Source organism: Tachysurus vachellii, chromosome 6 (assembly GCF_030014155.1).
Source record: "Tachysurus vachellii isolate PV-2020 chromosome 6, HZAU_Pvac_v1, whole genome shotgun sequence".
NCBI classification, from domain to species: Eukaryota; Metazoa; Chordata; class Actinopteri; order Siluriformes; family Bagridae; genus Tachysurus; species Tachysurus vachellii.
Window position 1 is genome coordinate 17,690,776 of NC_083465.1, and position 62,525 is coordinate 17,753,300.

At 41.4% G+C, this 62,525-nt stretch overlaps 1 protein-coding gene across 1 annotated transcript; it reads right to left on the bottom strand.

Annotated features, from left to right (window-relative positions):
• Positions 1 to 16,191: 16,191 nt before the first annotated feature.
• Positions 16,192 to 60,722, bottom strand: bcl11aa (BCL11 transcription factor A a). The gene is made up of 3 exons (XM_060872620.1): positions 60,245 to 60,722; positions 56,653 to 56,988; positions 16,192 to 21,346 (listed from the first exon to the last, which is right to left on the bottom strand). The coding sequence occupies exons 1-3, from the start codon at positions 60,297 to 60,299 to the stop codon at positions 19,293 to 19,295; spliced, it is 2,445 nt and encodes an 814-aa protein (XP_060728603.1). The 5' UTR covers positions 60,300 to 60,722; the 3' UTR covers positions 16,192 to 19,292.
• Positions 60,723 to 62,525: the final 1,803 nt, after the last annotated feature.

Below are 62,525 nucleotides of genomic sequence, written 5' to 3' on the forward strand. Positions count from 1 at the left end.
CAGGAGGGAGGTTTTTCTCTCCTCTTCTGTTGCTTTGTCCTCAAACAGGACACTTGGATAAACCATTGAGAAAGTTTTTCATCCAAGTAGACAATGTTGATGAGTTATAGTCCATTAGCTCTAGAGTCAAAGCTGAAGGACATTTAAGATATCATTTTGTGTCGCCACTCAGGGACCTGTCAAAGGATGAGAGACAGCACTGTGTTGGTGTGCATATTTGCAGTGGCAGATGGCTCTAAATTGAATTAAATTGCAGTGTTAATAAGAATAACTTTTCCTCTGTGTCCTTGGGGAGGGACAGTCTGGAGAATTCCACCTTAACATTCCACCTTTAAAAAAACATCCTTAAACAGATTTTAATGGGTGACCTTGTCTAGATCTGCCTTTCTATCACTTGGCCTCCAACTCAAGCCACTGGCATCAGGATTTTCTTTCATTTTTTTCCTTTCCTCTTCAAAACCCCCTCCTCCTGCATGTCTGTGCAAGTGTGATTGTGTATGAGGGTGCGTCCTGGTGTGTATGTCTCTGAGTGTGTCTGTGTCCATGCGATTGTCTGATGGGGTGTGTCTGGGTCTCACCCTGGGTCATGATGAAGTGTCTGGTCTCTCAGGCTGTGCGTCTGTGTAAGAGTCTGGTCTAGAAGGGGGGTTGTTTCCAGCCATTCCATTTCTCCCTTGGCCCAGGGAGAGAGTGCACCCAGGCTAGCCAGGTCAACCCTGTCCTCCCCCACTGTCGCGCACCACACACTCTTGATACTAACTCCTAACACCTTACTCCTCAACTACCACCATGACCATGACCATAATGCACATAGATGTCCATTGGTAGTGGACCAGAGTGATTGCGAATCTTATGAAAGACATATTTATGTCCAAACCTCCAACACAAACTAACGCTCCTGTCTCCTCAACATAACCCCCCCATTCCTATTCCTAACCGACGCCCAGCCCCCTTCCCAATCCTACTAAGGATTATTTTGTATAATGATGAATAATTTATGAAAATCTTCCCCCTGGCTCTCAACAGCGCCTCTCAATTGGCCTTGGCATTAAGCCATTCATTCCTCTGTCTGGGATGGGAGTCACTCATAAGCAACCGCATAATAAAATCTCATTTTCCCTCCTAAAAGCAAATGATGCCATGACTTCAAATCTTATGAATAATTTCTAAATATGGAAACACTCTACCTTTTGTGAGCTGCAAACTGGGACAGTGAAAGTCTAATAATCACTTTTTTAAACTTTCACATAACATTTTTTTTCACTTTCAGTCCTTTTAATTTTTTTTTCAAGATTTTCTTTGTTTGTTTTAAACTGATGATGAGACATGAAAATGTTATTATGGCACTGTGTGGAAACAAGTGTCACCTATCTACAGTGGTGGTGAGAAACCAGAGACATTGCAACAAGACCAAGACCAGAGCGAGACACAAGCGGGAGACATGAGACAGCAGTGAGACGTGTGTGTGACAGGAAAGGAACTAAAGAAGAAAGACATAGTGTTATCTGAAGCAGCAAAGCCCTCTCTGGCTGCAGGGATCTTTGATGGTGGAAATCAATAGATACTCAGAACACAGTGGCATAACCTTGTCAGGGCCGAGCAAAGGTATACTGGCTAAAATAGCAAGAAGGAGAGAAGAGAAAGAGAGAAGCAGAGAGAAGGGGAAGAGATGGGAAGCGAGTGGAGGGAGGAAAGTAGTGGGGTGACAATGGAGGAGAGTAGTGTCATATGGCCACCCACAGCAGCTTAGCGTCTGAGTGGCCAATAATCATGGTCTTACAGGCTTTTTAAAAGCCATCTACTGACGCGGCTCATCTGACAGTGACCACAGCAGAGCAGCCAACTGATCCCATGACACACACATGTACTCTCATACAGTACAAAATGAAACAACCATATTATTAGAAGCAGGGCAGCATAGGACACATACAAATACAGTACACATACACACATAAAGGAACAGAAACCGAAATCAATGTCAGAGCAAAGAAAAAACATACATGATGCTGTGGTAAACATAGTCCAAGTTCAGTTGTCCTCTAACATGTACATTTACAGCATTTGGCAGACGCCCTTATCCAGAGCGACGTACATAAGTGCTTAAATCTCTAACATTGAATACATTAATGCTGGATCACTAAGTTACATACTTAAGATACCATGAGTTTAAAACATTTGTTCAAAGTTACAATGAAAGTGTCAAAGGTGTGTTTTTTTTTTTTTTTTTTTTTTTTTTTTTAAAATGCAAAAGATAATGAAAGAAGTGCTAGTTGAAGCTAGCACTTCATGTAAACATCTTCACACACAAACTTCTGTCACAGCAACCTTACAGCACAGAGTACAGAAGAGTTAGGTTGCATGGCCCTCATGACCTAGTCCTTAGGTGCCACTGGAACAGACATGAGCACATGTCCAGAATTTGTGTGGGGTGAGAGAAAGAGGCCAGCGCTGGTGCCAGGCGCACTGATTTTGACCCAGCTGACCATGTCAGTCAGGCCATTTTCAGTTTTACAGATCACTGCAGGTCAACAAACACAGACCTGAGGACATCTTAGAGCCCTGATTTCTGACCACTTGTTCACTCACACACTCGCATGCAAGCTTTTAGTGTTAGGGAGTTAACAGTCAACTAAAATTCCAAAAACATTAATTGAATTAACTGTATTAATTGAAACAAATAACACATCAAAACAATTTTAAAAATAATAAAAGTAATAGAAATGCACTGCAATTGCGTATTATCCATCTCCTTGTAAAAAACAGAATCAAATGCAGTGGAGCAATTTTAGTTCGTCTTTAGATGTACATCAAAAGATTTAAAACAGAAACAGAAATATATATATATAAAAAAAATAAATAAATAAAAAAAAAATAATAAAAATAAAAATAAAAATAATAATAATAATAATCATAAAAATACAAATAAAAATAATAATAATAATTAACCTAGGTAGCATGTTGGCACAGCAGGTAGCAACAGCAATAATGATAATATAAAAAGCCACCCCATCACAAAGCAAGCTTAATTTTAAAGTATTCTTGTCTGTGACCTAGTGAACCAGTACAAATTAATTGATAGCAACTTAAAAAAAAAGTTCAAGCCTCTCTGGATTTGGGCATCTGTGAAATGCCGTAAATGCAATGTAAATGATATTTTTGCATGTTTGCATGTACACACATTTACATTTACTCATTTGATACCTGTATCCAAAGCGAGTCACACTTCAACTGAGCAGATAAAGGTTGTGGATCTGAGTAAAGAGCCCTTTTGATGGTGATACCAACAACATTTTGATCAAACTGCTGAGTCAGGTAAATCAAATAACGTCATGCCCCATTAACCCAGACTTCAGATGTGTTTCCCTCTTCCTGATTAACAGTAATACTTATACAGTACAGTAAGTATTGAAGGGCATGCTGTAGTTTGTGCGTGTGTGTGCGTGTGTGCGTATGTGTGCGTGTGTGTTTGAGTTAACACTGCTGGTTTGGCTCCAATTCCAAGAGAAAACGTGACCACAATTATAGGTGCTGATGGGCTGCTACCCTTCTTTTTTAGCTTTTTATTCTTATTTGCTTTTATGTCTGTCCGTCGTTAGTCACTTTTCCTTTCTCTCTTGTTTTCATATTGTGACAGGGCACGGGGCTGCCTTTGCCTCCAGGAAATAGCAGGCGATTTGCAGCAGCTGTGACACACAATAATTCAACAAATTCACTTACTGAATGACAACGGCTTTGTTGACAAGCCAATTCAATTAACCAGTGAAACCAACAGGAGTAACACACACAGGCAAGCAGACCCAGGGTCTTTTCCTCTTTTTATTTTTCTCTTTCTTTCTTTTTTCTAGTGACTCTCTCTCTCTCTGTCCAAATGAGAACATGGCTGTGTGCCTGTGTTTGGCACCTACAGAGGAGGGCCGAAGCTCTGGCAATGTTGTAGTCAGTGAGCAAACTCAATATACATGAGAGAGAGAGAAAGAGAGAGAGAGGCAGAGAGAGAGAGATGAGAGGCAGAGATACTGTGTACTGTGTAATGCTAATTAATAATGGTCTCTCACTCTAGTTCAGTAGTAATGGTGACTGCACAATTCCAGCATGACTCTGACCCTAGCCCAGACGGCCCGGCCTGCCAGCTTGACCCAACTAATGACGGAAGAGCACTGCGGGCTGCTATTATAGCCTGATCAATCATCCCATGGTCCCATGCAAAATGCATTGCGCTTGTCTTAGCTAATGTATCGATATCGGACCTGAGGAGACAGCTTAGCCAGACCTGCTCGCTTGTTAGTTTAATTATTTCCCCAACTCTAATATCCTGTCCGTAACATGCACATGGTGAAGCGTTAGTCATTTTGTCACATTTTTACTTTAGTTCACTGTCTTCTCTCTCATATCTTATTCATTCCCTTTTTGGCCCTATGGTCAGGCAGACCATTCTACTGAGCTGAGCTGACAGCCCTGACTAATGTGTGCCTTGACTTTTTGCACACATACTCACACCTACCCACTAGACACATATGCACACATGCATAACTCTTTTACATCAACAGTGTTTTCACCAAAAAAAAAAAAAAAAAAAAAAAAAAAAACGAAATGCTACTGGTCTGAAACCATTCATCATTTAATCGCCATAGAGGTTGAATATTCAAGAGGTTGAATATTCATCTTAAGAAGTTCATGGTGGCTCAGGATCTAGAGTCTGTCCTGGAAACACTGGATGTTTTCTGGATTAATCCTTAGATGTGATGCCTGTCAATCATGGGGATCCAAACACACACATTTACACACTAATTCATAACCAAGGGCAATTTAGAGTAACCTACTGACATTTTTTTGGGATGTGGGACTGGATCTTACTAAATGCTGCAACTCTACCCACAGCACTACAATGCTGCCAGAACTGATTATTTTGTATGACCACCACAAGGATCTGAGCAGTGCAGGAGCTATAGGATTTTGGAAAATCAATTGGAAAGACAATTATGAATCTGCAGCCTGAGGAAGTAACAATGTTTTAATAGTAATTGCTACAAACTGAACAGAAAATGCATTGATAATTATAGGGTTAATACTATGCACCCTTTCAGGAGCTACACACTTAAACAGTTAAACACAATTAACACAATTAAACAATTATCTTGTGCAGGATGCAGGATGTTGGTGCAGTAAAGATGAAACTGTCAATTGCGGTGACCAATTAAAGCTATATTGTTGTATATGTTGTTAATGCTAAATGATGAAAAGCAGGTAAAAGAAATAACAACATGCATCTATCATGTTCACAAAATCTTTGATCTGTGGATTCTGATGTTTCATGAGACATTACGTAGAGCAGTTGATTCTACATTAACAGACACAGAGTAGAAAACGGACTCCACTAACAAGATGCCTTCAGGTTGATTTTGGTTGCAATAACTGTAAAGGATGTGAGGGATTCTCATTTTATAAAATTCCCAAGAAACCATGGCATCATAATAAATGAATTGCCACCATAAAGAGGGACCATTGCACTTCAACACAAAACTTAAACAATATTTAAATCTCCACACAAACAGAAAAGTTTACACACCAGTGATAGCAGGTTATGTTGGGATATGTATCTTGGCAGCACGTATTTTTAACATTAGCAAAGCTTAGCAGGTACAGTATAGACTTCCCTTTCCTTCCCTTTAATGACATATTTTATGTTTTGGTCAGTTTTCTGCCAGTTTCAGAAGTTTGGGGAAAGTACATAAGGATCACAGCGTTTCAATGACTTTGCTTTTCCCAGGGAAGGTGAGAAATCTTTAGTCATCTAGATTCTAGCTTGTTACAGAAGTCTCAAACAAGCCCAAAATACAGTTGCAAATATGGTGTATAACAGAAACAATATAAGATGGAAACACATGGATTGTATGTGAAAGATTTTCCAAAATACAGTATATTCTCAATGCCAGAGGAACACATTGTACAAGTCTGAATGGATTTTATTATTGTACTAGCAAATGTCCAAATGATTTATGAGATGGTTTCACTATTCAACTGGTGGAAATGAAAACTGGTTCTTAAAACTGGTTCTGTTTGCTGGTCCTCTAACTGTCTGTCAGAGTAAAAGAGTTGTCACCGAGCTCCTGAGTAGATCCTAAGTGGTTAAGTTAGTAATCATTGTGGTATTTGAACCTGTTTGACACAGTCGCAGTATACATTTGAAACAACTGCACAGGGGGGGGGTTGAGGTGTCCAGAGAGTGGGAGTGTGTGAACATGGAATTCTTCCAGTCCATTCATGCTTCCTATCTGAAGGAATGAGGTCTCTGCAGAGTAAATGCAATAAAAGGTTATATTATCATCAGCAATCATTTTTATCTTTATAGGAAATATAATACATTGATTGAAAAATGTAAATAACATATCATTGGTTACAGTATACTTTCAAGATTACATATTGGAAACAAAAGAAATAGCATTTAAAACAATGATAAGATTGAGGTCTCTCAATTTACACCTTTTTCTGGTGTTATGTAATAAACAACATACCATATTATTCAAAATGGCTCCCATGATACAGAGTCTGGGATCAAATTGCTGATTCTCTCGCTGTTCTCTCTCCTCACATACTTTCTCTTCATGATCTTGGTCAGGACAGTTGATGCCATGACCACTGGGGAAAAAAAAACGTATTTTTCACAGAAAGTTTGTTGTTCTCAGCAGAAAAAAGGACGGGATGTTAGCAGAGTATGCAGCCCAATTCCAGAATTCTTCACACTTTCTAGCCAACAGAGCTTAATCGAATTAAGCGTTACATGAAATGTAGTTTATTGCTTTCAATCCCCAAGCATGCCTTTTGCTACAGTTTGAGTACACCATGCTCACCTGTGCTGTGGATTCTCAGTGTTATTCAGGGTTTCTTTGCTGGAAGGTCTAATACAGTCCCAGGCTCAAGAAATTGATTTACCTGCCTTTTGTATCCCAGAACATGATCTGTGTCTGTTAAGTTTTTTTTTTTCTTTGTTTTGCTTTGGTTCTTTTTTTTCCAATTTACTTGTCCTTTGCTTTGAGGTGGCCCAAACTATGAGAAAAGTTTGTGCCAATTAACATAGCTGGAGAGCTCGAGGATCAAGGCAAAGCCAACACAATGCTCCATGTAGCTGCTGGGCTTCACATTGTGGGCATGCACACTGCTGGTGCTGTGGTGTCAATTGCCATTCAAGAGGACTGTGATCAGCAGGACTACACTGATATGAGCACAGCTACAAATCTCAGAGGACTCAGCTGCGTTTGTATTTTTGGGTTTCTTTTCAAATGATTTGGGGCTCCTGAGTTGCGCAAACTCTCCAAGCACTTGCCGTACTGTCAAGAGATTGCGAGTTTGAATCCCAATGATTCCACAGCCATTCATGGCCTGGAGTCCAAGAGCATAATTGGCAATGCTGTCTGGATGGGAGGAACACTAGCTAATTGTGGGGATCTGTTAGCTCAAATATATATGAAGGGGTAGTTAGTGGTAGTTGTCATGCTATAATCGAGAACTAGCTAGTGGGCAAAAATTGGCATTCAATAAATTACAAATTTAAATGGTATAATCTTAGAAAAATACACCATCATCTCCAAAAACGAATACAACATATCATTAGTAGTGATAATATTCACATGTTGAAGAGCTGGGTCATTTGGTTGAGGCCATAAATGATTTCTTGGTTTCTTGTATTTTTTATTGTATAGGTTTTATTGAATATAGATTTCTTGTTGATTGGTGGAGTGTGTTGTTTCTCTCTCTGCTGGCTGTGGAGAGAGGAGAGATTAATAAAGAGCTGATGGTAATTTAAAAAGCAGGCATGCATATCTTGGGCTGGCTATGACACCCCTCTGTCCTCTAGTCTCTCTCTCTCTCTCTCTCTCTCTCTAACTCTCTCCCTCCCTCTCACTATATGCACACCCATTTTTCTTTTTCTGTTCATTTCCTTTTCCTCTACCAGACAATCAATTTCTGCCTCAGGCATAGCACAGCATACCTCTCTCTCTCTCTCTCTCTCTCTCTCTCTCTCTCTCTCTCTCTCTCTCTCTCTCTCTCTCTCTCTCGTTCCCTCTCCTGGTCAGACAACTGGAGCTGACCTTTTCACCGAATGCCGTTATTAGAGAAACTGACATTCAAACCCCAAGCCCAGAGGACAGGGAGTTGCGGTGGCAGTCCCCCAGTCTCCCTCTCCACTGCTCCAGGCTCACCCATGACCTCCTACTCCACACTGTGCATCCACATGCCAATCACCTGCCATCTCCCAGAATGCACTACAGCTTTCCCAGTATATGTACCGAGTGTTACTGCCCAACTGGGCAATGCATGCAGGATCATGTGACTGTAACGATCACATTATGCTATATACACTATAGAAAGGAATTGTATGTAATTGGCATGAGACAGATTTTTATTCCACACCAGGTTAATGCTTTGGGTTTCTCTAATGGGTATTTCCTCTCCAGAAATCTTTCCCTCTATGGGCTGTGACACACCAAGCTGACATTTAAGAACTAGCACCAACCAAGGCAGACTGATGATTGCCTCCTGTTGCTTCAGTTCTTCTTTTAAAAAGTTGGACTTGAAAAAAAGAATCAAAGGTTACAGCTAATGACCTACATGTGTTACATGGTGGAAGTAGTCTGTATCATCCCACAAAAACATCATAGAAAAACATTTGTCCCAATTCACATACTACTTAATACTAGTATAAAATAGCATGCTTCCTAACAGTATCATTATCTATAGTACTGACCTATTTTGTCATACTATTTAGTACAATCGTATGCAGAATTGGACAAAGCCAAACCCATTATTCACTATGAAGCTGTATAAGAACTATGTCCAGATGGGGAATTGCTGAAAGTTACATCAGATGAGAACAAATTAAGAAATAATGAGAAAAGGTTCAGAAATTTGATTATCGTCTTAGCATTGTTTGCTTGTTTTTATGTATTTCTTCTCATACATTGATAAGCTAGACTGGACAGCCAATAAGAGAACTCTTTCTTGCGACCCTTTAAAGCTCATTCAACATGTTCAGTCAGCACTGACAGGCTTTGACAAGGGCTGACTAGTGCCAACAGCAGGTGACTACTGGCCCTAGTACCTTGTTCTTTTGTCCCAGTTGGGTAAACCACATAAGAGTGATTGAAATGGAGAAAAGAAACAGAAATAAATGTAATCAAGACTGTTCTTTTAGAGTTCTTGTTAAACATTAATCACTACAGGAGATCATTGGGCCTTAGTTGTAGGAGGAAATGGTAAAATGAAGAGAGAGTTGTGTTAGGCATGAGGAAAAAAAGGAAGGATTTTTTTACACCAGCATTGCTGTTTATTGACTGACTGGATGAGATGCAGATACAGGCAATTTGGACAGCTCTACGGCATTAGAGAATGAAAACACACTTTCTCCCTAATTATTTGGCCTTTGCCTTGGCAGACTGGGGTTATGATAATTTTGTTATTTTTAGGTAATTGTTTCCAGTGTGCAAGTTCAGTGACATAAAAGGGCTTGCCATGTTTTTAATCTAGAGGACGACGGTTTAAAAGGAATGGCGATGTGCTCTAATGACATGAGAGCCAATCATCTGCTCACTTTTCACACAGGAGGCAAAGCAAATAAACCACACTGGGCTGGATTGCTTCTCTCCCTAAAACAAGCTCTTTGAGAGGTTGTTGTGTGAGCATGTGTGATTCTTTGTGTGTGCATTTGTGTTAATGTGAGTGTGTGAGAGAGAGGAAAAAAACAGACAATGAGTGGTTGTGCATGGCCTATGTGCATGTGGATACATGCATGTGTGAGTGTGTGTCTTCCACCATTTAATTTCGAGTGTAGAAGAGCAGTAAAGCAGGTATGAGAGGAGGCAGGGTGTGGTCTAGGCCAGTCGAGCAGGTCAAGCATGTGACCAGTGCCGGAGGTGGAGGGTGTGGAGCAAACCAGAGATTCTGGGAAAAGCGTGAGAGAGATAAGCAGAGCAGGGGCCAAAAGGCTCTGAGCCAGCGTCAGGTACAAAGTATGCCTGGGGGCAGACTACCAGAGGTAATACACCACAAACACCTTCAGGTACATTTCTCTTGCTCTCAAGCAACACATAATGTACTTTCTCAGCTTGTACAGTTTAACCGAACAGTCTCTGCATGCAGACTGAGTACACAAGGCTTTAGAATCCGCAAAAGCAAATTTATTAGACACACAGAGCATTTTGAATATTACAAAAGAACTCACAAAAGCTTTATGCACAAAAAGTATATTAGAATTTAGCCTTTTCCACTAGTGTTCTGCATTGCACTAACTTCTCACCTTATTCTTTTCTTCCTCTCCTCTTCTATTCTATTTATTTCCCCTTTTTTTTCCCTGCCAAAACTCTTCTAGCCTTAAGTCAGGGCTGATTTCTCTTATTCCAGTACCATCGATACATACTCAAGAAAATAGAGACATGGATGAGAGAACAAAAGAGAAAGATGGAGCATTTAGTACAGAAATAATTAGGATGTGTAGGACTCACAAAAGGCACACCATAGAAAGGTTAAAAATTACCCAAGCTGTAAGCCTAAAGGCTTAGCTGAGTTTAACAAGCTTTTTTAAAATGAAGAACATGCTGCAGTGCAGGAAAGTGAGTAACACAGTGTTGGCATCACTTGTTGGGTTAGAAGGAACAGCAGCTGCTGATGATGAAGTCTCACTCCAGTTTTAATAGTCTTAATAAATAACATAGCAAAGAAATAGTTGGTTATGATGAGCAGATATATCCTAATTTGGGGAATTTGGTACAAGGCTCCTCCCTCTCCCCTCTGGTCCTCCAGGGTTCCGGAATGTTGACCAAACTGACCCAAGCCATTTAGCATGATAAGTAATGGACACCTGTGCCTACCCCCAGCATTCCTCACAAGGCCGGGAGCACCAAATGATACAATCACTGACTCCAAACACAGCTCACCAGAGCGGGAGTACAGAGGTCAGAGAGTGCACAGACACACACACAGGCACACGTGCACACATACATATATAAATACACACCACCTTTAGCAAGCACAACTATGTCAAAGGTAGCCATAAGTAGAAAAAACACTAAAGGCGTAGACCATACATGTATTTAAACACACAACAAAAACACACACACATAAAGCAGGTGACAGTACTGTGTGTGTGTGTGTGTGTGTGTGTGTGTGTGTGTGTGTGTGTGTGTGTGTGTGTGTGTGTGACTCTGTGAGCATTTGCACGCACACATGTTTATGCACGTGTGCATGTGTGTGTGTGTGTGTGTCTGTGTGAGTGTCTGTGTGGCTGAATGGTTAAAACTTAAGGGAAGTGCTCCGAAGTGTGATGGATCCCTCACCTGTCAGAGATCACTGCTCTGGCTGGTCAGTGCTAACCTGACCTTGGCTTTGTCATGTATCTCACACCCTTGTGTACACACACACCACAGACAACACTGAGGAAAATTAATTAGCCGCCAATCCACAATAATGGCGGAAATTGGTAAAGAAGGAAGTATTGATGACAAATTAATATGGCCAGGATAGACTTTACTTTTACTAACTTTATTCAGCAAACCAGTATTTAAAACACTCAAAGATAAAAGATGACTGTATGAACATTATATATACTGCTTGAAATTAAGGTTTACTTATTCTTATAATATGAAATCATTTATGAATTTGACTATGTTGAAATTATTTTCACTTCCTAAGATGACATGCAGTATTTTGTAGTGTAAGCCTGAAAGTTGTAAGGTGGGATAATTCTAATAAGTGAAGCAAAAGAAGATGGAGGTGTGTGGAACCTCATCCGGGGATGGTATAAATCCTCATAACGCATGTGTATGTGTTAATGAATTTTATATTATAAAGACAATTTGTGACTTTTTGCATCTGCAGAATTTCATTTTCCAGAAGTTCAAAAGTGTAACAATGACAACATCGAAACTAGCTCAATAAACCCAAACGTTAATGGGGCCTCTCCTTCTTTCAGAAGCTTATGTTGAGCCAGACATATTGTAGTGCATGAAAGGGTAAGAAAGACTTAGGTTCAACTTGATCATGTAGCGTGCCGAGTTCAAAACATGCCCCTTGGATGAGCAAACATGGTAGGTGGGGGCTGTCTGTGTGGGATGGGTTTTTTTGGTTGAGGTGCAGGGGATATATGGTGGAGGGGGGCTCCATAATCCTTCCCCCAGACTCAGACATACAAGTTCCTTCAGACACTTCCTTTAGAGAGGGCCGCACCAGAAAAGGTGTTCAGTCATGTGAAACTTAATCTGCAACCCTGCCACCACTGACCTCTCACCCTGACTGCCTTTAGCCTTAGAGCGAGAGAGAGGGTGTTGAGTGAGAGGGAGAAGAGGGACTAAGAGGTAGAGGAGAAAAGGACAGAGAGAGGGAAAAGACCTTGAAGTTGTAAAATGAAGATGCAATGCCCTTTTGGAATTTGTTACAGGACAGGGAAAATGCTCGCAGCGCATTTTTAGTGTATTCTTTCATTTGTGCATGTTTCTGTGTGTGTGTGTGTGTGTGTGTGTGTGTGTGTGTGTGTGTGTGTGTGTGTGTGTGTGTGCATACACTGGAGAGCAAGTGCCAAAACAGTCTGAGGCTGCAGACAAAGTGCATGGGGGTCACCTTAACACAAAACAGTGTGTGTACTAGACATAACATGCAGCCGGCATTCCCTAGCTGAGACATGGCCATGCTGCTCCTCTCCCTCTCCCCCCTGCAGCCATTATCAACTGGGCTAAAAACCTCTGTGGCTCAACTTTAGCTGTCCTCTATGATTACCTGTTTTTTCTCCACTTTTCCATAGCGAAGGTGACCCTGCCGGTTCGGCTCCGCAGCAGCAATTAACCCGGGCTGCCCCATGTCCTTTCCTCAGCTGAGCAGGAGCGACACGTGTTAGCAGTGGTCACAGACAGGCTTAGCCGAGTGTAAGTGTGAGAGCGTGTATGTAAGAATGCCTGTTTGAGAACTTCACAATCACAACCTCAACACAAACTGTTACAGTGTTGTGAGAAAACAGACAATACTTTTCTTAAAACTACCAGTCAAACCAGATCTACACTCACATCTGGTCAACTTAAATATCTGTAGCCTTATGTACTACAATTTGATTTGCTACCAATAGCTAGTTATAGTCTAGAGGATAGAGCAAAGAAGTGAGAGCTTTGTCTTCTCAGGCAAGAGTCCTGACTCTCTGACCTTTAAACTCTACACCAGGGCAGTACCCCTCCCCAATCTTCACCAAACACACACATACACACCCTCCCCTTGCCCTACAATCTCTATAGTCTGAACTTTATCTCAGTTGTCCACACCTTGCATTCCAGTGTCCTTGTCTATCTATAGACTTTAGACTCTTCACCTCTCCAAACAGCCTGGACTAAAGTGAGACCAGTTATTATTCCATCACACCAAGTTGTGTGAAAGACATGGGTGGTGTGAGTTTATCAAATAGGCCAACAGAAATGACCATGCAATGCTATAAAACTCTGATAAGATAATGAACTTCCACCCTGGATAACTGATAACCCAAGTTCAACCTGCAAGAAGTGTGTCCAAGTGCAGCAACAGAGAGAGAGAGAGAGAGAGAGAGAGAGAGAGAGAGAGTTACCAATGCAGAAATCAGTTCAAAAATACTAGTAATTCCTTATGCTTGTGTGTGTGTGTGTGTGTGTGTGTGTGTGTGTGCGCGTGTGTGTGCACGTGTGTGTGCGCGTGTGTGTGTGTTTAAGACTCTTGTTTATCCAAACCTAAAGGGCATTGCAATCTCCACAACAAAGTGTTCACCTGGGATCAATCACTTAGCTTATTAAAGCACTCATATTCAAACTATGCTGCTGCCTTGTGCATGTTTCCCTCCTTTGCACCATTTGTGATTAATTATCCCACACAAATCTAATCATGGCACACACATGGCTGCTCCTAACTATCTATCTTTTGTCCTGGACTTCAGGGGGAAAACAGAACAGTGGAGTGAATGATTCCTCCTTTAATGAGATTGGAGTAGGGGCCAAAGTTGCAGAGGCACCGATCGACCCCCACTCACAAAGCAGGTGTCCATCCTATGGGCACCCTGAGATTTCACTGACAATTCACAGCGGAAAAAAGTTACGGGTAGTGGAGCAAAGTAGGTGGAGGATAATGAGATATCTCAGATATCTCAAATGCTCACTGGAACAAGGACAAAATGACACTTGACTGAATGGTGCCTAATCTACAGCCCACGTGCACCATTTTTGAAATGACAGAAAAGTTATTTTAATAACATTTCAGTTAGTGCACTGTAAAAAAAAAAATTGTAAATCTTGCCACTGGTCCAAGTGTTAATCTATAATTTAACCTACATTAAAGGTAAAACCACTATTTTTTAAATCAGCAATATTTTTCTGATGACTTTCATTTCAACAGTTATCAATAAAAAATTGTATAATAATGTAATAAATGTAATTCAACTAAAAAAATCTTTGGCATTACTATACCTTTAATGTCACTATGGTATGTGGTGGGACAAAAGAATGAAGACTTTATGCATGCTGGATAAATATATATTTTACACTAGTTTTATAGAGACACTTATTGATTTAACTTGTCAGGCTTCACTTGCTGTACTAAAATCTATCTAATGACTGAAATCTTCCAAATTTTTATTTACACAACACTAATCAAGCACACAGCAGACAAGAAGTGGTTATGACTCTTCGCTTAGTAAGCTTGGCTTAAATTAATAAGTAATGTAATGGTGGCAATCAAGTCTGTTGTTTATTTCTTTAGTGTAATTATTACAGATCACCTGTGGACAATGACTGCTGCCTCATTTTCTGCTCCTTATGGCCCTCACTAAAAAAACATTTGGACACTCTTGGTTTTAATCCTACCAACCTGGAAAGTCAGAGGAAAAGGTTTTTCATGAGTGTGCACTGTTATAAAAAGTGCAGCCAGTGGCAATGCATGATTAATGCCTATATCATTCACTGTACTGTAAATGTCCAGCAGCACAAGTAAATTCTAACTTTAACTCAGCGGTCAGTGTCAGTGTCCATTAAGTGTTCAGTGTAAGTGCATTTACTTTGTGCTCTTGCCATATGCACCTTCCTACACCACAGAATGAATTGAACAAAGCCAGAAATCACTAACATAGTGGAAATGAAGCATGGCCATTTCAGGCTCTTGTAATAGAGCATTAATGTGTAGTCTGTACCACAAATATTACACAATAAAAGGCAACAATAAATAAAGATTCTTTTTTTTGTCAGCGGTTTAATCCGGTATTGGGCAAAGCTAGGAGAAAAGAGCTTTCTGCAGACCATAAAGCAGGTTATCCAGGATGACTGCTGATTTTTATTTTTCCTATAACTACACCTCTGGGCCAATTCTACACAGACACAAGAAAAGAAACCTCAACCACCAGCAATCTTTTTTTTTAAGTGACTTGAGAATTCTGTACTATAATATACTGAAAATGGAAGAAAAAAACTGAGCCCATTTTCTGGCAATGTGGGATTATTTTTTTTTAACTGTGACAAATGTGTTCAGCTCTACACATAAACACAATATTGAATTCCAGTAAACATGATGAGAGCCTGGTGACTCAAGAGTTTTAAAGCCTGCTAAATTATTTCAAATAGAGGAAAATACCACTGATTTGTTTTATTTGTCTTACTTCCATATCTGTGCAGAGAGGCATATAGAGTGAACATGGTCAAAATGGATAGCGTTACTAGATGGAGGAATAAAATGGTGCTGATTGGCAAGGGATGAGCTTGAGGTCTCACTCACATAGCAAATCAGAATAGAACCTAAATACACGTGGACTTTACTTGTGTATGGAGAATTGAAATCAGTCCATATTTTGGTCTGATTAGAATGAGCATGGATTTTGAGGAAAAGTAAACAATATAAAGTACTGGAAAGGTTTGGTATTAGAAAATCATTCAACAAATTCCAATTCTGCAATGGCAAAGATATGTAGGCCTGACTAAACTGCTTTTTTATATAGGATATGTTTTAATCAAATAACAGTTCCAACCTTCCTTGACTACAAAGCAAATCTGAAGAAGGGTAAAAGCAGACTGACTGGCTATGTTCTCATTCAATTTACTCTTACTGCCTGTTCTATCATCCCCCCCCCACCTCTCTCTGTGTGTGACAGATATTATATTTTGTCCTACAAAAAGTGCACCACAATGTAATACTTTGATTTTTTTTTATTAATTGGTTTCAATAAAGGGACAAAATGGGTGTGTGAACAGGATAATGCAGACAACTGCCAGAAAACACAGACAGTGGTTTCTCCAATAAAACTCAACATAGACCAGAAACAAATACAACAAAAAAGCAAAAGTTGTAAATGACCTTTGGTCATTTTCAAAGGAAAACAATAATAACAAAAAAGAAAAATTAAAAAAAGAAAAAGAAAACAAAAAAGATCCATTCCATGTCTCTGTTTTGAACAGAGCATTTAAGTAATAATAAATAGTGACTCCCATTGTAAAAGATAAAGTTCAAGTTCAAGTTACAACAACAGCTTTCAGAACAGGAATAGAAAAGGCTGATAACAAAATATTTCGCATTGCCATTTACAAAAAAGTATGAACTCAAGCGGGCTTTCCATTAGTTCCATTTCATTTTAAATATGCTTTGCATACGAAAGTCATCCCAATCTAAATATAAAGCACCATAGTATTTGGCAATGAAACAAAACCTGCAAAACATTGATTATTTTTAATTCATTTATTTAAATGATGATCATTTCTGTACGGATAATTTACTGCATATGACATTTGTTCTCTTTATGATACTGGAATGTATTCAGGTGAGAAGACAGAGAAGCACACTACAGAAGAACCCAACATCAGCTTGCATTACTGCATAAAGAATGGCAGCAGAAGAGGAGAGTCTAAAAAAAGAAACGAAAAAAGATATGTACAACCACCTGTTTTAGCTAGTGTGGACATTCTCAAAAGACTCCTCAGGGAAACCATTAGATGGCCTCCTTTATACAATGCCACATACTTTAGTTTTTTTTATTGATTTTTTAATGTAATTTTTAAACATACAAATAATCCGTACTATATTATCCTGCCAAATTAAAAAAATATACCGTGGCAGCTTGTTGTTTTTTCCACTACCAAAAAAGGTACAATAATACCTTTTGAGAGAACAAGCAACAGTTAAAAATACAAGCCTCAATATAAATACTATAGTGCCTACACTAGGTGAACATTTAATTCAAATACCATTCTAGAAATACAGAAGAAAGTAGGTCATAAATGTGTTTTAGCATAGGAATTGACCATGAGTGTGCATTTTCCTATATTTAAGTTCTCTATTATATATTTATATATAATCTTAAACCTTTCCCCAATGCAAGTTATGTTTGACCTGAAGAGCTATGAAGAGCCACGGTGGAGGAAAAAAAAGGAAATAAACAGAAAATCACAGATTTTTTTCCCATTCTATATATATTGTGATCAATTCTTGAACACCACCAAGACAAAGAGGAAAGAGAAACAACATCAAACTTAAATACAGGTTCCCTAAAAAATGATTTGCTAATTATTTAAAAATGCTTTATATTCATATTTTTAAAAAAATGTTTTTGTACAAAAAAAAAAAAATCTTGCAGTGAAAGCAGCAAGTTTCCATAGTCCATTGTTTGACAGAAGGTTTATGCCCTCGAAGCTCGTACTTTATATTGGAGTTGAACTTTCAGTAAGTGGGTGCTGGACTGGGTAAAGAGTTGGCTTCACTATGTTCAACAATGACACATTTTTTAAACTTAAAAAAAGTTTTCCCTCATGTTAATATCTGTAAACTGGGAAACTTTAACAGTGCACTTTACTGTCTATGCAAGCAGTCATACTTTATACTCAACCACTATACCACCAATCAGAGCGTCAGACACAGACTGAAGGGCCGAGTGTCAAGTGCTATCTAAAGACTGAAAAATGGTTGTCAAAAGTGGGCAGATGTTTAACTAACCAACAAAAGAAAAACAGTCTTCCCAAACATATATTTCACATGAAATTAATATGTCCTGATCATTACCTGTCCCCCCTTTGTAATTTAAGGAACACAGGCATACGTACTCCAGTCGGTGAAAGAGAAATTTGTTTGGGGACCATGATTCATACCTGTAAGCAATTCATAGTTAATCATCACTGACAGATGAAAATATTCTTCAAAATTATTGTCCAAAACACTGCATGACATATTATAGGCTGCAAAGTGTATCTATGCAGTGGATGTTTATACAACCCGATACACGCATTAGACTGCTTGCTACTGAGAACAGAACCTTCACAAACTATGAAAGAGCTTATGACTGTGGATTAAAAACCTGTACCACCGAGGACAGTACCCTTAATTGGAGAGTAATCATGGTTCAATCCAACACATTACTGGACGTACCATGGACAATAAAAATACTATAATTGAAGAGTGCATGTGTTATAGGTAGCTAATGATGATTAACTACAAATTAGCTTTTAGCTTTTTGATTATCATCATTTCCATGTAGACAGTGTCAAAGTCAGGTACTTGATGCAAGAACCTCAAGTGAAACAAATAAATCCATTTCCAATATCTGGCTGAGATTCCAAGCTTAGAGCAGATAAGAAGATTAACCAATGCAGTTTCAAGTTCCAAGGCACTCTTTTTGTTTGTTTTACCAAATGATAGTACAAATTTAAATTTTGATGACTCCTTGCTTTTTTTTTTTAAAGAAATTCAAAGGCTGTCAATACTTTATGTTCCATAATAGGGGCCAATTAATATTTTAACCCTATGTGGACAGAATATCTTTTTGAAAGATTAGTTTAAGTGCGATTCCCAGCTCCTCCGAAGAGGGTGAAGCAATAAACGGTTGTCCTCCATGTTACAACACAAAACTGTACATGATATGTTTTACAGAATGTATGCAGCATGGTTGCTTTTTTTCTCTTCTCATTTTTTGAATAAAAAACAGAACAAGAAAACAGCAACACATTTACTCAACAACTAACCAGCCAGGGACAATTCTTTTTTTTAAAATAGCCAAAACATATCATGCATGCTGTCTAATTATCAAAAAAGGGAAAGAAAAAGAAAAAATACACAACATGTAAATTATTGCACAAGAGAAAGGCTCGAAGTTTGCGTCAATGCAATAGTATTGCCCCGATACAGAACATGCATTCAACGGTAAATGAAGAAGGGTGTGCTGGTGGTGCCAAGCACGTTGTCTTAGCTTCCACTGGACTAGCCAAACAGGGAAAATCTACAAGGGTGTATTTTGAGGAGGTTTGCTGCAAGTGTGCCTCCACTCACCATCACTATTCAGTTTTAATTTCGTTGTTCAAGGCGCGATCACTGTGCCATTTTTTCATGTGTTTCTCCAGGGTGCTGTACACACTGAAAGGCATCTGACAAATTTCACATTTGTAAACGTCCTTTCCCACCTGCCCATGTGTCTTCATGTGCCGTGTGAGCTTGCTGCTTTGAGCACAGGCATAATTGCAGAGTTCACACTTGTAGGGTCGCTCGCCCGTGTGACTACGCCGATGCACTGTCAGATTACTGCAGTTTTTAAACACTTTGCCACAGAATTCACAGGTATCACTACGTCTGCCATCTTTTGAGCTAGGTCGGCCGGGACCGAGATGAGGCGTGCTTCCCCCACTACCTGTACCACTGCGGCCAGAGACACCACCATCAAGTTCTCCAGGGGGAGTAGAGAAACGCAGACTGCCATTCTCTGAGGAGTGCTCTGAAGATGAGGCAAAAGGTGATTGTCTGGAATCCCCAAAATTCAAAAAGGGGTCCTTGAGCTGCCGTGAGGCAGCATAGCCAGCCAGCCACTGGGAATAAACATTCTCAGTGTTGGGGATGGTTGGTGTGGGAAGGTCAAAGTCCTTCTCCAACTTGATGCGTTTGGAAAGAGGGCTAAGGGAACTGGGGCTGCCCAACAGAAGCTTCTTAGACAGACCCACAGAGGCCGACTCACTGGGAGATGAACCCCGGCCATTGATCGTTGAGCCTTCCTGCACACGATCTGACTCCATTGCTGAGTCCTCATCACAGATGTCTCTGTGTGCATTGCTGTCAGAGTTCAGCACTCCTCGCTTATGTTGGTGGAAAGCCTCACTGTAGTGCTGCATGCTGGCTGCCAGACCCATGCCCTGCATCACCTCAGGTAAAGATCTTGGGATTCCATCCTCAGCCACACCTAAGCGCCCACCATTGTTTTCATGGTGTCTTGTGGCTTCCAGGTTCAAGCCAAAATGAAAGTTATTTCGAGTCCCTTCTCGTTCTAGCTCCTCTTCTTCCTCTCCTTCTTCCTCCTCCTCTTCCTCCTCTTCCTCCTCTTCCTCTTCTTCTTCCTCTTCTTCTTCTTCTCCATTCTCTGGAATCAGACGGTCATTCTCACTTTTAAACTTGGCTACCACAGACTTGAGGGCATTACTGGCACTCCCCACAATTTCACTGGTCCCAGGTTCAGGGGAACTTGCTGTGGAGAGACCATCATCAGATTTGACTGTTGTGGGTGAGGTTTTCTGCATGTGTGTCTTCATGTGCCGTTTCAGTTTGCTGGCCTGGGTGCAGGCATGGTCACAGAGGTGGCACTTATAGGGTTTCTCGCCTGTGTGGCTGCGCCGATGGACAATAAGATTACTCTGGAACTTGAAGGTTTTCCCACAGAATTCGCAAGCCTTCGACTTCAAGGGTGTGTTGGACTGCTGCGGCAGTGGTGTTGGAGTAGTTTGAGAGCCAGAGGGTGACTGCATGGATGGAAGAGGAGGGGTGGACAGGAACGGTGGCTTGGCTCCTGATTGGAATGGTTGCAGGAGCCGTTGCATGGGGCTGGGCCGGTTGGGTGAGAGAGGGGGAGTTGACCCTGAGGTGTTACCAGCCAGCTCTCTGAGCCTGCGAGAAAAGTCCATAGCAGGGGGATCCAGGGGCATGGGGTTGAGTCGCAGCACCCTGTCAAAGGCACTCGGGTGGTGGGTGGCTAGGGCCAACTCCTCTGGGCTCAGGTGCTCCATGCGATGGGGGTCTAGGTGGTGGCGTGGAGGTGGGCTAAAGAGTGGAGGGGTAGGTGGAAAACGCCCCTCACGGAGAGGGGGGCCATCACGTCCAGAGTTGGGAATCCGAAGCAAGTTGAAGGGGCTGCCTTCAGGCAGGTGAATGCCATGTAAGGGAGGTTGGGAGGCATGATCAGCACCCATTCCAGAAGGGGCACCAACTCGAGGTGTGAGGGGACTCCCTCGTTCACTCTCCAGGTAGATGCGGAAGCCATGAGTGTTCTGGGCATGCTGCAGCAGGAACCAGGCACTGCTGAATGGTTGCTTACATGTTGTACAGGTATAGCTGCTGGGCTCATCTTTACCTTTAAGAGACAGAGACAGAGATTGGAATTAGTTCACCCTTTCAGATGCTGAAGATAGGAATTACAGTTAATTCTGTTGTAATAAGTATTTGTGCACACTGAAATACAACATGATACAATTTAAATAAATATAAACAAAAAGCCTGTTAGACCAGCGGGCAAAATCTTTCAGTAGTCCATTAAAATGATTAAAGGGCCACAGCTTTTAGAAAGTGCAGAAAGTAAAAAATAAAAAGCTGAACATAAATGGAAGTCCTTTCTGCATACTCCCACTCCCTCATCATCCCCCTGGCCTTCTCTGGGCATAAAGAGGCACTGCCGATTTGCACTTAATCATTCATGAGGTCTCCCTCCTCTCTATCCCAGACCTCAGGCCTCGGCACCGCCGCCAGTACAAATGCTCCCCACAGCAGCCACCCCGCCACCTAATGAAAGTATCACATAACAGTAAACATGGTTCTGATTAAAAACATGCTCCCAAACAGCACAACAGGCCAAGGCCCAATAGAGCTCAGCTTTTCAGAAGGTCCAAACAAAGTGAGGGCAGTGCAGCTGAAGACTCCCTAGTAAGGGTTATCATGGTCTTAGAGCACAGTGGGGAATTCAAGCCTGCCTACGCCTGCACTGCGCGCAGGCATTTCTACACACACACAGCTGCTCAGCAGCAGGGCTGTAAAAGCAAACAATACCGCCTTCTCAGCTGAGAGCAGTCTTTCATTCATGTACAGAAATAAGCATGCGTGAGGCATAAACACAATATATAAACACTACAGTAGTAGACACATTGAAGGTTAGGGAGGGACTAGAGAAAGTAAGAATAACAGAGCGTTAATGGCTTAGCACTGCCCATGAACTAAAGTGGAACCATTTAAGTGCCTTTCCAAGTAATTTGAAGATATTATACTTCCGTATTCTCCTCCTGCGACATGTGTCTACAATCTAACATAAATTAGCATTCTGAAATAAGCTAAATACATAAAGGGCTAAAATAGATACCAGTCTGTTCACAGTTCAGAGGACACACACTGAAATTGGAGACAGTTGTGACAAGAGAATATTTAAAACTATAAAATTTTGGAATGTTGAAATGACCAATAGCATTATTATACTTCATAATTTATTTGTTATTTAAATGTGGCCTAAAAAACATTCATACATACATGCCAAAGACTAATGATTTATAAAAATAAAAAAAACCTTTGTCACTCATTTGTTATATAGTTAAATAGTGGTCTATTCTTGTTGTATTAAAGCTCTTTCACTGAAATACACATATACAAAAAGACCTTCTCTTCTATAAGTATGAGGGTAACAAGCAGACTATAAAGAACAGGAGGATATGTCTCTTTGTCCATCTCCTGGATAAAAAGACACTTACAGACTGATATTTTTTTTTATTATTGTGTGTTACTTAGTTACCCAATAAAAATAGAAAGTGGTGCAGACATCAATTTACAGCTCCAATGGAAACAAACAGATGTTTACAAAAAGGTCTGACTGACAAATAGGAAAAGATTGATTGGATATCTAATCAAAGAGTAATAAGTGATAGTTTGCATGCTGCAAATTAGCATCACTAAAAGTACCATTTTATGTTTCTCCTCCACAGCTTTATATCCTGCTCCCAAAAGTGCAGGGTCAGATAGTCAGAAAAAAAGTCATCCACATAATAGGAAAAAAAACATGCCCAACAACAAAGAAAAAAAAAATGGACATGGGAGATGAACTGAATTCTCCTCCTAAGCCAGAGGTCTTTAAACTGCTATCATACACAGTTTTCTCCCCATCCCGGGAGAGAGAATGAGAGAGTGCGGTCGAAAGAACAGTAGATGGAGAGAGAGGAGTGTAGAACGGAGCCGAACAGGCAGCGCACCCTCTTTCATCTCTTCCTTTGTTTTCCTCAGAGGGGGTTTCTCTGAAGTCTTCAATAGCCAGCAAAGCATGTAACAAGGCGAGCCCGCAGTGTGGAAGGGAGGCAGGCCGGAGCCACCGAGGGCTTGTGGGATAATCCTGTTAATGCACACAAATGAGGGCGGTTCAGGAAGGCTCGGCACAGTGGCATATAGCCTCTTCCAGACACTCCCGTACTCTTTTGTGCTGTCATCGTTTTGTCTGCATCCTGGTACCTTTTTTCTGCACAGGAACGTACATATAGCGCACTCACACCCTGCATTCACAGAGGCAATAAGAGAATAAAATGAATGACCATGGTAGACTGAGAAATGTTATAATATACTTAAGGCCAGATATTTTCTATATTACATTATACAGTAAAATTGCTCAAGATCCAAGAACTGATATGGTCATAGATGTCATTACACTAAATATGTAATTTTTTTATCCACATAGAGTTCCTAGGGAAAGTGATCAAGAATATTCTACACAATCTTGAAGGACCCTCTAGATAGACAGAAAGAGGGGTAGAATTGAGCAAAGGGAAATAACAGCACAGTGCAGCTCTAATGATTCTGCCACCCACAACTGCCTCCTGACAATCGAACTAAAGACCAGCAGCTGAAAGCTCCACGCCAAATCAAGGCTGCGCACGACTTTATATCAGGGGGTTGATGTGAAGGCCAGCAATGGACGGTAAATTATGGATCATTACAATCTGCAGAAATTACAGTTAATTGCTGCCACCTGCAAAGGTTTAACCTAGTATACATTTTTCTATTATCATGCAAAGGCTATTTTTCTCAATTCTGCATCACTGAAATTGTGATGGCTGTTTTTTGTTAACAGTTAAGGAACAGTCTGTTCTTATTCACGAACAAAATCCTGATTTATTGATTCAATTGCTTCTTAATTACTTATACTGTTAGCAATATCAATTATCAATATCCATAACATTTTTAAATAAATGAAACCATTATAATCATTCAAATCTGTGTGTGTGTGTGTGTGTGTGTGTGTGAGAGAGAGAGAGAGAGAGAGAGAGAGAGAGTGTGTGTGTGTGTGCTGTGTGTGTGTGTTTGGGTATGTTGTATTTATCTCATTGGTCTGGAACTGAATGTCTCCACAAGGATAAGAATATCTGACCATTTTGACAGTGGGGACATTTAGCAGATCCCTTAAAGGAGAACTGCTCTTTTGCAAAGTTTAAAAGAGTCAGAAAGAGTTTTTTGGATACTCTGGTAACAGTTAAATTCAGTTGTACATTAATAAGATGTGTAAATAAATATAGAAATAAGTCAACGGAAGGTCCTCACAAAGACAGTGAGATAAAGATGTGTGTTGATGTGTGTGTTGGATACTGCAGTACAGAAACCATGGGCTGAGACGCAGCTGAAGGACGGCTTACTGCAGCGCCATGTTTAACAAGGGCTTGCTTCATTTGATTACACATGGCAAGGCTCGGCAGAATGTGTAATCATCTTTTTCACATGACATTTTGAGTATCCAACTAGACAAATAATTGCAGCAATAATTGATAGCTTTGTGCACGCAGCGGCACTGCAGACTGGCACAACTCTCACAGACACCAGCCCGTGGCATGCTGAGATGCTGCCTGGCATTCTTACAAGCAGCTTTTTCTCTGCTGACAAAACAGCCATAACCTGTCCTAATGGCAGAAGTCAGATAAGCCACATTGAACAGGTACTCCAATAATCTGCAATTAGACCCATATTTTACAGGAAGGAACGAAAAGCAATGGCATAGCTAAGAAATTGACCTCCTCCTTAATTTTCTTTTCCCAAAGGAGCATTCTTTCTGCTGTTTTAGAATTTAAAAGCTCTGCATTTGAGACGTGTGAGCAGTAAAATCTGAAGAGAGACTGACTGACAGCATCCCAGCTGCTCAACATGCCTGGCAGAAAACAGTGAGAAAGAAAGAGAGAGAGAGAGAGAGAGAGAGAGAGAGAGAGAGAGAGAGAGAGAGAAAATCTTCTCCCTGCTATTTTTGTCTCATAGTGGCTGCTGGCTCCAGGAGTTTGTTCGGTGTAATGATAATCTGTGGCTTGACACTTTTAAGCATTTATGGAAAGTCGCAGAGCGGGCTTGCTCTAATTTGCAGATTCCTCAGTTAATTAAAAAGCCCTCCAATTTGCAACGAATGCGGGTCAGCGTGGACAGGCTGGGAGTCTGAGGCAGCTGGTGACACACTCTGGACCGGCCTGCAGGCACTGGCACACACATCCACTCTCACACACACACACACACGCAAGCCTACACTGCTTGCTGCCAGGTTTAACACGAGGAAATGTCAGAGCGATGTTACAGCGCAGAGCCATGGCAAAACCACATCCTCAAAGGACTCACTAATCCATCTACATCTCTCTCTCACACACACACACACACACACGCAGACACATTTAACGGCATTTAGATAAAGGCATGCTAAAACACACTTCACAAAAAGGGAGACCGTATTACAGTGCAGTGATGGTTTGGCAGAGTGCGACCAGTACCCATGGTGAAAGAAGAGACTTGGAGGAAGGAAATATGCTGTGAGACACCCTCCCTTTCTCCTGCACCCCTACTCCTCACTCTCAGAGGCTGCAGTGCACAAAAAGCAAGATTTACAACTGAGAAATAAATGAAACGTCTTAAATTAAGTAAAAAGTTGAAATTTTGAACATTTCATTATCAGAAATTTTTTATGGCGTTTACTTGGACACGCTGCCTCATGACACATAAACAACATTAAATTCTCATTCCACAGACAAAAACACAAACTCAGTCTTTGAATATTAGTTACAAATCAAAGTGATTGTCTTAAAAAATGCAAAATGCAAAAAAAAAAGCATTATGTGCTGATAAATCTTTTTATGAGTGACACAGAAATTGAGCGTGTATACAGTATATTTGGAGCCGTGTCTTCAGTTGGCCTCGGTAAGAAAGCGTGGTACGTTGCTGCTTTCGCCGTCTGGATCGATAGTGGCGGCAGACTAAGATGGATGCCAGATTAAAACAGCTTGGGCAGCCCTGTATCCATGACATGTAGATTCAGCTATTGTTCATCTGCCTCCTACCTCACACACCAGCCCCCTCCGTTCCCCTTTACACACACACAGACCCAACAAAAGCAGCAGATACATGTACACACCTATTCAAAAAACCCACACACATGCATAAGAGTCCAGGACATTTGGACAGTTGGTATTTAGTGTACTGTTTTCAGTGCTGAGTCTTCCTATGTCGAACCCAGCTGTCACTCACAGACAGAGACTCCTTTTGTTTTGTCCTTGACGGTTGTGTTAAGATTCAAAAGCACTCAACGATAATAGTTTTTGAGGTAATGGAACAATTCAGTAACAGGATTATCGAAATGCAAGGTAAGAAATGACAATGTCATGTAAAAATCATTTCACAATTTTGTAGGTAGCTCGCATGTTGAACAGCTTCTGTATACATTGGCCTTGTACATGTATGCAAACTTTAATTTATTTCATATTTAAAAAAAAATTAATCAGTCATTATGCATGAATAAATAACAAAATGGGTAAAACAGACAAAATTGATGGTTCTTGTGGAGTTATTTCTATATTTAGAGGATGACTCATATTCCCACTCTTCCCACTGTCAGTATTTTTTTCTACAACCATGTTCCTTAAAAACTAATGATAGAATGTGTTGGTGGCCTCCGTATCTGCAAAACTCCAGGGATCTGCCACACTGCCCCATTTTTAGGCGTGTGTGTGCGTGTGTGTGTGTGTGTGTGCGCATGTGTGTGTCTTGTGTGTGTTTGTCTTTACATATGCATGTTCACGGATCATTTGAGCAGCATAGTGTGTTTTTTTTAGTTGTGGGATTGTGCACGTGTGTGTATGTGTATGTGTGTGTGTGTGTGTGCCTGACGTGCATCAGTATTCTCTGGAGCAGTATCACTCAGCCGACCCAGCGCAGCTCTCACACACTCAGCTCTTTGTCCAGGCCAGACTCTTTGTGATGTGTCGAGTGACTGACCACAAACAAAGGCCTGTTTGACCAACACTTGTTCACAGACAAAGCTGGACGAAGGAAGTGCTGTAAAGACCAGAACAAGCATCTGAAACACTCTCTGTCTCTGTCTGCAATCCAAACATTATGCATTTCTCTATTTCTCTCTCTCTCTCTCTCTCTCTCTGCCAGAAAGTTCACAGTTATCACATACTGCTGCACCATCCATATACAAACCTAACCCCACTCTCTCTCACTCTCTCTCATTACTTGTTGGGAATTACTATAGGTTTGGTTATTGCAATTGTAAACAATATTGAAACATAATTTTTAAATTAGTTTGTTGTGTGGTTTCCATTTTAATTAATCATCCTCTCCAGTTAAACAAGATAGTGTTAGCAAGTAACCTAATAAAATGTATAGAATGTATATGTTGCAGTAATTAACAGTTATTAATTAAAATAATCCATCTTTCCATTTAGAATTTGCACATTCCACCCTCGCCTCATTGGCTAAAAACAACGTAGCATAATTCACTGTGGCAAACTTGCAAGTGGTCTCATACCATTAACCAAACAGTGGCTTCTCGTCTGTTTACTCGTTTCATATTTACAAAACGAAGAGAATGACAAAGACATAGTAACCTTTCAGCTTATCACATTTAACATTACATTTAACTATTCTGTTTCCTGAAGCCACACAGAACACATGTTCAAACTGAATCCAGTTCAAGTTCAAGTTCAAGTGAACACTTTGACTACATCTGAGAATTTACTCCACAGAGGCACAAATAAAGAAAAAGACAAACAAATGAATAATGCATATAAATGTATGAGGGAAGAGAAAATAATGAACATTTCATAAATATTCTCCTTTGAATACTCTAATTCAGATATGTCTTATAAACTTGTCACTCAGGAAGAATCACCCATTCCTGCCCATAGTAAACAGTGCAACTTGGCCCAGGCAGAAAATGGGGGTTGAAATCACTAGATGATCTGTGTCCTAGCTCCGTTTCTTTCCAGTCTTATGCGTGTAATCCTTGTGATAGCCGAATCTTGCACATACACCTCAAAGCTCACTGCTCAGGCTTGCTGCAACACAAATGCAATTAAGAGCAAGGAGATTAAGACACACCTGACTCCCATTCCTTCTCATTATTAAGGTGAAGAAAGCTGCACTCTTCCAAATCACAAATACACACACTTCAATTGGTAGTGTGTGTATTTGTAATTCAAGTCTGGTAATGATAACTGGAGATACCAGCAGGCTTTTTGTAAATAAATACCTCAATGCATTCATCGCTTTGCTATAACAACAGAATCGAGGCCTGGATTTAGTCAGCATACTTTTTTTTTAACTCGATACTCAATTTTATTTTTTCGGTCTTTTTATTTGTAAACGGCCATAGACCCCGTAATTATATAGTTATGAATCTGTGTAAATATTGTATTTTATATTGTAAATATTGTATATTGTAATATTGTATAGAAATTTTTTTTTTTAAAGAATAATTATCAATTCATTACAAAATCCTCACCACTGATCAACTGAACGAGATATACAATTAATCTGCCAGGAAGGATGTGTGTATACACTATACAACGCAATACTGTGTGTTTGACCCCATGCTATGTTCCATGTTTTACAGATCTTCACTGGCTCACACGTGACACACAGGACTCAATAATAACTTAGAGTGAAAAAATCTCACATTTCTTTTGAGCATTTGCCACACCATGAGCTCTAATCCCATCACTGCGTTATGCTTTTAGATGTTGTCTTTAAATGTCAGCAGTGAGTTTCTTTTGTAATAAGTGAAGTATATATCAAGCTTGGTAAAAAGTGCCCTGAGTGAGTAAATGTGCATTTGATTGCTTTCCTTAATGCAAAGAAGGCTGAAGTGAAGTGAAAAAGGTGTGTACCGTTTGTTATTTTTTATTTTCTTTGTGTGTGTGCATGAGTGTGTGTGCGTGTGTGTGAGTTTGTGAGTGTGTGTGTGAGTGCGTGTGTGTGTGTGTTTGTTTGTGTGAGTGTGTCTGTGCGTGTGTGTGTGTGAGTGCGTGTGTGTGTGTGAGTGTGTGTGCGTGTGTGTGAGTGAGTGAATTTGGAGGCAGATGATTCTTATGCTGGACTGCAATTGGCAAAGGCACCAATTTAAAGGAATATCTTTAGTTACTTCTGCACAATTCCTGTACTGTCACAATTCCTGTGAGTCCAGCCTGAGGTGTGTGAAGAGAGACAATGTGAAACAGAACTGCGTCTATACACGGATAATAAATTAAATTACATGTTTACAGTTAAATGGTCACATTTTACAGAATCACCAAGGTGTATAATAGTGTGTGTGTGTGTGTGTGTATATCTCTGTATATATGCTCTCACTGCCTGTCATATAAACCCAAACCAAAATGTCAAAATTACCGACAGCATAAATTACAACTTTAGGTTCCTGTTTACATTTTTTTTCATATTTTAAAAGTTACATAAAATATATAAAAATGTATGATATGTGTTGTTGCGACACACCATCACTGGATACACACACAAACTCACCACACACATACAAGCATTCATGTGAACATGTTCGTACTGAACAAAGAGGGTAGATATGCAGCCACTATCTCTAAAATCGAGAGGAGATGAGAGGAAACAAGAAGAGAAGAGAGGAGAGGAAAAAGAAAAAAATGAAATAATGCAGAAGAAAGAAGATGAGAGAGACATTTTTACTCATAAATAGCCTAATTAATCACTGCACCAACTACACTGCTCCACATGCTTCAATTAATTAGAGCAAGAATCATTTATTCATGTAGTGAGCTCAGCACAGGGTTCAGCAGAAAACCACAGGCTCCACACCTTAAACTATTACTGCATGAAAAGGTAATAAAGCAGGAGCATCTAAAATGTTTGGCCTTGACAACCATAAGGATTTTCAAAGAGAAGGCAAATGAATAATAAAAAAGTATAATTATTATTTTTACGGAATGCTTTAGCCCTCTATTTCTTCCAAGATCTCGACCATCGTCAACATTCAGATCTGGCCATAATTGAGTGTGATGACTCAGTTAACTGGTTATACGAGAAAACAAGTCTTATTTCTGTAAAACAACAATTTCAATAGCAATGATTCAAAAGCAAACGTAGGGAAATGTCAGTCTGTAAACTTTGCTCAATAGCATGGTTCTGCGCTTTCAGGGCTTTGCTCTTCGTAGCCTCTCATGGAGAGAAATGCGGCACGGGAACAAGAGAGTGAAATGGTGAGAGGGAGTTATTCGTAGCACGTTTCTGCATAAATGTATCACTGCATCACTAAGAGGGAAAAATTGGAGCAATGCAGAGCCGGGGCCTGGGGCATGGCTTCAGACACTGTCAAAACATTTTCAGCCATTTTAATTAGAAGACCAAAGCCAGTTCCAAGGCTCCATAACATTTGCTTTCAAATAATTGCACTTCACTCAGCATATTCACCCTTTTTGTCCCTTCCACATTCAGCTTTGGCAATTCATATTTCCATTAGGACCTTTTTTCAGCTTTTTCAATTTGAATATATTTCCTCATAGGCCTTTAAGTGGGGCTTGTGCTCAGTAGGAGGGTGAACTATTGCAGCCTGTTTTATATATACAGCATCTCTAAACTTTTGTGATTTCTTGTGTCCCTTCATTGTCCAGGGAGAGCTCTGAATAGTTAGAATAGGACTTGTAGGCAACGTTTAGGTTAGATTATCTGCTCTTAAGAGAGGTCAATTAAAAGACACGGACACACACACACATACTCTGCCTTAAAAACATGCAGAAGTTTTGCAGCTGAAGTGTTGTGTAGAGAATGAGGACCTGCAAGGACTTGCAGACCTGGCTTGCCCCAGCAGCTGCCGGCCAGAGGGAATCACTCATCACCTTTACAGCAGTGTGTACCATCATCCCCTAGAGCAAACACAGGGTGCTGGCCACACACACTCTCTCTCTTTCTCTCTCTAATACACATATAAACCACAGAAATATTTTCCATCTGACAAACAGGCATTTCTTCTTTTATTCCAGTGAATATGTATGTGGGAAGGAAGGCTGTTCGGATCAGTTCTTTCACCTTTCCTCTGTCTTGCTCCCTTCCCTTGTTCCTATATCTCCCTTGTTTTCCTCGTACCTCCAACGCTCTCCATCTGTCCATCAGAGGCTGTGTACAGGTGTTTGTTTTTCCTGACCCTGACTATCTTTGGAGCTGTGCAGGCTTTCGTTTGCAGCTTGTAGGAAGCAGGCCGACTTTGACTCTCCCTCAGGGTTGCACACAACAGTGATGGAGAGAGAGGAGGGGGCTAAAGGGAAAGTTCAACCCGTAACCCAGAGGCCTCTTTGCACTGCTGTCTCAAGAGGAGAAGCTCTTTGCAAAAGAGACCCACACTCCCCCAGCTTTTACACTCTTACACACACACCGATTCACACACACACAAGCACACACCTCTCCACCTCCCCATTGCCAAGAGACCTCTCTCTGGCTTCCTGCCGTCCAGAGCTCTGAAAATAAGCAGTAAGTAAAGGGGGGAGCACAAGAGAGCAAACGAGCGAGAGAACAAGAGAGCAGCAGAGGACAGGACACGAAAGAAGGAGGTGAAGAAGATGATGAGGGTTTGAGTCACTGAGAACCCACTACTAGTCATGCTTTTGGCAGCAGAACCACTTCAACCTCACCCTGACAGAACTCCTGCACTCTACCTCCATCTCCTGCTCTTTCTCTGATGAGGAAACCATCTTTAAGTGTTTTCATCCAAGAGCACCAATCGATAAGAGGACATTTTTAACACGGATTTATCACATCAACAACAAAACCGCATAGCATCAACAACAACAAAAGCAAAGTGTGTGATTCTCTTGACAGAGAACGGGAAAGACAGAATGGGGTTTTTAACATGGTGCTGCCTTGAACTGCCTCCTGGTGCTGCTGACCCCCTCTTCTCTAGGTCTGAAGAGCTGACAGACAGAAAGAAAAGTGCGTCTGAGAGACAGAGAAAGTGTGAGAGAGAGAGAGAGAGAGAGAGAGAGAGAGAGAGAGAGAGAGAGAGAGACTGGGGGAGGGCAATAGTGAGATAAAGAGGCAGAGAAAAAAGGGTTCGTGCTTGTTTTTAGGAGTGTTAACATGTGGGCAATATCCAGCTCTAACCGATTTTTTAGTCTCTTTGTGGAAGTTCTGAATGCAAACTAATCACTGATGGAAGATTCACTTAGATGTCTGTCATCATAGATCCAGATAACTAAAACAAGCCTAATCAGAACCAGAATATTCAGTTTCTACAGCACACACCAGATTACGCTGGCTCAGTCAGAGGAAAACAGTTAGACTAAGACTGTTGACATGATTAAAGAATTTTGTCAAAATTAATCGAAAATGAAGTAAAATTGGTGGTTGTTTATTTAAAATAAGGACTACATGGAGTTGCCCATGAAGTTAAATTGTGTAAAAACTGAGCAGAGAGAAGAGAAGACAAGCCCGAACACATCCAACTCCATCACTCCCTCATGCCCCAGGCCCATCTGACTGAGCGGGACAAAAAGTTCTCTAAATTATTCAGAGCGGACGGCCACCCATCTACAGAGCTGTGTGTGTGTGTGTGTGTGTGTGTGTGTGTGTGTGTGTGTGTGTGTGTGTGTGTGTGTGTGTGTGTGTGTGTGTGTGTGTGTTAAAAGAGAGAGAGAGAGAGTGAGAGAAGCAGAAGTTTGATCAACAGCAGACGAAAGGCTGTTTTCCAGTAGAAGGCTGCCTGGGGCCAGTTGTGCAACACAACACAGAGGCACAGGACCATAGCAGAGCAGTCAACAACGACACAGCCTCTGACATTTACACAAACATAAAGGCCTCGCCACCAGCACCAAACAAACATCCCAAAAACACTCTGCCTTTAAAGATAGTCTGCTGCTTCCTCACCTCCCCCTACAAACGAAGGAACAGGGGAAAGACCAAGTTAGCAGGAAGCTAACAGCACACACTGCCTCATTTTATCTCAGCTGATTTAAAGAGTGAGATTGTAAGGAGATTGAGAGGTGTTGGAGATCCATTAGCTTAACTGCCTGCCCACTTCACTTATTATCCTTTTCGTCCAGAGAAATGAGCTCCTGTCCTGGTTTAGTTTTTATCTTACTTAAAGGGTATGAGACAGAGCAGCGGGCAAATTAAAAAAATATATCTAATTTGCACATTAAAAAGTTCCAGAAAACTATTTGCCCATCTTTTTTAGTTTGTGTGTATGTGTGTGTGTATCTGTGTGTGCGTGCTTGAGTATGAGTACTCCATTAGGGCATTTTGAGAGCGGCCTAATGTGGCTAATGTTCCCATCAGAGGGAGCCTAAGTGCTACACCACACATCCCCCCATCCATCCACCCACCGGAGCACAGTGGTCGCGAGACCTCCAAATGCTTCGCTCTGAGGAGCGGCCAGCGCCTTTTAGCCAGGCCCAAAAGATGGCCGAATGGGAAAGCCCAGCCCAACCACGGACGCCCTCTCCCAAAGCTACGGGTCCACTAATTACCCCCATCTCAACGCCAACAAACAACTTTTAAGACCTATTAGAGGACAGTTGTCCGGGAAGGGGTTTTATAGCCCATTAAAACCGGGATATTAAATAGCTATTCACGTAAATTCAGGCTGCCTCAGATATCGTTTGCACTCCAGCGCTAATAGTGTGTGGGTTAGCACCGCTTAACTGACTCTATCAAAGATGCCATTCCTCCTCACAATTAAAGCTCAAGCTTAAACATAAATGTCTTCCGTTTCCGCTAGTTTTCAATGGAATTCATGTCTGAGCGTCTCCCCACCCTCACCCAGTTTCTTCCAACTGTCCGATTCCCACCCAAGATCTATGTTTACTATGTGAACATCTTTGTTGTCTTTAGTCTTGTGCTTTTTGAAAAGACCTATGAGGGAATGTTGGGGGTGTACAGCAGCATAGGATAGAAAGCTGGATGTGTTGGGGCAGGAGCAGGGCTCTTTGTGTGTGTCAGTCAGATCAACCGTGAGCCAAAAAATACCCAACAATCTCTATCAATGTATGAAATCTTTACGTCTTAAACATATTTTCACTCTGAGTGCAGCCACCAAACCACACCGATGCTTTCCTGACTATAAAGTAAAGTCCTATCTTCTAACCTGACAACATGAAGTAAACAGAACAGTGAAACAATTAAACAAACCCAGCTATGTGACTCTTACATGTGACACCCATGCCTTTAAGAGGGAGAACCGTGTGTGTGAACAACAGGGCCGAGCACAAATAGTGCACTGTTTCAAGGGCGACGAAAGACAGTCCGATTTCATGCCTCCCTTCAGGCACTTGGCTGTGGAGAATCTAAAGCGGGTGCTTCAAGTCCAACCCTGCAGATTTCCCATCATGTCCTACAGTCTTTTACAGCATGCTTACTCTTAGTTCTGCCACATGTACTTTTCCCTTCTCTCCAAAACCCTGCTTCTAGTGTACTGTTTATTTTAAACCTCTCATAAAAGCTCTCCCACACTAAATTTTACACTATACTGCTATACTATCCATATTGGACATAATCAAGTTCACTGAGAGACAGAGAAAGTGCGAGTGAGAGAGAGAGAGAGAGAGAGAGAGAGAGAGAGTAAGGACGACGTGAGAATGGTCTGGCCTTGCCAAAAACATGTTGGTGGTGTGGAAAGGTAGAAAAAGAACTGGGACACAAACAAGAGGGTGTTAAAGTGATAACAGAGACATAAACATAGAGGGCAAGAAACAGCTAGTGTCCACATGCCCATATAACAATACAGCCTATGTGTCAATACACTCAGGATTATCATGGAGTAGTGCTACTGAGACAGAGGTGGACAGAGATACAGCTCATTGTGTGTAAAGAGATTAGTGAAGGCAGAAGACTAAAACAGAATATTTCAAATATCCCTCTGCTCCTCACCTCATTTGATTGCATGTATATGTGAGTGTGTATTGAAAGAGAACAAGGCTGAAATGTTGTGGGTAGGAACCGTTAAAACTAAAGTATTACGTTTACCATCAATAACAGGTCTGGAAGATGGATTCAGTGTGTGAGGGGCTGTGGCGGCTGCTGTTTGCTCTAATTCTTCATGGCAGAGTCTCTCGCCACATTCATTCCCAGTCCCACACATAATTCAATACAAGTGTTCCAATCCATATCATGCCATCATATGTTACCAGCCAACACTTAGTCTGCAAGAACTCTGCCCTCGGTGCATGTACCAGCAAACTTAAATTTTTTTAAACGTATTATCAGTTGTTATGCCTTTCTGCTTTAACTGTAAGTGGGTGTTATGACCAGAGCACAAGGCCAAGTTCAATCTAAAGAGCTTAACAAAACTTTACAGAGCCAGTGCCAGTGAGCCGCTTCAGTCCAAAGCGTTTGCACAACTGTTATAAAAATGTTAATTGAGGCAGTTGTACCTGCAAGCCTTCATAGGCAGCTGAAGTCAATAAATCAGGGCTTAACATGGCAAAGAGTGGGACCTCGAAGCATGTTGGAACGCTACCTCCAGACCCTGCCAAAAATGTGTCCGTAGTCCTATAGATCACAGGGCTGATCTATAGAGGGGGAGAGAGGCACCGAGGTCGGGAGTGAGGGTGGGCCGAGCTTTCTTTTAACCGGGTCACTCAGGTTGAAGGAGCATATCTGAGATCCTTATCTCAACTCCCCAAGTGAAAAAAAGTCTGCAACTCATGACAGCAGGTTTTTCAAGCAGCTGGAGTGTAGCTATGATAATATCTAGGTGTATGACTGTCTCTGAAATTTATAATCTGCTAATGAGGTGCGATTATTTAAAAAAATAGCACCACCTTGCAGTATTTGTGCATGTTATTAGATTTGAGGAGAGCGTTATTTCTAATATTCCATTCAAATTTTGTCTGTATCTTCAAAGTCTCGGATGTTTGTCTTGGTTTATCACTTTTTATGGGTATGTGTTATTTAAAAGCCAGTTACTAAAGGCTTGACCTTAGCAGCAACCTAAACACAACAGAACAGCCTGTTAAGCACTTTTCAGACTCTGAATTCACATTGAAGAGTTCTTCCTTCTTTAAGGTCAAATAACAAAGTTGGGCCATTTACATGAAATAAATTAGCTAGCTAGCTCACTTATGTCTTTGACCAGCAGCTAATTGCTGATTGCTGGCTAGAAAGGGAAGGAAAATAAAAATACTTATTGCATAGCCTCTAGCTGATGTTGTAAGTTAGTTATTTGTGAAATACGACGTTTCCAAATTCAAAAACTTGTGAAAAGTTTTTTTTTTCAGTTGAGGATCACGTTTTTAAAGAAATATTCAGAAGATATTTTGTACTAGCAAATGCCAGCTAAAATACAATGGTTGCATTCTAAAAATTCTCTCAAACTAAGGTCACATATCTCAGCTACAAGGCAAGACTCCTCTGAAACATGATATTGCTTTTTACAGCCAACAAATGCAGTTCATGTGACACCTTAAGTAACACACACCTTATAATGCTCTCTTTTGTTGTGTATATGTTGGACATTTGTGTGTCCGGATATATATAATCATAGGTGTGCTATGACCCAACTGAACTTCGGTTTGTCTCCATGTTCTATAGCAAATACATAGTTATATACGTAGCGCAAAATATATGTCATGTACAACAGATAATGTGTATATATATATATATATATATATATATATATATATATATATATATATATATATATATATATATATATTTATTTATTTATTTATTTATTTATTTATTTAAAGTGTAAAGATGTAATACTAAACTCATTAAAATTTCTATAACAACAGACAAAGTTTAGTAACAGATAAGCACTGTTCTCGTCCTCGCAGTAGCTACACAAGGTGAGTGGTGTAAACCTGCTTTCATTCGCAGTTGAAACCCCACTATTTACAGTCATTTATGACTGTCACTTTTCACACCTTTAGAAAAAGGCTAGAGGAGGCCACAGGGGCATTCCAGCCCTAACTACAGCCCAGACTCCAACAGCCTTAATACACACACACACACACACACACACACATAATACATACAAGCATAGTAAAATTATGTATAACATGTGAGATTTACTGACGTACATATATTCATCAGTGTAATGTAATATTATGAAAAAGAAGTGTGTGTGCGTGTGTGTGTGTGTGTGTGTGTGACTGTGTGTGAGAGAGAGAGAGAGAGAGAGAGAGAGGGAGTGGAGCAAGGAAGTATTTAAGAGAAAAATATAAGACTGCAAATGACACTGGCATATCAGCGGATTAACAGTCATTGGTAAGGCAGTGTAACATAGGCAGGGGCTTAGAACAGGTCAGGAAATCCCCTTGCTGTGCACACACAAAACACACACATACACGCACACCTGTTCCTATTGGCTGTGTCCACTGAAAACAGGCTCTCACCTGAAGAGACACGCAGGGGTGGCATGAGGCCCTCCTAGACATAAAAGAATCACAAAAACGGTTGTAGAAGATGACTTGTGACATCCTTACTCATTGATAGGGTGTAGGCCACTACTCATTATCCAACTAGAAAACACCATGTAGGGAGAACATCTCAGAGTGGCTCTGTTTGGTGAAAACGGAGGTGATTTTTACCCTGTAAGAAGCAAGGCGACAGCGAGACGGGGAGCAATTTGGTGGGCAGCACCAGCCGTGGCACCTTTTCCCGGTGGTACTAGATTACATTCCCAACAACAGCTGCCTCCTTTGTCCACCCACAGCCGAGCCAAACTGCGCCTAAAATTTCATTTAATCTGCTGCAAAACCTGAGTGTCAGCCACTTAAATGGCAGCTAAAAGCACTGCTCTCAGATAACTGACTGACACTTGCTAATAATAGACCCCTGGCAACAGCGGCACAGTGGCAGACATTTTGTGTAACCGTAGACGGACGGTGGGTGCCTGGGAAACAGGGGAGTGTACGATCTCAGCTCCTCTCCCAGGCCTGAGCTGCCCGCCTGCCCCTCGGCCTGATTAGCCAGCGCTAATACCACCACTGACCCCTTTTCCCTTTCTTTCAGGACCCAACCGGCATACAACAATAGGCCTGCATGCTTTTGTCTGGAAGTCTGGGGGACGAGGAGGAAAAGGAGGGTGAAAGAAAGAGTGAGACAGCGCGTGAGAGGGGGAAGGTACTGGAAAGAGAAAAAAACAAGGATAGGATGATATAGAGGTGGTATATCAAAAGATGTCTGCACACAAGGCACAGGGCTTTGGAAGATCGAGACATAACACCGATGCACTACAGACTGCATCTGAGCTGACAGAAGAAGAGAAGGTTATGGGAGCAAGGGAGGGAGGGTCATAGAGAGGCAGAAAGGGGTTATGGGAGTGAGGGAGGGTCAGTGAAAAGCAGAAGGGGGGTTATGGGGGAAGGGAGGTTGGGGTCAGAGGGGATAAAGGAGGGAGGGGAAGAAGGGGAGACAGGTTGAGCAGCTTTTGCAGTATGGTGTCATTACACAAGGTCCCAACACGCTCAGCGTGGGAATCTGAGACAGGGCTCGGACGGTCGAGGGCTGTGCCCCGAGCAAGACAGAGAAACACAGAAAACACTGTGTGTTTTAGAGTCAAGGGCTGTGTAGTCACAAACACACAAATACATACAGCTTCTCTGTCAAACACACATCAGCAGGTATTTACAGAGATAAGGAAACACCCAGTGACCAAAAAATAAATACATAGTGTGCAGAACAGAGGAAACAACAGAAGATGTTACAGCTCAGTGGATACACAGACACCACCATTTCACTCTCTGTTTTGATTTTCACTACCTGTTTTCTGCTTTCCACTGCTCAGGTGCTCTGTAATGGAAAATGGGTGTCTGGCAGGAAAACCTTACCACCAAGGTGGTTTCAGAGAGGCTGAGAAGAGAGAAACTCGCTTTGAATTAAACAGGTAGAGCATCTGAATGCCACTCACACATGAGTTGTAATACTGGGCAAAAGCAGAGATAGAGGTAGACTGAGAAAAGAGGAGAGATCTCTCAGTTCCTCTCTTCATACAAAGAGAGTTTAGTGAAGGATGAGAAGAAGTGAATTGGGGGGTATTTTCACTTCTCTATTCATCAGAAATGTCAAACCACCTAAACACACATATAGACATACACTTTTAGTCAAGACACCATCCAAGCTGCATTTTCCGTCATCTTAATGAAGCCTAAATGAAGCATATGGTGCGGGGCAGGACTACATTTTTAAAGATTTTAATGAACTTTATCCTGAGTAGGGTCGCAGAGGATCCGGGAACACTTAGGAATTAACCTGGAAACGTTGGGGATTAGCCAGGAATACACCCTGAATGGGATATCAGTCTGTCACAGGGCACCATGCACACACAAACTCACAAAGGTTGGGAAAATTTATTGAAGCCAATACACCTACTGGCATGTTTTTGGGTGGAAGGAAGAAAATTACAAAACCTGTAAGAAACCCCCATAATATACGGAAACTCCATACTGTTCTAATACTGGGCTAATTATTTATATACATCATTTTTTAATTTATGTATGTATTTATTTATAGATCAGAACATAAATAATACAGTAAATTCAACATCTCTGGTAAACAAGTGCTTCCAATATCATAGGACAGACACAACTATTCACAACTCTAACCAGGATAAAGGAGTTACAGAAGATGAATGACTGAGTCCAAGTTCAGGACTGAAGCACTATATCAGTGATACACACACTATCATAATACCCAGACTAACAACTTTATTAGTCCCACTGTCAGCTCCTGTCATTTATCTGCTCTGTCTTTGACCTCATCTCAGTAACAATAGCCAGGTTTGAGTCTGGTATATACAGAATAGCACTAGCTAGTGTCTGCAGCAGGGCCGGGGAGTGTACAGTGAGCAGGGTTGGGGAGGCGGGTTAAGCAAATTAACCTCCTTCGTCTAAACCCGTGTCGCTGGCGTTGGACTCGCCAGCAGCGCTCAGTGCTGACACATGACGGTAGAGGAATCACAGGCTTAATACTGGCAGGCTGCCTCTCTAACTTGGCAGATCATGGTCACTGGGGGGGTGGAGAACATGATAGAAGCAGGATTTAGCGTGCGCTACGCGGATGCTAATGAGTAGCGGCCTGGCCAGATTTATTTGCATTAGAAGGCGCAGGCTACTCAGCGTGCTATAAATTTGTTGTGTTTTATTGGCCTTGTGGCATGTATACATCAGAGATAATTTGGTTAAGGCTGTTAGGTCTATTACACAATGAATTTCATTGGAGTGGGGAGAGCGAACAGCATCGAGGGGTGTTATTAGCAGTTATGTGATGAGAATCATGAATAACGATATGAGTGCATTCCCTCGTTTGAGCCGCTAAGGTCTCCACTTAAATTATGAATACAGTACGGTGCTCATAAACAGAAGAGCATTTGGGGAACGTTACAGCCGTTCAGTGGCTGGTAGAATTCTCTCATCCACACACACATAGTCTCACTTTCACACTGAGAAAGAGAAATCAATCATGAACTGTTTCGACCTGGAGAATCTATATTAGCTCTTTCTGTTTTTGACCGCTCTCGTACTATGATGGCACACATCCCTCAGAGGCCCATGTTACTGTTGCTCACACCTGTGTGCAAGTTTGTGTGTTTGAGAGAGTGATGGATGAGGTCAGCTCTCTCTGAAGGGCAGAGGGGACATGGCCCAAAGCCTATTGATCAGACAGCCAGCTGAACAGTTAGCAGGTCCTGTAGGACCAGCGTTCCCCACTCCTTACACACTATATTTTCTTTATTCTCTTCCTTACTCTATGCTCTTATTCCCCCATCTGTCTATTTCAGCTTCACCATTGGCTTGGGGGGGGGGTCCCTGGGTTGAGGGGCAATGTCAAAGATTAATCCTTTCTCCCTCATTTCTATATGAAAGATAAATACATTTTTTGAGAAAAGAAGTAAATAGATGAAAGGTGAAAGAAGAGTATTAGCCAATCTTTTACACTGCAGGGCAGAAAGGGTCACTGGAGAATTGAGTTCTCCTCTGCTAACACAGCTCACAGCCAAACTGACTGGTCAAGCAGAAAGGTGCATCTGTGTCGGGCAACAGGGGTATTTTGTGTTACAAATGACAGAGAGAGAAAAAACTGTGGGAGATGAAGAAAAGGGAAGAGCACAGAGAAGAAGCTCAGAGCAGGTGAAATCCCAGTGGTCATCTTGACTCAACCATGTGCAACATCTGAACAGCATCCTGTGCAGCTGTGTGTATATGTGTGCTTCATTTGTACACAAATACTGTAAGCCCAGCGAGACCCTACACCTGCTTCAACTGCCACAAATGGCAAAAGCAGTGGAGAGAACACCAAAAGTTACAGTTTGAAAAACAAAAGCTATTTGCACACAAACACACACACAGGCCTAGCATTTTGTATGTGGATGCATATAAAATGCTGCTTCTGTGTGTGAATCTGTGCTGTGCGGCAGTGTGATGGCTGGTGTCAGTTTCACTCTGTCTTTCAGAACTCTCTCTGGCTCATAGCTGGGCCTCAGTGACCAGTTGGCCTTTAAAGACATGAAAGGGGCCAGTATCTCTGCTGCCGCACCATTCAGCCATACAAAATGCAAACAAACAGCCCGCCAGGCACAGAGGACCAGGGAAAGCCGGGCACTGGAGAACACAGCAGCCATGCAGTGCCAGTCCAGAGAGAGACAGAGGGAGAGAAAACCCCCCACGTCTATCAGCTTTAGCCATCTCAACATCTTCAGCCAGCATGGTATGAAAGCTCCAGAGTCTAAGATCAGTGAAGCATTGGAAGTGCAGCCACTCAAGAGCTGCACAAGCACCGCTGCAGCTGCAAAAATAGTCATAGAGGCAGTGACTTTGTGGCTACTGATACAGCTGAGATCTCTCTCACACTCACACACACATACACACACATACACACAAAAACTAACCAGAATCCCCTAGTGCACACCATCTCTCACATGAGGCTGACCAGCAACTTATCAAAAGCATTAACAAGTTTCTGTTAAAAGGCTATAAAAGTCTCTCAGGGTCATAGTTCAGGCTGACAGCTCTGGAGAACAGAGTAGAATGGCTTATGGAAGCAGAGTAATGCATTTAACAGTGCACAGTTTTAAAAATGGAATGTTGCAGAAAAAAGTGTGATAGGAAGGGTGAGAAAGAAAGAGAGAGAAATACTCCTACACAGACCCCTGTGTGTGTTCACTGGAAAGCCAGAGTCATAAAACAGTGAACAAAGAGCAGCTAGCCTGGCACAGTGTGTGTGAGAGAGAAAGACAGAGAGGGAGGGAGGGCGAGGGATGGGAGGATGAGTTTGCCAAGATGTCAAAATTGTCTCAGGAGCTACAGAGAGATGCAGGCAGAAAGTTAGCCACTGTTTCTATTGATTGGCCCTTGCTGGAGAATACTTGGAGGATCAAGTTCAGACACTCACCCTCACCACTCCACAAAAAGATAGGTACCTGCTCTTCCTTTGACTTAACCCATATTGCCTGGGTGCCACTCAATAAAAAAAATCATACAGTGTCATACAAAAATCAGTTTTGGGCTGTTCTAATAAAGTTATCAAGATCTATTAAAAGCAATGATATGGGTTCAGATGTAGCACTGGAATGCCACACAAATACACACCAACACACATGCACGGCACATCCTGGCCAGTGAGACGTTCTTCAGGCAAACTGTTAATAAAAGGCACTTTAGTGAGACCCCACACAACCCAAAGCAAACATTACAGACCCTCCTGCCTCTGAAAGCGGCTGAAACCAGGCGTGCTGCAAATACTTCAGCCATTCCACAAACTCATAACAGCAAACTTAAAGAATGAGAGAGAGAGAAAGAAAGAGGAGTGAAATGGCATTAAGGAAAGGAAAAATAAACAAAAGGCTATGTCCAACTTCTTTTACTCCATCACAACTTTAATGCACTCCAGGAATGAAGAGAAGCTCCATTAGAAATATGCAGTGGTGTGATGTGGTATTTAGGACATTAAGCATGAGAGCTCTGTCTGCCTGTCTAAACAGAAACTGAGCCAAGACCAATGTACCTCAATAACCTAACCAGCAACTGGCAGTAAATAACACACAAAAAAAGTTTTAAGAGTATGAATAAACGGAATAGCCAATTACTCTCTCTCTTTAAAAATACAAAATATTCAGGCCAATTATACCTCCGTAAATGCCCTTGCACTGAAAAGTGAGGGGGCAGGTTTCACGATGATGCTCAGGCCAAAGAGCGACCACAGGTGGCTATGTGGAACTGGAGGGCATGTGCATTAATCATTGGTACCAATCTTTTGGTCCCCCCACACAAAAAAAACACCAAAATATGCCACGGTAAACTTAATCCATACATCACCCTCTGCCAGTGTTGACCCCATTAGCAGGGTCTCCCTCCTGGCATTAGCAAAGCATAGCCAGTCCCATGATGGAGCAGTAGATGATGATCATTGCCTCCCACTGCTCCTCTACCCTCTGCTGCTCCCACGGACTCAGGGACAGCTATAGGACAAAGTGGTGTGCAAAACAGGGAATCTGGAACAGTAGCTAATCCATCTCTAGCTGTTTTTTTTTTTCAGAATGGTTTACAATTCTGGGTTCGAAGGTATACCATGAGAGGGCATTGCACCAGAGGTCAGTGTGTCTAGGCCAGATGAGCTTTTCCTGAAGCAGGGTCCAGTGCTCCGACCCCAATCATTTTACATGTAAATAAGCCATGTAGCCAGTCTCACAGTGCAACATTTAACATTCATTGTAATACCAGCTGCCTCACACAGCTCACACAAATTTACATGACCCTGTCACTTCAAAAAACTCTCTTAGACCAAACCAAAGTATCATTCTGCACAGACATTCACTAATAATACACAGCCCATTTCTGAGCTCACACACTTTCACATCCACATACCCTGTTATAGCTCTCAACCATCAGTCTGAATACAGAAACATTAATATGTCGGTCAGCCAGCTCTGGTCACTGGAGAATACTGAATTTATATTTAGTTGGCGCCCAAAAAAAATTATCTAATTTATCGAATGTTCTGGACCGAGAGCTTCCTTTTAGACTGCACTCAAGCACCCACACAAATAAATATTACTGGTCACCATCACACACATTTGGAGAAAAGAGCCAGATTCTGCACTGTAATAAAATAGTTATTAAAAAATGCATCCACACACTTTAAACAGTCGGATAAAATGATTTAGTGTAATGGGCTATGTATTTCAGAATCAGATCATAAGTAAAACTCTAACAGCCATGATAATAGTTGATAGTGTATGATGTGAGATAGTGTCAAGATAGTGTATGATGTGAATGTTTTCAATATGATTGCGATCATTCAGCATGCTACAGTATGTTACCTGTAGGTGAGTGCATACATTCTATAGGTAGGACTACAGCAGGTGTGTTTAACGGTTTAACTGGTTTCTAATCATTCAAAACATTACTGCCCTCTGCTCTGTCTCTGGCATTCACCTTTAATACAGCAGTTAGCTAGCAGCAGGTGGGGATCAGGGGTGTGTTTCTGATAAGACAGAGTGCATTTATTAACTTCTATTCTTAATGATAGAAACCTGCTGTCTCCTATATGACTGCCAATCTACTAAAAGCACAACCATAACCAGTCGACTGTAGCACACAGCAGGCAGACAGAGTGGCTGTCAGGGCCAAAGCGCCGCCTCTCTGGACCTCAAAGGGTCAGAGCCAGGCCTGGTTAATCAACAACCGCCAAGCTGAGAGAGCCAGAGAAAGAGGTTAAGCATCCAATGCTAAAGAACCTGGCATGCTCAATCAATAACATAGACCTTTCTCAAACTACAAATTGGCCCTGGGTTCTTTTGAGCATTTTCCATCCTAAATAAAGCAAGGGAGTGAGCTGGAAAAAGATGACTGAGTCATGAAGCTGGTTTCCAGCTGGACCTGGGGAGGGAGCCAGGGGGTGAGTAGGGTGATGAATAACTGAGCTCCGGTCAGAGCTGGCCTAGGGTTCACTAGCCATCCCTCAGAGGAAGAGGAGAAATCGATGGCATCCGCTGCTGACGGGTATAAGTGGGTCATACATCAGGGGTCCAGAGGTCCAGCACTGCTTAGCAAGCATAGACTCGGCAGCCAGGCTGGAGCACAGCCGGCAGTGACAGGCACCATAGAGGAAATGTCCCAGCTAGGGCACACACAACATGCGGCACTTTCCACCTCAGCCGCATCTTAAGCGATTCTCTTCTGTAGCCTTAAACCACCACCTGACGGTTTTAAAAGTTTTTGAAAAAACACTACTGCACCAGTCCTGGTGAAATATAATTTTTATGAAGTAAATTGTTTTTACCCCATTTAAAAATTCTACCTTTTTTATACCTCCCCTGTCTATTCTACAGTTGGGGATCGGCAGGCTATTGCCGTTATCAGAACAAGACTTTCTTTTTTCTTTTTTCCTTTTGTTTTTCTTCTTCAAGGTAAGGCAAGTTGACAGAGCACTGGCTACAAGGCCAGCTAACCGGTCTAGACTGGTTCTGGCATGGAGAGGTGCTGGCAGTGAAAAGTGTAGTGTCGTTTTTTGCCTTCAGCCAAAAAAGAACTGTTGATGTATCGTCAGCAGGTTTGGTGGCAGAAAGAAAGAGAGCATGATGAAGGGAGAGCAGGCAAGAGAGAGAAAGAAAGAAAGAAAGAAAGAAAGAAAGAAAGAAAGAAAGAAAGAAAGAAAGAAAGAAAGAAAGAAAGGCAGAATAAGCAGAGGCGGAGAGTGACAGTGAGCGAGAAAGAGAGAGGAGGGTAAGAGAGATTGAAAAGGCTAGATAGAGCAGAGGCTATGACACTGTCTCATCAAATGCCTGGACTTCAGCCAAGTTCATCTGTTAATGGACAACCACCGTAGGGCCCTACCCCCCAACCGACACACTCCCCCACCTCCTCCCTTTCCTCCCTTCCTCTTTTGCTCCAACTCTCCCAAACATTCGCTCTCTTTCTCTCTCCCCTATTTTCTATCTGAAGAAAGCTAGACATAGATTATTCCTGCGCTTTTCCCTTTTCTTTTCAAGATAAACAAAGTGCTTCAGGTTCAGGGCACACCCTGGGACCCCTGACAAAGCCATCTATCATCCTGTCTGGCTAAGCCAGTCTGACCACACTGAGCCCGAGGAGACTAATGGAGCCGCTGGACAATTTTGCCTTTGTGCGGCTGCCCCTTCTGCACCAACATCCCCATTCCAGCGGCCATTCACACACAGATGTGCTCGAACAGTGCCTCTGAGGTCTGGATGTAGTAGCCCTTGTCTCTCTCAGAGAAGCAGGAGATCCAAAACCAACGAAACCAACCAAATCAAAACTAACTTTATGATAGAACTGCCAAACCGAGAGAAAGAGAGGTTGGGGGTGGTTGGGTGGTTGGGGACTTGGGGGAAGCGAGTTGAACAGTTAGCATCGTCTTCAGACGTGTTGAGACACATGCGGTTGCTGGAGCTTCCCAGAGAATGACATGCAGTGGATTAAAAAAAAAGGAAAGATGAAAGAACAAGAGAAGGATAGAGAATAGGAGAGAGAAAAAAAATCAGCTGTCACTTATAGGGATTTGAAAAGTAAGAGCTGTTTTTCTGTTTTTTCTTTCACATTGTTTTTTTTTTTAAACCAGCAGCACTGTAGCACTTAACTTATCTCAAAAATGTTTTAAGTATAACATACAGATTTATTGACAAATCTTGTTAAATCAGTTTTCAGAAAAAGACACTAAAAGGCCCTGCTCTCAACAGGTTACTTGGCAGTGAGTATTGTAACTAGCCATTGTCAACAAGGAGAGACTGACATGGCACTGTCCTATTGTTCAGGCAGATATCTGATACTGAACAAGGATTAGCGCAGAAAAACATAAAGCACCCCTTGTACTTTAAACAACAACATAAAGCGTCCTCCAGACTGGTAGTGTGTGTTCTGTGAGCTAAAGTGAAGAATGTGGAGAAGTTTATTCTCTGTCTGTTGTGTGTGTGTGTGTGTGTGTGTGTGTGTGTGTGTGTGTGTGTGTGTGTGTGTGTGTGTGTGTGTGTGTGTGTGTTCTCTGAGCTGAGAGAACAGGCTAGAGGCAGAAGTGTCCTTTGGGGATAGGTTCCTGTTCAGAGCACAAACAGACAACAGCACACACACAGTTCACAACCCCCGCTGTGAAACAAACAGCCCAGTGCCTTTGCCAGGATCTAAGCCCATCTCACGAACGCACACATAAACAGTACCCACACATCACTGTGCAGATACAACTACGTTCCATCCAGGACGCAGAGCAGGCCATGCCACTGACAAAACAAACATCTCTCAAGAAACATTTCTCAAGAACTGCAGAGCTCCTCTACCCCACAATTCTGTTAAGCCCATCTGCTGCCTCTATCAACAAGAGATCAGCCAGCAAGAGTGATAGAGCTGTACACAAAAGCAAAGAAAGAGACTAAATGACAAGATTAGACAAACCGGAGAACACTAATGAGAGGTAAACACACCGAGCAAGGAGAAGAGGTGGAAGTCAGAAAGAAAGAGCAAAGTGAAAAAAAAATTGAGTGAGTGAGAATGTCTTCTTGTAGTCATTTAATCACTGAGCGGAGTGGACTAATCAGCCTCTAATACAGAGATCAGGCACTTCCTGGATGGAGTGCTCATCCCTCTCACTGTGTGTCTACTAAACCTCCGGCGTCATTTCACTGTTTCTTTACCCATTTTGGAACGATAAATTATCCATTAGATTTCATCATATCTTACTAAAGCAATTACATCAAGAAAATGATAGCGTGTGTGGAATCAATTATGCATGCCCTTGGCCGGAGACCAGAGGCTGGGAAGTCAGAGAAGGCAGTTACACACACACATACACACACATGCTCACACACACACACATGCTCACACACACACATGCTCGCGCAAATAAGACATACTTACACACACTCACACAACAACAAAGACATAGACAAACACACCGGCACTAAAATAACACACCCACAAATAAAGATGACTCTGGATCCTGGATTTCACAGATGTGCCCCATCAGTTCATCTTACTGCCTAAAAAGTTCATGCACTTAATAATTTATTTGTGCTCTGGATACGGTTTCCCAGCTGAATATTAACAACTTTGAAGCATGCTCGTAGCCAGGGTAGGGCTAAAAGAGTCCTGAGGAAACAGTGCCTGCTGGGTCCCCCTGGCCCCGGTGCTCACCACCACCACCCCCACCCTGCTCCTCCTCCTCCTCCTTCTATCTCTCTCTCTCCTTCTCTTCCTTCTTTCCCCCTTGCTTTCCCTCTCTCCCTCCCTCCGCCAACGTGTCCATTAGCGAAACGTTGCGCACTCCTCCGAAACATACACAACTTATTTTTCCCTCCGATTAAAAATTCCGTTTCATGACAATGGAGATTTTAGCATTCCCTTGAAGCGCTTCACACAACACTGGTATGCAAAAAAGGGGGGAAGACAAGATGATATATATAATCAAAATAAGATATTTAAAATAAATATTCCTTTGAGGGTTTTTGTTTTGTTTTGTTGTTCTTTTGATTAATTTGCATTTTTTAATCTTATTTTAGGACATTATATTTCACTGACAGCTTTCACATTGTTTTTTCTATTACATATGGAAGTTATTTTCTTTGGGGAACGGCAGAGACAGATACAAAGCATGGCATGCGTGGGTGTGTGTGTGTGTGCGTATGTACGTCTAATATCGCAACTACAATTTCAGAGCCATTTACACATATAGAAAGAGACTCAACAAGGGTCTTAGCATGTTAATAGAGACGGCTCACTCACAAACCCTCAAACCCTAACAATTACGAGAGAGAGAAGGTGTATGTGTGTGTGTGTGTGTGTGTGTGTGTGTGTGTGTGTGTGTGTGTGTGTATGAATACTGTTTAACATCTGCTTCCGCACAGGGGAGGTGGGGTACATACAGATTTGGCTGTCTGCTGAGCTTTATATGTATACACATCCCCCAGCCACAGACAGAAGTGTGTGAATGTAGAACATTTGTGTGTGTGTGTGTGTGTGTGTGTGGGTGTGTGTGTGTGTGTGTGTGTGTGTGTGTGTGCGTGTGTGTGTTGGAAAGAAGAAGGAGCTTGAACGTGTTGCTGTGTGCGTGTGTGTTGCCGTGCTGAGGCTGATCAGTAGTGATTAACTGCGGCGCCGTATGCAAAGTGCTTTAATGAAGGGGTGCAGAGTCATCATGTAAATTAAATATGTCAAATCTCCTGGTGAACTTTCAATCTTCACGTGCAAAACGCTGCTTTCATTTACATCCTGCACTACTTTCCTCAGGAAAAAAGCCAAGTCATATATGCATTTTTACCTTTTTCTCTTTTTTTGTAAATAACCTTCCCCTGTGTAAAGGAGCACACACACACACACACATACACACACACGCACACAAAAAACACCCACACACACACACACACGCACACGCACATACTCTCCCCTCAGAAGGTCTGACAGGCCGTGCTGATGTGTTCGGAATGCACATGGTAATAGGCCAATCAAAAATGCAAAACAATTGGCAATTACTGAGAGGATCTAATGGTCATTAGAATTTACAACTAGGTAATGAACTAAAGTCTGCCCATACCATGCATATTCATAAAGCAATTTAGGCCTTGAAGATTAAAGAAGTGCTTAAAATTCAAATGAGCCTGAGCAAATTATCAGTAAGATTCAGTCAGGAAGTAGGGAAGTAGGGGCTTGTGTACAAGTGTGTGTAAATGTGTGTGTGTGTGTGTGTGTGTGTGTGTGTGTGTGTGTGTGTGTGTGTGTGTGTGTGTGTGTGTGTGTGTGTGTGTGTGTGTGTGTGTGTGTGTGTGTGTGTGTGTGTGTGTGTGTGGGGAAATGCAGGCATGTCTTCTGTTTAAGCGTTTACGTGTGTCTAAGCAAGCAGTGTGCCATTTTCCTGCTAACTAGGTTTTGTTAACAGGAAAAAATATATATATACGTATATATTGTTTAGTTTTATTTTTCAAACTGAATAACTGAATTAATATTAATAAAATGAATCTGTGCTGCCATTATATTGTTCCTCATAAAACCCTAGCTGTGGTAGTTATCGGAGGACAATAACGGCAAAGGAAATATTGTATTGGTATTAAATATAAAGTTAGAAATACAGTGCGTTGAAGACCATGAGGTGCTATAACTATCTATTGCAACAAAATATTTTATATTAAAACATCTAAATATATGTGTCAAAACATCTTTGTAATCATATTAGTAACATTCATTAACCATGAATGCAGCATAGTTTCGATGTAGTACCACCCAAAAATAAACGTATTGGCAGGCAGGCAGGAGATGTGACAGACTTTGGTGTGCTGTGTGAAGGGTCTTGACCCCCGCAGACACGGCCCGTGAGCTGCCGGATTACGCTCTAAACAACAACTTTAGTTCAGATAAACACCATTCTGTACTGACACACACACCACAAATACACAAACACCCAAATGTGTGTATCCACTCTGGAGTTTTTAAGTCCCGAGTTATGACTTTTCCAGAAAAAAAAAGTCACAGTCAAGAAGAGTTTGCCCTGTTATTTGTGTATGCAGAAATTTCTTTTCAAATGTTTGCATTGCACATACACAATAGCAGCTATAGTTTTGCTTAATATTGGCATGCCCAATAACTCTTTGAACAAACAAGCTTAATAATGTGCTTAATTAAACTGTGTGCATGCAGTGTTGATGTAAAGCGTCATTAGGATCCATGAATATGCAAAACTATGAAAAAAACATCTGTATGCTTTCCCAAAAATAAAAATATCAGGTTTCCCCTCTCCAGTGTATACCTCTACTACTGTGAGCTGCAGAGAACACACATACACACACACACACCAAGAGTCACTAAAACTAGGCAAGCCTCCAATACTAACATGAGCACAGCAAGCAATCAGCCAATTCACACACAAGCAGAAACACATACACACACTAGGTCAGGTCTTGGCACACATCGTATTAAATGGGCACATGTCTGAGAAGTGTGTCATAGATTTGAGTGACTTGTAATATATTCCATGCTAGTGCTGACTTTTAGTTTATTCTCCGATATAACCGTAAGCAAGTAACCAGCATCTGTAGTTTATCTTCGCAGAGTAGCTGCGTGTGCTGGAAAGACATAAAGTTGTAAGAAGAGAAGAAACGCAAAACAAAAAAAGGAGAGCCCTGAAAGTGCCTAGAGAGAGTCGACTTCTGCCATTTGTAACCATTAGAGCTCAAATGAATTGATCACATTGAGTGTCTTGGATGACAGAAGCTGAAAGTGAGTGGCACTGCTGGTCAAGGTGACCTCACACACTCTGCCCTTTGAAACCTGAGAGACAGATTGAGGAAGAGGAAGAATAGAAGTATCGATAAGCTTGAAAAGGTGACAGTCATATTTCTAGGAGGTGACTGCTTCTATAAAATGAGACCAACACATAATATGTCAGAATTTCTGTGTGTGTGTGTGTGTGTGTGTGTGTGTGTGTGTATAGAACAGTAAAGGTAAACAGAATAGTAAAAGCCTAGCCCACCCTTGGCTGCCAGTCCTGATCTGTGCCAACTCTCCTCTGGCAGCGTCCACTGAGGGATGTCCTGTTGCAACATTGCCAACTCACATAGCCTTTCATGTTTTTCCACACCCCAACACACAACTCGTGTGCATACACACATGCACATATGGCTTTCAGTGACCACAAACAAATGTCGAGTTGCACACAAGCTCATATAAGTGCACTCTCAAACATGTAGCACAGTAATTTCGTATCCTTCATCATCTGTTCCCAAAAGCCCACTCTCTAATTCACTGCAACTTATAAATACATTTTGCAGTACATAAACATTTTTATGGATACACACTCTAAAACATATGACATAATTTTAGAGCTACAACATGACAGAATCCGGTGGGTCTGCACACATATAACCACACACACACTCCAGCTTGGCAATAATATCCCAAAGAACAACTAAAAAAGTTTTAATGTAAAAAAAGGAGCAAAAGCAGCAGAGCTTTGAAGACAGTGGTTACCTGTACAGAGTTAACTATTCCCTAGTCTCTGTTTCCGCAACACAATGCAGATCTCTGATAACATTAGAAAACAGGGATCTCTTATTTCTTTGAATTGCTTTAAACTGTAATTCTGGATCATTCCAGCTCTGAGGCAGAACAACACCATGCACTGAACAATAAGAGGGGGAAATACGGGAGCAGCTTGACGAGAGCCAAGCTTTTCTCCTGTTGTGATGGAGGACCCGCCATTGTCCTGTTGTGGGAGGGTCGCAGGGAAGAAGCGTCACAGGGTGGTGAGACAGAGAGGGTGGCACTGTGCCAGGATGTGCCCGTCTGCCTGCTAAATACCTTTGTTCCCAACAAGCTGGGTTTCACTGCAAGAGCAGGTGAAAAGAACATTTACGGGGTGACGATTTTTTTAATGTTTTCACCCCTTAATAAAAATATTATTATTATTATTATTATTATTATTATTATTATTATTATTGCTATTATTATTATTGTTATTATATAACAATAATAATAATAGCAATAATAATAATAATAATAATAACCATTATTATTGTTGTTATTAATTATTATAGTTTTTGTTGTTATTGTTGTTCTTATTATTACTTTTTTCTTTAAGGGCAGCACAAAAATTCACAAGTCAACAAAAGTGTGTGCCATGGCCCATTAAATGAAAAAAGCAAACGAGCAAAGCCCACCCACCCCCACAGTACACGGCCGACTGGATCATGCAAATCAGTGCTGAGGATGCTGGATATCACAATGCATCTGTGAACTATGCTCAGAGTAAGATCAAACCCATAACTGCTCTAGGAGAAGAGAATTAAACATTATCATCCACCATTAATTAAACTCCATCCCTAAGGACAGCATTATGCATCTTTTTCTATGTTTCTGTTACTCTCTCTCACACACAAACACAAACACAGCACACACATTTTTGTCTTAATATATTTTTAAAGCTCAAACAGGAGTAATTGTAAATATATTCAAGCCGAACACTCTGTGGAGCAATCTCGGCAGTGAAAAAGAAATAAACACGCTTTCTTCAGGAAATTGCAGCCAAGCTACCAGTTGGATGCATATTCATAAAGAGGACCTTTGCAGGTGTTGTACAATGTCATAGCTTTGCGAAGATGGTCATGCGGTGAGCCACTTCCTGATATTTTATGTAATAGTGAAAAAAGAAAGGAGGAAAATGCAGAGAATAAGAGGCTGTGCGTATTCAGAGGTGAAGCATTGCAGCATACAGAGAAATATATGTCTGTCTGAGCCCCAGTCTCAACCTAAATAAAAGGATTATTTTTTCTTTTGTAATGCCTACATAACTCTGATGTAGACACACCCCTATATATTTTCTCATTTTCAACTGTTTCTACAGCAACTACATCACTATCCATTTATCATATCTGTCATCACCATGATGACTTGCACACATGCACATGCACAGTTATGTGCAAACGCAAAGGAGTTTCAGTGAATACTGCATAGGAAATGTCATGTTCAAATGCACACAGACACTCACTGCATTTACCAGCTTTATTTACAAAATCTGATCGTTGATGTACTACTGATAATTAAAAAATTTAAAAAATGCCTGCCAGTGAGGTCACATTTTTAGAACAGAAACTTGCAGGCTGCTCATATGCAAACTAATCATAGAATAGAAATCATTGAACACGGATCCAGCAAAGAGCATTTAAAAAAAAAATTATTATCTGCACTGAGGGCTATTCTGCATGGCTTCAGTATTCCATTGAATCAATCAGTGTATATATTGTACTGGAGTCATCGTTTTTAAAAGGACACCATGGCAAGAGTCTTGACTGTCTAATCTGAAAGTTCACAATTCCAAATCTGGAACCAAAGCAAATTCAGTCTGCAATGTGGACACAATTTTGATAATTAATCTCAAAAAAGGAGACAATCCATTATTTATTACTTTCACACAAACATAATGCACTGAGCATCAAAGAACAAAAATAACTTACTTTTTTAAAAAAGGTACCTTTTATTTGTTAGTCCTCTTGTCCAGTATTGAATATATTAATCGCATTAATGACTAACAGAATTAAAGGGCATTTAATGTTCAACATCAAAATGGCGCAGAAAGGTATAAGAAGAAAAGAAGAATAAAGAGAGGAGAGAAGTAGAAAAGAAAAAGAGTAGACAGGAGATGATAAGGAACACGAGTAGACATGAAGAGAAAGCTGCAGAGTCGATTAGCTCTATACTTTTTGGCTGGGCCCCTTAACCAGGATACATGGTCTATTTGGGGCACACGCACACACACACCTCCGCTCATTGCTCTTTTTTATGTACACACACACAGAGTCCACACACCATTCCTCTGTGACAGCGACTGCCTTTCGTCTCTCTGAGTTACTCTATATGGGATTTGTGATGTTACATCACACATGTAGCTCCATATTTGGTGGCTTGGGCAACACTCTATATGTAATTAGTTAAAATCTTGTCAAGAAATATCTTAAATTAATACAAACAGTAATAATTGCAAAGCAATGCAATAATAATAATAATAATAATAATAATAATAATAATAATAATAATAATAATAATAATAATAATAATAATAATAGTGAAATTCTCCAGTTCTCCCACTCACACATTCACTTAAGTCCTCTTTATTAATATGGTTAATTAATATTTCTGTTGACCTGCCATAGCAGCAACACAGAGACAGGTTGGTAAGGTCCTTCCCACAAAACTGCTTTAAAACATCACAAGCACACATAATACCAGTGACCCAGTGATATCAGCTGAACCCTGCTACATTATGATGTAAATGAGTTTAATAACCCGCTTAGGGTCTGACAGAAACATGAGACGTGTGTGCGATAGCTAGTGAATATAAAGAGGTTGTATAATTTGCACAGAAATGGCATCAACATTTTTTAAAACAAAGGGGTTAACTACACATAGCTGACCCTGCTTACCACAATTATATATTAAAATCTACATCAATCTAATGTATGTGCTGGCTTCAACAACCACAGCTAACCACAGTGTTCGATGAGACTCACTGACTCTAAAGCGTAAGTGAGAAGTGGAAACAGAAACAGCTGTACAGCTGAATTGTGAGGCTGATAAAAAGCCTGTACTGACAGGCCCAAATCACTGGACATAGGACTGAGTGGCCCAGGCATTCCCGAGAACCTGATCTTTGAAGCAGAGGATGACCTGACATACGACCAAGGCAGAAAAACAGGCTGGAGAGACTCACTTACACTTTTTCTGCTCTCTGCAAATGCTCTGTCTAAATCAGCTAAGGCAGATCCACACACATACATTTGTGCAGTCATTTCTAATATTACATAAAAATGACATTCCTATCGCTATTCATGTTATTTATACTTGAATTTACTCAAGACACAGGATTACAGTGGGCTGCATATAAACACTTCTTTTGTAAGGTTGTTTACCATCAAAGTGATAAACTGCCTTGTAATTTTCTGTTACTTTCTGTAGCAGTATTTAATGTTTTAAAAAAAATAACTAGCAGTGTTATAAGCCTGTCCCCAAACATTCAAGGAGAACTGACTAGCCTTCCAATGGTCTTTGATTTTCAGTCAGAAAAGCATGCGGTTACACTTATATGGATAAGACGTGGCCGTTAAAAAAAATACAATGAACTCAAGCTGCATCTGAGTAAACCACATGAGAGCTTATAAGCTATACAGAGCAGGATTTCCCATGGGCCTGTGGATACACACTGAAGGGACTGGCTCTCCTGAAACACCAAGGTCTTCACCATCTAGCCCTAAGGCGTCCCAACTACCCTTTTTTGTCTTCTACCCTCAACTACCCTCTCATTTCCTCATTCTCTTGATGGGTATACACTCCTCCTGACAAACGCTTAGTGCTCCAATCGCCGATCACAAAATGGCAACTTAAAGCAAGGAGTGGATTTAATTACTGTAAAAAAACACCAGTGTGAAACCATAATGTATTTTGGGGTAATACCTGAGCAGTTTTAACTGCTTAGCTGCTCAAAAACACAGACAACTGAAAGGACAGGAGGTAAAACTAGACACACTCATTTGCCAAAACAAGCATACAGCTAGTGGTTTAGACAAGTGATGCATGCTTAAAGACTGAGTTTAATTTTAAAAAATCCCACCCAGTCAGAAAGTGAGAGCTATGCTGACTCTAAACTGCGCTGATCTCTTGATGATAAATCACAACAAAGAATTTTTTTTCTTCGACTTCATGCTGTAGCAGAGCAATGCAATATTATGATATATAAGCCCTCATCCCCCCCATCTCCACCCTCCCAACACTGAAAAGTGTCTCCAGAGTTGTGGATGAGAACTCCACAGAGAGAACATGTGTGTGCGATATGTAGACTACACATCCACAAGTGCATCACAAACGTTCTTAACACATACCTACGAAAAACACGCGCACACACAGCATGCAACCGCATTCCTGTCCTTGTCACAGTCTTTTGGGATATATTTACCTGTTATGTGTTCCTGTTTCGGACAGATTCCTCGGGAAGACGTTGACAAGCAATCGTCGTCCTCCGGTGTGACCTGGATGCCCACCTCCACGGGGTTGGATGCTCTCCTCAGCTCGCCATGCGAGGGAGAAGGGGGCTTATCCACTGTCTTGTCCATGCACATGGTGCCATTGCATTGCTTCCTTTTGTGCTCAATAAAAATGAGGATATCCCCCAAAGGGAAGTTCATCTGACACTGTCCGCAGGTAAGCAGGTCCTGGTCTCCTTCTGGAGAGACCTGTACCAGCCCATGATGTTCCTGCCTTTCCTCTGAGACCACGGACGACAAGGGCTCGGCTGCTCATGGGAGAGAGCGCCGTTCAAGACACAACAAACAAGAGACAGACAGAGGAGAGGGGCAGAAAGGAAATCAGTGATTAGTGGTATTCTGATGGACACAACATGACTGAGTAGCAAATTCATAGCAAATATATTGCATATATTTCTAGAATATTTGGCACAACCATCACTCTGCAAAGAGACAATTAAATTACTATTATTATAATTATTTTAAAGAATGCTGTTCCCAAAATTATTTTAAAAAATTTGTTGTTCCATAATTTGGAAAACTTACACCGAAGAGGGTTTTATTCTTTTACCAGCAAACTAAATAGTAGTATTGCTGGACTAATGCAATATCTTGGACAGAAAAATGTATTTCTCTCCCAGATGATACAGGAGGCATTTTCACCATTTACAAAGCTGCTAGAATCACACTTTAAGAAAACTTCAAATCACCCTCAAAGTATTATTATTGTTGTTGTTATTATTAATAATAACAACAACAATAATAATAATAATAATAATAATAATAATAATAATAATAATAATCTTATTATTCTTGTTCTTGTTCATTTATTTATTTATTTAGAAAATACATACAGGACAAGATTTTTTTTCAAGTGTCCGGATCACGTGAATTAATTTAACCTTCACCCCAAGTGCACAGAAAGGGGGTAAAATGTGCAGTGAGCGCAACCTTCATCACAAGCTGCGAAAGCTAAAGCGCGGAATAAACGCGATGTGGCCACAGACTACTGCTTTAGATCTTACGTTATTCAACAGAACCCCGAAATGTGGGTTCCTGGATTGACTTGCTTGAACATTTGTCTCTTTGTGCACCAATTCCACAACAAATCGACAAATCAAGTTGTTTATATAAAAAGAAATTGTTCTGACTTCTATTCCTAAACTTCTTCTGGTTTTTCCTAGCAGCCTTGACTGTACAGTATAAATCTATAAATAAATCTATAAATACAGTCGCTACTATATTTAGGCAATATAGACATCTATAGGTTAATTGATACAGGCCATCATGTTTTTTGTAGGAATCGTGTGCAATAAATAAATAGAAATGTTAGATAAATACGTTCACTTCACTCTCTCCTGTTTTCTATAACTAAATAAAACTACACCGTTTCCTTCTCTCCTTTTTTGTCTATATTAAAAAAAACGTAACAGTGAGTGAAGAACTAAATACCCTCAACAAATGTAAACGACTATAAGAGCAGTTTCAAAGATTAAACTGACCAGGAGTGTCAGTCGGATATGGAATAGAATTGTCTTGTAAAAGTGCTGTTACGCAGTTTACCTTTACGCGCGATTAATTCCGCCTCATTCCCAAAAAAAATCTCACTACAGTCTCAAAAAGATCAGTCAATGTATGCGTTTTAATGGTTTAGATTTTTTAACTATTGATCACGAATACAAGCGCGAATAAACTGATGAATGGTTGATGTGTTTGTTACTTAAGTGTCTGTTTAAAACAAGAGGAACGTGGTCTCTAAAAGTAGTGTTTTAATGAGTTCTACCAAGGAATTGGTTTTAGACAATCCAAGTAGGTTAGGAGTTATCCAAGACGTTGAAAAGTCAGTGTAAACGCTTATTAGGATTGTTCATTCAAAAGAAAGCATATTCTGTGTATGCATATTTTCAGTTCGATTAGAGTTTTTGTGCAGTTTGTGCAACAGGCCAAAGCACGCATGGGTCCAGGAGGAGAAACCGATCGATTTGTTTTAAAGCGCTTAGAGGTGTCTATAATACCTCTATCTCTATGCTGTCGTTAAATATGTAGATAGAGGTGGCGGTAAAATTGCTCAGGTTCAAGTTCATTTCCAGTTTGTGATCGTAGTGTGCCTCCTAGCGACGGGTGTCACACACACATACGCACACTGATCATTGGGACACTACGGAGCAGCTACGGGACGCCGCTGTGTGTGTGTGTGTGTGTGTGTGTGTGTGTGTGTGTGTGTGTGTGTGTGTGTGTGTGTGTGTGTGTGTGTGTGTGTGTGTGTGTGTGTGTGTGTGTGTGTGTGTGTGCGTGCGTGCGTGCGTGTGTGTGTGGAAACCTAATAACGTTACACGATACGTTACGATGTTACAACAACGCGGATTTGTATCAAGCATGTTTATCCTTAAAGGTAGTGTAACACTTCTTGGAGCTCGGTGCCGTCTGATAACACGGTTCTGGCGTTTTTCCATAAGCTCCACAGTCCCGAGCATGTTTATGGCTCTGTTATAAATGATAGAACTTTGTGCGGCGGATGATTTCTCAATGAACACTTTTTGTGCTCTACTATATCGCCAAAAAAGCACGCGAGCTTCCAGAACAAGTCTGAAATGGTGTTCCTTGGGAGATCTAGTAAAATAGTTCAAATTACTGTGCAATGTCGTGTTGCTTTAAGGTCACCAGGTAAAACAAGATACAACTCATTAAAATAAAATAGAACTAGACTATGTTACTACTTTTGTAGTTAATGCGTTCCAGTCAAGCAGGTAGAAATGATTATCTGCGAATATAGTCGTATTCCTGTTGCTTTCGATAAAATATTCTATATTACCTCGGGTTAATCCACAGGATCTTTACATTCTGATCAACACCTGCCGTGCTTCAACTTTGGAAATAAAAAAAACTCTTGCTTATAGGTTAGATCGATAAAATTGTGGCTGATATACGTGTAATTTCCTAAAAGCGAGCGAGCGTCTTTCCTCCCGGCTCCAGCGCTGCTTCTTACGGTACACGCGGCGCTTGTAAACATACAGACACGAGATTTTTTTTCCCAATCAAAATGCACTTCCACTTTTTTTTGAAAATCTTCCAAAAACAGCGCGCGAGGAGGGGAATTTCTGCCAGTAGTCACTCTAAATCAGCCTTACGACAGAGTCGCAACAGTCAAACCGAAGCATGCGTACCTACCATAGTCCGATACCTTAACGCCTCTTAGGTGGCCGTAGAGACCGTGGCACGTGCGTGCAAAGAATTTAGTGCTATAAAACTTTCCAAATTTCAAGAAAGCGGCATTTGGACGAAAGTTAGATTATGACTTTGAACGGAAAAAAGCTACGCGTAAAGGTAATCTGGTCAATGGAAAGGCTTGCTGCGCTCCTCGGTGAAGTCCACTTGACCGCGATCTGCGCTGTCCGCCGTCCGGTGTGCCTTCGCAGTGTCACGCTCTCCGTTACGGGTTTTTTCCTTCTTTACGGAATATTACAACACCGGACCAAGAAAAGATGAAGGTGCACAAGACCTGCACAACACAAAGAGTATACTTACGCGAAAAATCCCGTTTGCTTAAGTGCTGGGGTTTGCCTTGCTTGCGGCGAGACATGGTGGTTGGCGACGGCTTTCAGCTCGGTTCACATCGGGAGAGCCGGGTTAGCGGGGAGACTCCAGAGAAAATATCTTCATCAATGCCTTTGACATCCAAAATAAATTAGAAATAATGCAAAGATGGCGCGGGGAAGATAGATAGTGGGATAGCCGTCATGGCTTTTTTTTGAAAAGAGAGAGAGAGGGAGAGAGGGAGAGATGAAAAAAATGGCAAAAGCCCCCCTGAGCTGCAAGTTCAAGTGCGGACGTGACGTCCCTGCGAACTTGAACGTCAGGAGATGGATGGACACAGACATACAAAACATGGGCAGGGCAAAACCGGGGAGTGGGAGGAGGGAGTGGAAATAACAAAACCAATGGACACTCATTAGGGGCTGGACATGAAAAATAGACCCGGAGAAGCCAATGGACAGAGAGATCAGGGGGCCGGACAAGAGGCGAGAGAGAGAGAGAGAGAGAGAGAGAGAGAGAGGAAGACAGAGGGGGAGAGAGAGAGAGAGTGAGAGGTGTTTAATGAAAGCAGCGTGCGCATTGTGTGTGTGTGTGTGTGTGTGTGTGTGTGTGCAGGGGGTGGACGTAGGCACACAGACCACGAAAAGCCAATGGACATGGGGGGGCTGGACATGCGATATGCAAGGGGAGGGGGAAGAGAAACCTTTAATATAAACGGCTTCAGTGGACACCCATCGGGGCTACTAGGTACGGTGGAGCCGAAACACGCGTTCAGCTCCTGCTCTGGATGAAGTGCACCAGACTGTGCAATTTCTTTAAATGGAAAGAACACTTAGAAGTACACTAAAACCAAACAGTAAGAGCCAACAGGACAGACAGGTTCCGCGCAAAACGGTGAGATGTCGAAAGGGCGTGTTATGACCCAGACATGCGCTCCGGGAACCTCTCCAAAATATTGCCTGGTAAATAAAGCGTCAGCGAAGTGAAGGTGTTTTTTTTTTTTTTACTAACGTTGTAGGTGGGGCATACTACAAATACTACACAAGCAAAGTTTTAAAACACACAACACAGTGACGAATATATCACGGGAGCAGCCCACTAAAAAGGGGGGCCGCCGTAATAAGTTTCAGATGTGTTCGGGTCAAGACGGCACTGGAGGAGAGGGAGGGGGAGTGGGGGGTTCATGTAAGCTTTTCAACTCCGCGCGGATTTTGGTTATAAGATGCTCAAAACAGCTCCAAAGCTTTCTAAATAATGATACGTAAAGAGCGTATTACAAAGGCGATGACTAAAAAGGCTTCCATACGAGGTGGGAGGAAGAGAGAGACACGCATCTATGCTGAAGTAGCTCAAGTATGAGTAGACTAAAGCGAGCGCGCGACAGAGAGAATCACGGAAACGAATAACCGAGGACAGTCTGCAGGGGAAGGGGAGAAAAAACTAGGTGATTCTGAGAAAGCAAAGGACCTGCGCTGGAAGGGGAATCTCCGTGATAATGTGTGGCCAGTGAGTGAGTGAAAATGTTTTACAGGTTATGTATGGTGTCTTCCGTTTTGGACGAATATCGATCGACGCGCGCGGTAGCTTTGCGTTATCTACTGCAGCAATAAGTGTCAAGCCCCATCCGAAAGTGTCACGGGGTTTGGATAAGACCTTCGTCACGCAAGATAGACAGGTCATGCTCACCAAGTGATATGTGGACCAGAGTTAACTTGGTTAATGCGCAAAAAAAGATTAAGGCGTGTAATCCATTTTCCCCGCGGGCTTTAAGAAATTTTGACAGTAGAGCTAACATATCGAGGACTATGAATGTCGTGCATACACGAGCAGGACAGACTAAGAACTTCCGTTTAATGTTACCTTAATGATTCTCATGTTGGCTACTCGTGTGCATTACCCAGCTGCAATGATCTTTTGATTGAGTGGTGTGATGGTCTGTCGGAAGCGACCACATTAGACGACTTTGTTTCCTGTAAGCTTTCTGAGTCCGACTGGCGCTCACTACTTTGCGCAACGAAGAAGAAAAATATCTCTGTCTTACCCAAGGGACTGTATATAAGACTTAAATGCTATAGACTCTATGGTCTGACCATACCTTGAACGCTTTGCGATGCGTGTTCAAAAACCAAGTCGTGCGTTATATTTAGCGTTACCATCGCGAGTGTTTTATAGAATCTGATTAAATGTGCAATAATGCAAAGTCGCACGGGAATTGCAGAATGCATATTGCATCGATTTCGGACAAATGTACTGCATTAAACCGAATTAATGT

Coding starts and splice junctions, on each gene's coding strand:
- bcl11aa (XM_060872620.1), bottom strand. CDS start 60,299: ATGTCTCGCCGCAAGCAAGGCAAACCCCAGCACTTAAGCAAACGGGAT. Junction 56,989..60,244: donor AAGCAAACGGGATTTTTCGC/GTAAGTATACTC, acceptor TCCCATGAGCAG/CCGAGCCCTTGTCGTCCGTG. Junction 21,347..56,652: donor GAAACAGGAACACATAACAG/GTAAATATATCC, acceptor TGTCTCTTAAAG/GTAAAGATGAGCCCAGCAGC.